The 69,102-nt window shown below is 54.3% G+C and overlaps 3 protein-coding genes across 5 annotated transcripts in view; all 3 read left to right on the forward strand.

The window, feature by feature from the left end:
• Positions 1-19,633: 19,633 nt before the first annotated feature.
• On the forward strand, positions 19,634-51,999 carry SFSWAP (splicing factor SWAP). 3 transcript variants are annotated; one of them, XM_049769202.1, is made up of 18 exons: positions 19,634-19,872; positions 21,356-21,525; positions 22,145-22,276; positions 24,869-24,954; positions 30,330-30,555; positions 30,884-30,993; positions 31,583-31,718; positions 34,271-34,511; positions 34,921-35,052; positions 36,989-37,082; positions 37,154-37,325; positions 39,267-39,497; positions 40,411-40,601; positions 42,320-42,585; positions 47,423-47,542; positions 51,080-51,235; positions 51,551-51,623; positions 51,762-51,999. In XM_049769202.1, exons 1-18 carry the CDS (start codon positions 19,634-19,636, stop codon positions 51,825-51,827), a joined length of 2,841 nt encoding a protein of 946 aa, XP_049625159.1. In that variant the 3' UTR covers positions 51,828-51,999. The 3 variants fall into 3 exon arrangements, with proteins under 3 accessions (XP_049625159.1, XP_049625160.1, XP_049625161.1); XM_049769204.1 differs by lacking the exon at positions 19,634-19,872 and having other exon boundaries at positions 21,129-21,478; positions 37,154-37,337; XM_049769203.1 differs by lacking the exons at positions 47,423-47,542; positions 51,080-51,235; positions 51,551-51,623; positions 51,762-51,999 and adding an exon at positions 47,044-47,370.
• A 6,178-nt stretch (positions 52,000-58,177) lies between these two features.
• Positions 58,178-66,895, forward strand: MMP17 (matrix metallopeptidase 17). Its single transcript, XM_049769219.1, has 9 exons — positions 58,178-58,712; positions 59,330-59,459; positions 59,911-60,194; positions 60,539-60,715; positions 61,123-61,213; positions 63,081-63,163; positions 63,251-63,403; positions 65,492-65,749; positions 65,936-66,895. Exons 1-9 carry the CDS (start codon positions 58,673-58,675, stop codon positions 66,337-66,339), a joined length of 1,620 nt encoding a protein of 539 aa, XP_049625176.1. The 5' UTR covers positions 58,178-58,672; the 3' UTR covers positions 66,340-66,895.
• The window catches only part of ULK1 (unc-51 like autophagy activating kinase 1), a 32,286-nt gene continuing 29,987 nt past the window's right edge, over positions 66,804-69,102 (forward strand). The window contains exons 1-5 of the mRNA XM_049768257.1: positions 66,804-66,902; positions 66,989-67,028; positions 67,213-67,340; positions 67,428-67,488; positions 69,032-69,089. Of these exons, the coding sequence (XP_049624214.1) occupies positions 66,804-66,902; positions 66,989-67,028; positions 67,213-67,340; positions 67,428-67,488; positions 69,032-69,089 (386 nt within the window). The remainder of the gene's footprint in view (positions 66,903-66,988; positions 67,029-67,212; positions 67,341-67,427; positions 67,489-69,031; positions 69,090-69,102) is intronic.

A 69,102-nucleotide genomic window follows, 5' to 3' on the forward strand; every position in this document is an offset into this window, starting at 1 on the left:
AGCTTCTTTCTTCCTTTAACCTAGTCCCATTTACTTTTGGTTTGGTTTGGTTTTGAGGCCACACCTGGCGGTGCTCAGGGATTAGACCTGGTTCTGCACTCAGAAATTACTCCTGGAGGGGCCAGAGGGATAGCACAGCGGGTAGGGAGTTTGCCTTGCATGTGGCCGACCCAGGTTTGATCCCCGGCAGCTCATATGGTCCTCCAAACCTGCCAAGAGTGATTTCTGAGCACAGAGCCAGGAATAACCCCTGAGCGTCACTAAGTGTGGCTCAAAAACAAAAACAACTATTCCTGGAAGTGCTTGGGGGAACCATGTGGGATGCCGGGGACCAAACCCTGGTTGGCCCTATGCAAGACAAATGCCCTCCTGTTTGTGGTGTGTTCTGGCCTCTGCCCCATTTCTTTCTTTCTTTTTTTTTTTTTTTTTTTTTTTTTTGTGGTTTTTGGGTCACACCCGGCAGTGCTCAGGGGTTACTCCTGGCTCCATGCTCAGAAATTGCTCCTGGCAGGCACGGGGGACCATATGGGACGCTGGGATTCGAACCGATGACCTCTTGCATGAAAGGCAAATGCCTTACCTCCATGCTATCTCTCCAGCCCCTCTTTTTTTTATTATTTTGGCCACACTTAGTGCTCAGGGGTTACTCCTGGCCGTCTGCTCAGAAATAGCTCCTGGCAGGCACGGGGGACCATATGGGACACCGGGATTCGAACCAACCATTTTGGTCCTAGATCGGCTGCTTGCAAGGCAAACGCCGCTGTGCTATCCCTCCGGGCCCTGTCCCATTTCTTTATCTTTGCTTCCACTTGCTTGGCCCATGGTGTTTCGACCTTGAAGGTCCCTTAACTTCAACGCTGGCCTCAGAGAAAGACCTACTTTTCCAAACTGCTTCTGTGGTTCCCGGAAAACTGGTCCCCAGGCCTGAAAGAAATTGCTGCTTAGAAGAGTTTACAGTCAGGGGCCAAAGAGATGTCACAGTGGTAGGGCATTTGCCTTGCATGCGGCCAACCTGGGACTGGCCTGGTTTGATTCCTGGCATCCCATGTGGTCCCTCAAGCTTGCCCAGAGCGGTTTCTGAGTACAGAGCCAAGAGTAATCCCTGAGCATCACCGGGTGGTCCAGAAGTTCATCAATTAATAAATAAAATAAATAAACTGCTTTAAAAAAAAAGATTTTAGAGTCAAGGAAAATGGATGGGCTGGGAGTGTCACTGGTGGGAACATAGAGTGAGTTCTGCAGCTCAAGACCATGCTGGAACATGAGGAGTGTTGGAATAACCAGTTTTCATTCTAGTCAGGATAATTCTTCTTTGCTGTGCTTGTCACTCATGAACTGGAAGTACCTCTGGATCAGTGCCTACCCCTCCCAAGGGGGTGGTCTTTCTCTTCCTGATAAAGACTCTGGTCTCAGGGAAAAGCTGCTTGTGGGTTCAGTTTCCAAAACTAGTCATCTGCCTGCTAGTACCTGTCACCCTATCCCCCATCTTCCTGTGTAACCTTACCTGATGGTAAGACCAGCCCATTTCTGGGAAGGGTCTTTGGAAAGTAACAAAAGGATTGCTTCAGAGGTATAAAAGGAGATTGAGGGAGATTCGGTGAGAAGCAGCAAGAGAGCTGGCAGGATGGAGGATTAGGAAATAGGTTGATATGACTGGGCAGCTGAAGAGAGCTTGCCCACATGAAGACCACACGTGGTGGCTAGGGCCTTAATAAAGTTGGTGTCTCCTGAAACCTGACTGCCTGTGGATCATTTCCTTGCCACCCTGAACTCGCAGACCCGTCGGCTGGAAGGGATTGCAGGTGCGTGACCCTGGACGGCAGAGAAAGGCCTCACCATTCCTCCATCTCACCATCATCTACAGCCATCCAGGATTCTATAATTAATATGTATTTCTATAGTATCTTTTGCTAGTGAGAAGAAAGCTTGTGGTGGAATTTTTCCTAAACCTGTTTTATTCTGTTCAATCTTCTGTGGCTTATTTCCTGTGCCAGCGTTTGCTTCCAGACCCACAATCCCCAATCCCTTGGAACTGGGGCATGAGGCTTCTGATTCGAAGGAGAATCAACTTCTGCAAACATCCCAGAGAAAGTCCCTTTTGTGGCTCAGGGTGGGCCCTGGACTATGACCCTCTGAACCGGAAATGGACACCCATCTTCAGGAACATTCTACTGGCCTAGAAAAGGCAAAGTCACAGCTATGTAACTGACCAGTGCACAAATGCAGCCCTGCATATGGGAAGGCTTGAAGTCACCTGCCCTGTGCTGGAGAGAGGAGATGGTGGTCATGCCCAGGCCTGGTTGGGAGTGATTTCTATTTCTGCTTTGCCTGGGGCCCCAATGGGGGGTGGTCCCATTGCCCACCCACTACCCACTATGCCATGAGCTCACACAGGCACAGTTCTCGTCCTGTGCTGCTGAACTGCAGCAGCCCCAAGTCCCTCCAAGGACGGAGAGACTGTCACTCTGTCCTTAGAACAAAATGGCCAGCTGTTCATGGCCCTCACCTCTAAAATTGACTGTCTCGGTCCTGAGCTCAGTTCCACACCTGTGGCTTCTCTGTGAGTGTAAGGGCTGGGTCAGAATCTCAGCCTCTGTCACCCTCCTCATTACAGCATGTGACCCTGGGAGCAATGGCACGTCCCTTTGTCCAGCAGCACAGGGCCAGGAGGGGCAAGAAGTGAGAAATCAACCAAAACATGGGTTCGACCCAGGCCAGACTCACCCCTCATCCATCTCAGGAGAAAATGACATTCGAGCAGCTCAGCACTGAGCCATACTGAAAATTAGGCTCCCTGCAAGCTCATTATCGAAGTCTAGACTTGAAGATAGCAGGTTTTGATAATTTACCCAAGTTCCCGATGCTGTTTTGAAAAAGGCCTCGGGTGACATTCTGCAGTTTCGGCAAAAGGCACCACAGACAGTTTGTAAACAAAAGATAACATGGATGGTGGATCAGAGCTCTGTCTGGAACTGGGCTACAGTTTCAGAGCCTGGTTTAAACCATTGATACCTGACAATTCTTCATCCGTTTGGGTTATTTTAGTAACGGTTACAATTTTCTCCATTCCCTTTTCATGTTTGTTTATTTTTGTTTAGGGACACACATGGCAGCATTCAGGAGTTCCTCCTGGCTCTGCAATCAGGACTCACTTGTGGCAGGCTCAGGGGACCATATAGGAAGCTGGAGATTAAATCCGGGTGGGCCATGTGCAAGGAAAATGTCCTCACTCTGGCCCTTTCCTCTTATTTCTTCTTTTTTTTTTTTTTTTTTTTTTGGTTTTTTGGGCCACACCCGGCATTGCTCAGGGGTTACTCCTAGCTGTCTGCTCAGAAATAGCTCCTGGCAGGCACGGGGGACCATATGGGACACCGGGATTCGAACCAACCACCTTTGGTCCTGGATCGGCTGCTTGCAGGGCAAACACCTCTGTGCTATCTCTCCAGGCCCTTCCCTCTTATTTCTTATCTTTCCCTTTTCTGGCCTCTTTGTAATAACTTTTTTTTGGGGGGGGAGTGCTCAGGGGCTACTACTCCTGGCTCTACACTCATAAATTGCCCCCAGCAGGGCATCCCCATATGGGATGCCGGGATTCAAACCACCGTTCTTCTGCATGCAAGGCAAACGCCCTACTGCTTGCTATCTCTCGGGCCCCTTTGTAATAACTTTTTTTTTTGTGGGCCACACCCTGTGATGCTCAGGGGTTATTCCTGGCAATGCGCTCAGAAATTGCTCCTAGCTTAGGGAACCATATGGGACTCCAAGGATCAAACAAAGGTCCGTCTGGATCGGCAGCATGTAAGGCAAATGCCCTACCACTGTGCTATTGCTCCAGCCCCCTCTTTTAGTATTCTAACATATCTGATTATGTGTATATCTGACTTAGGAATAAGATGTACTTAGGAATAAAAATGTACTTTCTGGGACTGGAGCCATAACACAGAATGGAGGGCACTTGCACCCAGCCAACTCGGGTTCCATCCCCAGCATCCCATAGGGTCCCCTGAGCCTGCCAGGAGTGATTTCTGAGTGTAGAGCCAGGAGTAACGCCTGGCTTCAAAATAACAATAAAATGCACTTTGTTTGGAATGAGCAACACCTAGCCAAGCTCAGGGTTCTTCCTGACTCTGTGCTCAAGATTATTAAAATGTTGCTCTAGGCCAGAGAGATAGCATGGAGGCAGGGTGTTTACCTTGCATGCAAAAGGTCTGTGGTTCGAATCCCAGCATTCCATATGGTCCCTCAAGCCTGCCAGGGGCGATTTCTGAGCGTAGAACCAGGAGTAACCCCTGAGGGCTGCCAGGTGTGACCAAAAAAAAAAAAAGTGTTGCTCTAGTGATCATGCAGTTTTGGGGATCAAAGTCAGACCGGAAGTACCAGGCCAGGTCCAGGAGGACAGAGAGAAGCTCAGCGGACAATAAGCTTGAAGGATCCTGGGCTGTGGCCTGGGACCTCAGAGAGCTGGGAATGAAGTCTGGACCCACTTGTATAGCATTAGCATGAGGAGCCAAAGACGGTGCAGCTCCAGCAGGAGAAAACCAGACGAGGGGATCCCTTCACCCCTTTCATCCACGCCACTCTTACAGCATGTCCAGGGGCAGATGGGGTATCGAGACAGCAGTTACGGGAGGGGACAGAGGATAGTCTCTCGTGTCCTGATTTAGCCCCATCTTCTGTTGAGCTATTGGCTCCTGCTCTGTGCTTTTTCCTCTTTGTGGTTTTTTTTTTGGGGGGGGGGAGGGGTCACACCCAGCAGTGCTCAGTGACTACTCCTAGCTCTGTGCCCAGAAATCACTCCTGGTAGGCACAGGGGACCATATGGGATGCCGGGATTCTAACCACCGTCCCTGTGGCCAGAGAGATAGCACAGCAGTAAGGCGTTTGCCTTGTATGTAGCCAACCTGGGACAGACCCCAGTTTGAATCCCAGCATCCCATATGGTCCCCCAAGCCTGCCAAGAGCGATTTCTGAACACAGAGCCAGGAGTAACTCCGGAACGCCACAGGGTGTGACCCCCCCCAATAAACAAACAAACAAACAAACAAACCACTGTCCGTCCCAGGTCGGCCTCGTGCAAGGCAAATGCCCCACCACTGTGCTGTCTCTCAGGCCCCATGCTCTTTCCTCTCCGTTACAATTCAGCACGGAATTGGGAAACAGTGAAGACGAAGCGGCATGAACACCAGCGCTGTGGGGCTCCCAGAATCCGTGTATCCATCTCCCTCCTACACGCACCGTCGAGATATGTGGCCACGACCTCCCGCGTTTCCTTATTGCATATTTATTGTTTCATTTCCTCTAATGAGGCCGTTAGTCAGTTTTTCATTAACCGTATCAAAGGCGGAGGATGGGGCGGGGGGGGGGGGGTCGTTGCATTCTAAATGGGACCATTTTAGCCCCAAATAGGAGAGCTCTCTCACTGCTCCATTGGTGAGATTATTAGGGAATTTGTTTATAAATCAAAATAACCACACCACAACGTCCAGTGGGTTGGGCCACACTCAGTCGCCATCTGCCCGGTCACCCTGCACTCATCTGCCGTCCTACCAGTCACCCCCACGATGTGCCTGCTCTCCTAGGGAGGGGAGAGGGTTTATGGGGAAAGTGCCCAACGCAGCCCAGACAGCTTCTCCCCAACCCCTCCATGTGCTTGGCCACCCCCAGGGCAGTTCCCGAAACAGCCAGACTCCCCTGCTCCTCACTCAGGCCCCATTGAGCTCACCTGCACGGCCTCTGGCAGGCATCCAGGTCTGAAAGTTGACACTCTGGAAAATTAAATTCTGCTGCCAGAAGTTTTTCACTCAAGCTCCTTCTCCTGACTGCTCTCGGGCACAATCAGATCAATCCTTCAGGAACGTCTGCAAATCTGAAGTTAAAGGAAAGTATATTGGTGTTTCGTTTTCCTGCTGCCAAAGGCACCAATCTCATTTCTCATGAGTCCTGCTGGCAGGTTCTGCCCTGCAGAACTCTACTCTCTGTGTGTGTGCACATGTGTGTGTGTGTGTGTGTGTACATGTGAGCACACATACTCCCGAGTGTTTTCATGAGCGCATGCACATGTTTGCACTCGTGCGTCCATATGTCCACAATTTCTTGCTGTAGGTTTAGGACTGGCTTTAACCCAAGAATTCTGTTTGTTTTTCGCTTGGGGGCCACTGGTGAATGGTGGGTTGTGCGTTCCAAAACCCCAGAGAGGAAAAGGGATTCCCATGTCCCATGTCCAGTATGACAAGAGAGGCAGGTCCGGCAGGCAGCAACTCAGATGCAGGAAATAATCCACACACAGTCAGTTGGGAAGGAATAGCAGGCCAGAAAACTAACCACAAGTTGTTCATGCACAAGTCAGTTGCTCCACCACATGGAACCACAAGCCAAGATGGTGGCTCCTCCTCCAGACCTCCTGAGTAGTCTTTACTGGGATAAACAAAGCCCACCCCCCCCTGTGGGGAGGGTTTGAAAAAGCCAGATGAAGAGGCAATGGGGAAACATCTTTTAACAGGAAAACCAAAGGAATCAATTGAGAGACATCTAAGTAGAAGGCAATATGAGGACCAATCCAAAGGCCTCTACCAACAGGCCACACCCAGTGATGCTCAGGGGTTACTCCTGGCTCAGGCAGTGCTCAGGGGGTAGTTCTGTGCTCAGAAATCGCCCCTGGCAGGCTTGAGAAACCATAAGGGATGGCTAGGATCAAACCCGGGTTGGGCCCAGTTGGCCACATGCAAGGCAAATGCCCTACCGCTGTACTATCACTCCGGCTCCAACCCTAGAAACTCTGAATCCTGTTTCTATCACACTGGTCACCCTCACAGGTGAGTCCTGCTCTGTACTGTGAAAGCACCAGATACCTGTCCCTGGACTGAGTCCCCAAGCAGAATGTGCCAATGTGCTTCAGCACAGCCAAGCCAGGAACCGTCTGCCCAGCTTGCCTGAGACACAGCCCTTGGCCTGGCCCTACAGGCTCTGACGCATCTGACACGACTAGGCCTACTGGGTTCTGATGTGTCTGAGCCTATATGTGGGCCCCGGCCACAGGTGCTCAGCCAGTGAGAGAGTGTGATGTGTGGCCGTGAGTGGAACTGGGCCAATTGGGCATGCCTAACCAGTCCAAGACAAGTGGGATGTCAGGGATTTTCACAACCTAGTTCAGTGGCCTTGACTAAAGCAACAGGATCTAGACTAATTGAAATGTTCTTATTTATTTATTGCTGAGTATAACATGAACCCATATCTCGTGGGATTTAAGGCAACGGAAGTGTATTCTGTAACCAGATCAGAACACAGCAGAGGAAAATAAAGTGCAGTGGAGAGATGGTACAGCAGCCAAGGCCCTTGCCTCGCGTGTGGTTGACCCTGTTTTATCTCCAGCATCCCATGTGGTCCCCTGAGCCCTGCCAGGAGCGACCCTTCAGCATAGAACCAGGGCACTGTGCAGTGTGACCCCTTCAGCCCCAAAATAGAAATGACTCAAAGTCTTGATAGGTCTTCGCACCTACAGGCGCTAAAAGAGAACATGGAGAACCGGAAGGAAAGAAAATCAAAATTAGGGCAGAAAGAACATTCCAGAGAGAAGAGGCAGGGGATCCCAGGGCTCATTCCTACAAGCTGAGGGATAAGAGAAGGTCGGTGAGAAAGACAGAGTGTGGCTGTGTTTGCCTGCCGGGCACTTCAAGTCCTTGTCTTGGGAGCACTCTCTACTTCAGACTCTCGAAATGTGCGTGATCTTCCTGAAGTTGGGAGAAGAGAATAGTATCTGCATATTGCCTTGCAGTGTTAGTCATCATTAAAACACTAATTATACGGATGTGTGACTGCGCTGGAGGGGAGGAATCGATAATCCATAAGACGTCAAGCGTGTTGTCCTGAAGCAGAAATACCTCCAGCCTGATTCCCCAGATTCCTGCTGAATTATTTAAATTCATTTCACTCCATTATTAGGAAACCGTCTTAATTTTACCGATCCTTTATACGAATATTACATTTTTATGTGAAACATGAGGCTCCCTTTGGATCTGGGAAATGCAGGTGGGTCAGGCCTGAGATTGGCAGATTCTCCATGGCTCGCACCTGCTACTGGCATCGCCAGCTTCTCCTGCCCCAGGGTTTATGCCCAGGCTCTGGGGTCTGTGCCCAGCCCTGGGGCAAACTCGGGTATCAGAAGGGTGTGTGTGTGTGGGCATGAATCAGGATCCTGGACAGCCCCTGGATTATTGGGTGCCACTTGCACACCATTGCCCACTGGCCTGCAAAGGGTGGGAGAGGGAAATGCCCATCAACCCTGGCACTTTCTTGGGCATGGAGACAGGGCCCGGGGCTAGATCTCTGGTGCTTGGACCTCACCTGTCTCTGCAGATATCTCAACTCCTGCCCTGTCCCCCGGGGACTATGGCAGAGAAACCCACCAGGCCCCAAGCCAGCACCTCCCTGTTCAGGACCTTGCGACCTCCAGCAGCCACAGAGCTGGTCTAGGGGCACTTCCTGAGGGACTCTCTGCTCCAGGGAGAATCCCTGTCCCTCCTCGAAGGGTTCCTCAGCTTCCAGGCAGGGCCGTGGTGTTCCCTGAGGCATGTCAGCACTTCCCTATGTATTGAGGCTGAGACACTGTGGGATGAAGTCTGCTGTGGGAGGGCAGCAGAACTTACAACTGGCCCAGGAACAGGTGGTCCCTAATCTTCTGCTATCTTGCCAGACCAGGCAGCTCCACTCTCCCTGCTGTAGTGTTAAATAATTAATGATGGTGCTGGGTGGAGATGGATAGATGGAGGGACCTTTCTCTGCCATCCCAGGCCAAGTAGCTCTGCAACCCACTTCAGCTGGCGGGTCTGGAGGTTCATGAGAGCGGCGGGTAGAAATCTCACTCACAGTCAGGCTTCAGGAAGTATCAGCTTTCTTCATACCCTATCCACCACATGTGTGGCCTATATCATAACCAATTAAGCATTCAGCCATTCTTAGCTTGCCCTGCGTCTTTTTTTTTTTGGGGGGGGGTTGGTTTTTGGGCCACACCCTGCAAGCCTGCTTCCCTCTCACCATCCCAGCTCTGCCCTAGACCCACTACGAGGTCATCCTCACAGGAGAGTGCAAACTGCAGGCACACACACGAGTACGAGTACGCCAGAAGCACATGTACACACATGTAATCACACACGTGTAGCACAGATACAATCACATACAGAATTCTGTGTACATACAAAATTCCAAATTCACATGCCCACACAATTACAGACACACATACACACAGAGACATATATGCACATAGAGTTGTACGTGTTATTCCACCCTCATCTTCTATATAACTTTGTCTTAGGGCAGGGGTCCTCAAGCTTTTTAAACAGGGGGCCAGTTCACTGTCCCTCAGACCATTGGAGGGTCTGACTCTAGTAAAAACAAAACTTATGAACGAATTCTTATGCACACTGCATAGATCTTATTTTGCAATGAAGAAACAAAACAGATACAAATACAATATGTGGCCCGCGGGCCATAGTTTGAGGACCACTGCCTTAGGGTAAGACCTGCCCATTTCTGGGAGGTGTCTTTGGGAGGGATGACGATCACCTGAGGAGCGGAGAAGGATAGAGGGAGATGGAGGAAGAAGCAGCAGGAGAGATGGCTGAAAGGGGTAGTGTTGTGTAACAGCCCTTGATAGGGCTGACTGATGGAGGGATGGAGGACGAGGCCTTTCTCCTCCAGCTCAGACCACGCCTCTGCCACCCTGTTTAGCGGGTGGTTCTGAGGCAAATGCGGTGGGTAGAAAGCCAACAGGCAGTCAGGCTTCAGGAGATCTCAGCTTCATTCAGTGGATAAGGCTGAAGAATCCTCAGAATCAGCCCCAGCCATCTGCAGACCCTTGCTTTTATACACCAGAATCAGGTACCACCCTAGGTGGGAGCAGAATGCTAGGTCACACCCTAGGGTAAGGCACAATTATTGATTAGGGTAGAATCAATAACATAATAATCTTATGGAAATGTTTACATACATAACAGGGTAGAATGCAGAACCAATAATGAATCTGGCTTGAAAGGTTATGATAGGCCACACATTGTGGCTAGGGCCATGAATAAAGCTGATGTCTCCTGGAACCTGACTGCATGGAGTTTTCTTCTCGCCGCTATCCTGAACCTGCAGACCCACTGGCTAGAGGACATTCACACACACTGACTCACCAGTACACAGAAACCTATGTCTGATACATGTTTTCACACAGATACACACGGACATAGGTGACACCTATGCTCATCCTTAGGTGCACAGAAACATGTGTACACAGCAACACACACATGAACATGGGTGCAGGCACTAAAGTGAAAACCTGGGCAGGCAGACACACACTGACACTCCATACTTACAAACCTTACACTCTCATACACTCGCTCACAACCGCACCCTCCATGATCTGTGCAGAAACCCACAGAAATACACTGTCCCATCCTTTGTGAAACTGCCCTACATCTGACAGGTCTGGTTTATCCCCTGAAAGCCTCTACCTGCCTGTTTTCACCAGCACAAAAGCTGCGGATTCCCATCCAGGAGCTGCCTTCGGGGCAAGGCTGCAAATGGTAAATCGTGCTTAGCTGACAAACAGCCCCGCATCAAGCAGTTTGTCTCTAAGTGCATAATTATGGTGTTTCTGCTAATTACCTCGTGGAGACAGGTGACTGTTCTATTAAACCTAATATCAGTGCTGCAGTCGCAGGTCCCTAGAGAGCTGCTGAGGGCGGAGGCATCTGGGTGTCCCACTGACTATCTGGCAGTGCCTAAGTGGAAGGGGGCTTCAGCCATTGTGCAGGGCACCAGACTGGGGGGTTCTGGGGTCCTAAGTGACCAACAGCTGGGTCGGGCCCAGGCCCACCCTGAATCCCTCATATGCCCCCACAGTGGGGAGCCCAGGTTTTCTTTTGTGGGGGGGGGGTCTCACCCGGAAGCTCTCAGGGGTTACTCCTGGCTCTACGCTCAGAAATCGCTCCTGGCAGGCTCAGGGGACCATATGGGATGCCAGGATTTGAACCACCATCATTCTGCATGCGAGGCAAATGCCCTACCTCCATGCTATCTCTCCGGCCCCAAGGGGAGCCCAGGTTTTAACATGAGAACAGCTGTGCCCCTGGTCCTCCCTGATGAGGGGGAGGAACATTCTTAGCCACCCTCTGTGTACTCCTATGCCTTCTTCCATGCTCCCCCTTTTGCTTTCTCCATCACTCTCCATGCTCCCCTCCATTCCTCTCCTCCCCTACCCCCCCCCCCCGTGCTCCCCTCCATCCCTCTCTCCAGCACCCTCCATCTGCCCCACTGTGCCCAGCCCAGCGCTGGTTCGCTCCCATCCTGGGGCTCCCAACCTCACAGAGTGTCAATGCCAATGCTGCCAACCCCAACACTGCTGCTCGGAGGGCACTTCAGAGGCAATATTTTCCCTGCTCACTCTGAGAAGAGACTTTCCCCATAACACAGCCATGAAACTTTCATAAGCAGTAATTATGTGTTTATTATGTGAGTGGTAAATTACCTATTATTGAGGAGAAGGTAATTCTGCCTTCCAGACCCTGCACTTACAGACACCCCAGGGGGCTCCCACTAAGCCCTTCCCCTCACTGGGGGGAGGGGGTGGCAGGGTCCAGGCCTGTCCCCAGGGCTTGTCCTGGGCCAGGGGACATGGGAGCAGAGACATCCCCTAAGTATCCCCCAACAGGAAGATCTCAGGCCAGGCCAAAGTCTGGGATACTGCAGGGCTTCTTTCCTCCCTCCTGCTGGAACGTCATAAGGGAGCAGAGCATCGACCTCTGACCTCCCTGAGACCCTGAGGCCACCTCTAGGCAGGACCTGTGAGGATGGGGGGGCTGTGTTTCCAGAGTGCTTGTGAGATCCCCAATCATCCTAGCACTTGGCTGCTCATACAAGGCAAGCAGATGCTTGATACCCCAACACCGGATTCCCCTCTACTTCAGACACATATCTCCAGGTTTCAGGAGGCAGCTTAGGGCAGACAGGCAGGGTGACCAGCAGCCAAGCCTGTCCCTGGAGAGTAGGTACCAGGGCATCCCAAGGTCTGGGCGCTGCCTGGTGGGCTACTCCTCCTCCAGGCCACAGCTGATGGCTCCTCACTTGCCTCTCAACACACTCACAGCCCCAGACACACACTGAGGAGATCACCCATGTGACCCCATAGGAGGGGCCCCAGGTCTCTGTACCATCAGCTGACCCAGGAGGACCCCTCACCCCTGGCTGGCCCCTGGGGGAGGACTCAGGACAGAGGAAGTCAGTCCCCCACAACTGGTGCCCCTCTAGGGAAGCAGACGCTGTGTCCTCCCACTGTCTGGTGACTGACACCCAACAGTCTGCTCTGGGTCCCCCTCCATTTACCTCAGGATCTGCAGAAGTCTCTGCACCAGTCTCCAGCATGGCAAACTGGGAAACAAAATGGAACGAAGTCACGAAGTTAGGGCTGGGCTGTGGACATGTGCCAGTGTAAAGTGAGACTAACTAAAGAACCTAAGCAAAGGTGTCCCCCCCACACCCTTCCTCTTGCCAGTAACTTCTTCTTCTTCTTTTTTTTTTTTTTTTTTTTTTTTTTGGTTTTTGGGCCACACCCGGTGGTGCTCAGGGGTTACTCCTGGCTGTCTGCTCAGAAATAGCTCCTGGCAGGCACGGGGAACCATATGGGACACCGGGATTCCAACCAACCACCTTTGGTCCTGGATTGGCTGCTTGCAAGGCAAACGCAGCTGTGCTATCTCTCCAGGCCCAGTAACTTCTTCTTTTGGTATGTAAAATGGTATGTAAAAAGCTCACCTGGATTACAGGACCTAGATAAAGAGAGAGTAGTTCTGGCTTCTGGGGCGGGCAGAGAGAGCACAAGGCAGAGGCAGAGAGAGGCCATGAGGCAGAAAAGCAAACTAACTCCGATCAATCTGTCCTGACTGACTTGGTATTATTTCTTCACCATTACCCTGCTTCATCAGACTTGTCCGTAAGGGTTAGAAACATGGCATGTGGGGTGGTTTCACAACCCAAAGATTTTTATTTTACAATGACAATAGTCATGCCAGACTGCAGCCCCACCAAGTGGGTCCCATGTAACTGGAGACATGATGTCCATTCAGAGAGAGACCGACTTGGACCCACAGTCCATTAGATCCTGAGGTGCCTGCAGCCGACAGGCTGGGCAGCAGCCTGGAGGAGAGTGTGAAAGAGCCAGTCCAGGGACAGGATATTTGGGTTTTGGCACTGCACGCCTGCCCAATGCCTGCTCCTTCCTCCTCCCCCTCTGTTGCATTAATTATTAATTATATAAAGTCCTAGTGGTGCATGGATGAATGGATGGGGCCTTTCTCAGTCCAGCCCCATTCCTGTAGCCCCTTCCGCCAGCGGGTCTGTTGGCATCAGGGTAACGGCGAAGAAATGATCCATAGGCAGTCAGATGAAGTTTCAGGAGAAATCTAGCTTTATGACAAGGCCCTAACTGCCATGTGCATATTTTTCACATGGCCTCTAAGCCAAGCAGCCACTCTGCATTCATTCTCTCATCTCCCTGCTACATCTGCCTTTGTCCCTTTGCTGCACCTCTATCGATGAAGAGTGTGCCCTTCACCCCCCTCCCAGGCCACTCTTAATTACCAACCAGACACCCCTCCCAGCTGTGGGAAGGTCTCACTATCCAGGTAAGATAGGCAGGAAGTTGGGGAAGGGGTAATACCCCTCCACTAAATGGGCACTTAAAGAACACTAGTGCCATGACATGCTTATTGCCACTCAATCTCTCTGGATCTAGAAATCCCAACAGGGGTGGGTAGAAGTGTGGGAATGAGAAACTGCTCCATCCCATACGCAAACCTACCACATTCGCACACACATGTCCACACACAGTACAACATGCACTGCACATGCACAAATGAACACAAACATACTCATGTACACATAACATAGATTCACAGGGACACACACTGCTTTTACATTATAGACACATGTGTACATATACCTCTGTGTAAATGTTACATGTTTGTTGTGCGTACATGTGTGTGTAGGCACATGGTGTGCACAATACTTACCAACTAGCCTTGCATGTATTCCCACGAGCATCTTCGAGTCCCAGGATGCAGCAACACAGTGTCTCCTGAGCCAAGACCATTTGCTTCGACCAGAGCCAGGAACTTGCTGCAGAGTAAAGATCTCCACTGATGTGGGTGCCTTCCTCTCAGGCAGAAAGACAGAATGTAGCTAACAACTTCTGCTATGTCCAGTCCACTGAGGACCCTGCTCCCCTGCATGCTGGCTGTGGTGCGGGGTGAAGGCAGCCAGGCTGGGGAGTGGGTGGGATGTGGGCAGTACCCCCAGACAGGTTGGCCTTGTGACTGGACTGACTGCTGGTCTCACAGTCTCCCTCAGGCTTCCCAGGAGCCTCAGGGAAGGACACCTTCAACCCCTTCTGCCTGTATCCCAGGGCCTGGATGGGAAAGCCCAAGAAGTGTCCGTTTGACACCACGCCTGGCAGCTCAGTGTGAGTCCATGATAGCAGGCGAGCACAGCCCTATGGTTCTGCTCTGTGGATCTGCCCCATGGGTTTGCCTTAGGGATCTGCCCTGCCCTGCTCTGCACTGGGTGATTGTTGGTGAGCAGAAGGCCCCTCCTGAGAGACCCTCATCCACCGTGGTTCTCTTCCACTGTTCCTGAATCATGGCAGTTTTATCAACTGCCTTCTCTCTCCCTGTTCTGTTCTCTAGAGGCACCACAGACACTTGAAGCTCTGCCAGAGGCACCATCAGCCCGTCTGGCTTGCCCTATCCTTTGCCTTGGCCTTGCAACTATATGTGAACTGGCGGGGAGCCCCAGGCTCTCCTATTCACACCTGCACCCTGCAGATCACTGACTCAGCAGCCCAGCCCCCTGCAAGCTTCTCCTCTGAGGGGTCCCGGATGGGACAGTGAAAAACCCTGGGAGGTGCCAGGAACACCCTCCTGGGCTGGCTCTTTAAGAGGAGGAGGGGCAGCTGAGGAGGCAGCAGTTGCCATGACAGCAGGGAAAGCCCCGCCCCCAGCTTCACCAGCTGCCCAAGGACAGGCAGGGGACAGGACAGGCAGGGACAGGACACTGGGTTTGGAAAGCACAGCCAGAGCAGGGAGGCCCAAGGCCAAGGCCAAGCCATCCTGAGCCAGCAGCAGAAAAGGACAGAGGTGGCGACCCTCTGGATGGACCAGCCAGGATATAGAGGGGACAGAACACACAGGCTGTAACTTGGCTTAGTCTGAGCAGCATGTCCCTGCTGACAGCCTTTAGGCACAGAGCAGGATGTGAGCCCACGGGGGCGGCAGGGACAGACATGGGGGCTCCTTGGTGTGAGAGCTCTCTCTGGTTCCCGCCCAACTCTCGCCCTTCACAGCCCCATTGGGGGCTGTGTCCAGCTGTGACTCCATGATCCATGCGGAATGGGGCTCCCCACTCAGTCACTGAGAAAGGGGTGCCCACAAGCAGGCCGCTGGGAAAGGCCAGTCAGTGGGCAGAGCTCGGGACCAGAAGGTGGGTTTCAGTTTTGGGAAATGAGGCTCTCCCGAGAGTCCCCTCCTGCTCCTGCTCATCCTTACATAGATCACTCCCTCCAGCCTTCCCATTTCTCATGGGATTCGCACCCTCAAACATATCCACAGTCCAAATCTGGGTGGGGTCTCTCGGAAGAGTCCATCAGCTCTGCTCTGGAACGCACTTTCTCAAGAGGGGCTTGCTACTTGCATCCCCAGACTCACACACTCAGCTTCCTGCTAAGACCCCAGCCCTCAGCCAGCCCCAAGACCCCCACACATGCCAGTGCATGGAAGAGGACAAAGACTTGGGCCCAGGGCAGGTGCCACTCTCAGGGCCAGGGGGCTTGGGAAAGGTGGGCAGGGTATGCCTGCTGCTGCAAGCACAGACTCCAGGGTCAGAAGTGCTCGGGTGGAGTCAGTCGTGAGGTATGTGGGGAGCCCCTGTGATGCACAAACCCAGAGCAGCCCCATACAGGCGATGGAAGACAGTGATGGGAGCCAGTTGCCATAGTGACAGATGTCCCACGGGGGCTGCAGAGGGGCATGGGGGCTAGTGTGGGGGGTCCCCCACAAGTCATGTCAGACTATTATAAGCCAGAAATGGCTCTGAAAAGACAGGATGTGTAGACCTAGAAGCAGCCCACACTCCTGCGGTGCCTCTGTGCCCCACACCCCAGTTTCAGGACTGCTGCCACTCATATGCTTCTCCTGCTGCAGTTTCTGCTCCTGGCAGTTTCCTGAATTTGTGGAGCTTTGCCCCCCCAATAAACTAATCTCTCCACACCAGCCTGTGTGCTCCCCACTCCACCCACAGACCTGCACCCGATGTTCCCTTCTTGTCCTAGAAATATGCTCCACTCCTGCCCCACAATTTCTAACCATGCCAGTGGCATCTCTTAAGCCTTTTAATAAAGGCTGTGATGGTCAGTTTGTCTTTCTCATCACTGTCCCCTCAATACCTGGTACAGGTAAATCTACAACCCACTAACAGTGAATGAGGGGGTAGATGGGCAGAAGGTGCCACCCTGCAGGTGTCCCATGTCCACCCGGCTACAGGCAGGATCTGGAGTCTGGTGGGGGCAGGAATGGAGTCTGGGCTAGGTCACAGGGCAGTGGCCACAGCTGGGCCTCGGGGAGTGACCGCACAAAACAAAGGCCTCAGAGCCACACAAAGCAGCCTTGTTGGGAACAGACCCCCAAGTTGGGCCAGTGGGGTGACTGGAGGGTCAGACAGCTGCACTGCGGGGGAGGAGATGAGGTGTTTCCGGCCCAGCCTCCAACCCCAGCAGAGTTGACACAGGAGGAGATTCCTTCCAGGACTGCCTGTGGCCAAGCGTCCCAGGGAGGGGATAGTCCTAGGGGAGCTGAAGGCACAGCTGGGGACAGTCTTGCAGGGACTGAGGGCCCAGTGAAATTTCTGGCCAGAGCCACTGCCCCACACTGAGAGACCGGACCTAGTCCAGCCCCAGCCCTGTTGTTACAGAGGAAGGAGCATCTCTTCCCTCAAGGAACCTGCAAGGCTGCCTGGGTGGTCCCCCTAATCCTGCTCTGACCCATGCCCTCAAACCAGTTCCCTGAGGGGCTCAGCACCACAGGAGGGACAGACCTTCAGCCCTGCATCCCTGGGACCAAGTGAGGCACCTGCACTCACATTCACAGAGTTCACCTGCACTCACATGGTCACTCTTAGTCACACTTACACAGAAACATGCTCTTACACACCCAAACTTACACACACGCCCAAACTTACACACCCACACATACTCATATGGTCTCAAACACCCACATTCACACTCACTGACACAGGCATACAATCACATGCTTACACACATGTTGTATTAAATATTAATTATAATGTCCTAGATGTTCATGGTTGGAGGAGCCTTTCTTGGCCCATCCGGCGCCTGCAGCCCCTACAGTGGGTGTGTAGGTATCTGACAGCGAAGAAATGACCCACAGGCAGTCAGTAGAAGTCAGGAGACATCCAGCTTTATTTAGGCCCTAAACCTCCTGTGCATATCTCAAGTAGGTTCTAAGCTAAACAGCCTCTGCATCCAAGCTCGCTCTCTCTCCTCTCTCTCTTCTCTCTCCCCCCTCCCTCCCTCCTTCCCTCCCTCCCCGCTAAACAGCCTCTAAGCATCCAAGCATCCAAGCTGTCTCTGATCACTCTCCTCTCTCTCCCCTCCCTCCCTCCCTTCCTTTTCCTTTTCCTTTTCTTCCCTCCCTCCCTCCCTCCTTCCCTCCCTCCCTCCCTCCCTCCCTCCCTCCCTCCCTCCCTCCTTCCTTCCTTCCTTCCTTCCTTCCTTCCTTCCTTCCTTCCTTCCTTCCTTCCTTCCTTCCTAACTCTCACCCCTCCCCAGGCCACTTTAGTTAACAACTACAGACCTTCCCAGCTGTGGGCTGGTCTGACCATCAGGTAAGCTTAGCATTTAGCCTTGGGGATGGGGTAACACACACACATACTTACTGTGACATGTTCTCCCATGCTCACACATTTTGTCTCACACTTGCACACACACTCACATGGTCACACAGATGCTCACACTTAGCCAATCAGTCACACACTCACATTTGCACTCACATGCTCAAACTCAATTCCATCAACACTTGCACTCACGTGCTCACAAAAACTCACATATATGGGCCGGAAAGATAGCATGGAGGTAGGGTGTTTGCCTTATGTGCAGAAGGACAGTGGTTCGAATCCCGGCATCCCATATAGTCCCCTGAGCCTGCCAGGAGCGATTTCTGAGCGTAGACCCAGGAGGAACCCCTGAGTGCTGTTGGGTGTGACCCAAAAACAAAAAAAAACAACTCACATATGCTCACAACTTACATGCTTACACTTAAGTCACACGTTAACAGTTTCTTGCTCAGTCACATGTACTAAGCTCTCAAATACACTCGCACATGCTCTCTCTCTCTCTCTCTCTCTCTCTCTCACACACACACACACACACACACACACACACACACACACACACACACACACACTTGCCCATACACGCTCTGATGAACAGATGGGAGCAGAGCAGAGCAGTGGAGATGGGGGGCGGGGAGTTACTTTCAGTACGGACCGAGCTAACGTGGTCCCCAAGGGGCCTTCATGGAGAAGTGACAACTGCTGACTGAGGCCCCAGGAACAGAACGAGAGGATGGAGGAAGGCCCAGCCCTGGCCAAGCACGACACAGGCAGAGATAGTCCTCAGCTGGCAGAATCCTTTAATCCTCCCTGTGACCTCAGAAGCCTGGGAGTCCTAGGGGAGGAGCGTGGGTGACCCCTGAGCAGGTCCCAGGGCTGGCTGCGATGTGCCCATTGGGCAAAGACTGCGGAGCTCGCTCAGACAGAGTCCTGGCTGCCTCGGCCCCTCTGGACTACCAGTCCTACAGTCTCTGACACCCACACCCAGCAGGGCCGCTCCTACTGAATTCTGCCCCGATATTCTCGGTGAGTTCATCCCAGGGGAAGGACAGCCAGCAGAGGATTGGCCAGGACCCACCAGGGAAGGAAAACGCCGGGGGAGACCCCAAGCCTCGGATCCCAGGCCCGGCCCAGTCACGGGGGACCCAGCTCGGACAGAGGAGCTCCAATGAGGACCCTGTCAGAGCTGGGGGGCCTTGGGTGGAAACAGAGGTCACCCCTTGAGCTCCCTCCCGAGCTGGAAAGCGGTTGCCACGGCAACTGTCAGACGCCACCAACTCCCAAGTGACAGCTGGGGAGGGGAGGACGAAGGCGGGAAGGGAAGGGGCCGAGCACTGCAGAGGGAGTCTGTCTGCAGGGACAAAGAGCCGGAGAGCAGCGCCGGCTAGTTCCCGCGTCACCCAGGTACCGAGAAGCCGGAGGCCGAAAAGCCAACGCGCCCCCTTCCCCTCCCCACTCGCCCGGGTCCAGCGAGACGACAGGGAGGCCCCGCCCCGGAAGCGGCTGCGGCCCGCAACCGGAAGTGACGTCGTCACCCCGCGCCGGAAGCGCCCCCGAGCGGGCCGGAAGTCGCCGTGGCGCCATTTTGTTGCCCGCCATGGCGGCCGCGTCGCGAGGGGCCCGGCGCTGCGGCGCCTTTGACTGAGGGGCGGTGAGGGCCGGGCGGGGAGCGGCGGGGCAGCGAGAGGCGCTCCGGGCCATGTACGGCGCGGGCGGCGGCGGCGGCGGCCGCGCCAAGCCCGACAGGAAGAACGGCGGCGCGGAGGAGGCCGGGCCGGGCGGCGGCGGCGGCGGCGGCGCGGGCGCGGGGTCCCGGGTGGAGCTGCTGGTCTTCGGCTACGCCTGCAAGCTCTTCCGCGACGACGAGCGCGCGCTGGCGCAGGAGCAGGGACAGCACCTCATCCCCTGGACGGGGGACCCCAAGATCCTCGTCGACAGGTCGGTTCCTTCCCCGCCCGCCCGCCCGCCGCGACCCGACCCTCTCCTCCCCCGCCGCCGCGCGCGCCTGCTCGGCCCGGGGACCCCCAAGCGGAGGACGTGCGTCCGGACCCGGACCTGGACCCGATCCCGATCCCGCCGGCCTCCTCCCTCCCCAACCCACTCCCGCCGCCGCCGCCCGAGTTAGCCTACCTAATGCAGACGCGCGATCTGGGTTTCGGGGTGCGATCCAGGCCGAGGCGAGGCGCTGCCCTGCGCCTGGACTTGTGTGACAGGACACTTTGGGATGAAGGACCTCGTTTGGGAGCTCAGGAGGTCTTTTTGTTCTTTTTTTCTTTCTTTTAACAAAAAGGCCAAGGGAGACTAGACTGCTTGGAAAACGGAATGAGATGCAGTCAACCTGCCTTCTCGTCCTCCTCGCCCCGGAATCTGGGCCTAGGCAGGCTCTCTCTCTCTCACTTTTGGGGATCGGCTGTGGCCCCCCCCTCCATACACACACACCCAACCCAAGGCCCCAGTAGGAGAGTCAGCTCTAAAGGAGCCAGGCGGACCGCCGTGTCTGTGTCTCTGCATTGGTTTTGGCAGCTGAGAGAGAACCCGAGTGCTGGCGCTAGACCCACTCACTTCACTGGCTGGCTCGCTCCCTTGGCTTTCCTCCTGGCAGTTGTGCGCGCCCCGCTCAGCCCGGCTCATCCTGAGATGGCCGCATCTTCCTTCCTGGCATCTTTTGTGTCGAAAGCAGAACGTGCTCATGTTCTTACCGGAGCTGCTGGCCCCGTGCACTTAATAAACATGACTGTGTTATCATGCTGTTGTTATCTATCTCCTGGGGTCTAGAGTCTGGAAGAAAGTCACTGATGCTGCATCTGCTAATAGTTTTCCTCTGTTTCCAGTGAACTTCCTTAAACTGCATGCATATGTCACTGTTCCTATGTATGTGTGTCTCTCTATCACATAACCCAGCGCTTATTTCCTCAGCCAAGGGGCTAGGGGCCAGCCTAGCCAAGATTTTACCTTCCATGGACGCACGTTTCTTTGAGGAAGATCTCTCCTGAGAGTTCGGGACTAGCAGAAAGAAGCGAGGAAATTTCGACCGTTTGGTTCTTACGGATAGGTATTTATGTATTTGGTTTGTGTGAATGTAAGCTATATTTGACTTTGCAGAACAAAACTTTTTTTTTTTTTTTTTTTGCAAAATGCGTGGGCTGACTAAACCGTAGCCGGTCAGATCTGCCAATGCAGTAGGCACCAGCTTTAACTGTAAACTCTCGTGTGGCAGGTGTGAGTTTAGAACTTGTTGAGATAACTTGAGATTAAAAGTAGGCAAACTATGTATGACTAGCCATGTTAAACGATAAGTCTGATAAAATCTTTGCTTTACTGTTCCTATCTCTTGCCTTTGATTGGTAAGTATATGCCAGACCCCACACACACCAACCCAGGCGTTCACTGCTGCCCGCTGACCAGTGTGTTCGCATTACAGATACGATGGCCGGGGTCATCTGCATGACCTTTCTGAGTACGATGCCGAGTATTCCACATGGAACAGAGATTATCAGCTGTCTGAAGAGGAGGCGCGAGTAGAGGCCCTGTGTGATGAAGAGAGGTATTTAGCCTTGCATACGGACTTGCTTGAGGAGGAGGCAAGGCAAGGTACTGCTCAAGAAAAACTTACTTAAGACAACTTTTTTACAATTTTTTAAGTATTTTAAATTTACTCCCATTCATTTTTTTATACTCACTCTTTCTGATGTTATCTTGACAGTACCCAGTGGATTGGAAAAACAGCAGTCTTTGCGTTCTGAGAGGACCTCAGGATAGTTTATATATAGAGCCACAAAGAATTTTCCCAGCTCTTGAGGGCAGACTGGGATTTGACCAAAAAAAAAACAAAAAAACAAAAAAACAAAAACAAAAAACAAACAAAAAAAAAACTCTTTAACTGTTCTTCTTTAACAGTATCGTATAAAAAATTGAAAATGATGTTCTTGTTGCCATAACAATCTTTAATAAGGTTCTTAATCCCTAAATTTCTCAGCAGGAAGAAATTGTCTACAAAAAAATGTGTAATCTGCTGTTTGTGGGTAAATGTGTACTGGGCAAAAGTACATGATGATAGATGTGAAGTGCGAATTTTAAAAATATTTGTCTTAAAGAGAGGTTGGAGAAGGTGTGTTGTATGCTTTTCTGATAGCTACAACTTTAGAAACTTGAAAAAAAATTTCTCGGTAGATTTCTCTTTTTGTTAACAAAATTCTCGTTTTTATTCAAGAGGAAGAATACAAGCGATTGAGTGAAGCACTTGCCGAGGACGGCACCTACAACGCAGTGGGATTCACATACGGCAGTGATTATTATGACCCATCAGAGCCAACGGAGGAAGAGGAGCCATCCAAACAAAGAGGTGAGAACTGCTGAGTATTCATGTTTGAATGCTAGACGACCTGCCTTACTGATGAGACACAGAACTTCAGCAGTGGCTTCCATCTGCTGAAACAAGCGGGGAACTAGAAAGAGTATTTATAGAGCTGAAAAAGCACGTGTGTTCACACATGTCTCTGCTATTAGCTCCAGAGTCTGTTTCTGGATCATTCTGTGCCATCAATACCAGTGATCTCTTCTGCAATGACAGGGTCAGTGCCAGCTGCTATCCTATCAGATGAGGCCGTGGTGTCATTCATTGCCGACAAGGGCTTCCTGCAGGGCTTGGCAGCCTTGGACACATGGACTCAGCACAGGATTTTATTGATTGGGAGGAGGGACTCCTGATCAGTGCTCAGGGGCCCATGGCCCCTCCTGACAGATCTTGGCAAACCATGTTAGGGGCCAGGTTGTGAAGCTGCTCTGACACTATGGTGCAGGAATTACCTGGACCTCCTCGGTGGTGTTTGGGAGCCTGGGCTCTCTAGGTCTGCTCCCAGCAGTGCCCAGAACCTTTTGGTACAGGGATTTGGGTCAGAGTCCAACCACATGCTAGGCATGTGCCCTGATCTTTCTCTGGTGAGCCCCTCCCACACCCTCAGCATACTGCCATTTTCACATAGGAATGATTTTTTATTTATGCTTTCTTGGGTCGGTAGAAGGATTCTGAGTAGTAAAGGTAGCACTGAGTAGTACAGGGGTTAGATTGATGATTGTTAACGTTAATGGTAAAGATCCGTGGCCACAGTTGGAGCATACATGCACGCATGCTGATGCCCAGATCTAGCAGGCCTCACCTGCAGAATGTCCTCCCTCATTGAATTAAGGTCTGGTCGTATGTGTGACATTGTGCCTGGAAGCTACCCATGGCATAGGCAGTGGGTGCACTGAGGATATCCTTGCAGGTCAAAGGGGTGAGCACTCACTGACCCACTGGTTCAGGCTGAACTATTTGCTGTGTCTGTTTCTGGGGAGTTGTGGGTGTGGTGGATTTGTGCCTCTGTGGGACACAGCTCATGCCACCAGGCTCACCTTCCTGCACTTCAGCAGCAGGACTGACAGGCCTATATGGCCCCAAACCAGTGTCTCTCTTCAGCCTTTCTGAGTAGAGGCAGAGCCGACCATTCTGTCCCCATTGAATAGTAGAGCTCTCCTCATGCCAGTCTCCTCTCGTGTGTAGTGTGTTCTCTTCATTTGTAAAAAGGTTTTATTATTAGTTGCTTTTACGCATGATGAGTATTTGGGGCAACAGCCAGTAACTCTTGGTGCTTGGGGGACCAGGTATGTGCAGGGGATTGAGTGGGCTCTGCCGCACACAAAGCAAGTGCCTGAACTGTCTCTCTTGTACCTGTTGGTGAGCAAATTTGGGCCTGTATGAAACTTAGATCAGGGGCCAGAGAGATAGCATGGAGGTCAGGCGTTTGCCTTTCATGCAGGAGGTCATCAGTTTGAATCCTGGCGTCCCATATGGTCCCCTGTGCCTGCCAGGAGCAATTTCTGAGCCTAAAGCCAGGAATAACCCTGGGCACTGCCGGATGTGACCCAAAAACCACAAAAAAAAAAAAAAAAAGAAACTTAGATCAGACCTTTTATGTTCTTCTGGTATTATACTTTGCTGATATAAGTACGATCCCACACAGTGTTCATGTCTATGCATAGTCACGTGGTTATGTGGTTTGGGGGCTCTTTTTTTTTTTTTTTTTTTTTTTTTGGTTTTTGGGTCACATCTGGCAACGCTCAGGAGTCGCTCAGGTTACTCCTGGCCCTACACTCAGAAATCGCTCCTGGCAGGCTCAGGGGACCATATGGGATGCCGGGATTTGAACCACCGACCTTCTGCATGCAAGGCAAACGCCTTACCTTCCTGCTGTCTCACTGGCCCCTGGGGGCTCTTCTTGACTCAAGGGCTGTTCCCAGCTCTGTGCTTAGAGGTCACTTCTGGTGACACTTGGATTTCCTGTGTGTGAAGCCTCTGCTCAGTCCCTAATTTTTGTTGTTCTGGTTGTTAATTTTGTTTGGATGTCACACCCAGTGATGCTCAGGGATTACTCCTGGTTTCCTATCAGGAGCTGTATCTCTGGCCCACATCCAGATATTGAATAGACTGAGGGCCAGAAAAATTGTTCTTACCTTGGCCACACAAGGCTTGCTATGTGCAAGGCAGGCTCTAAGTCTTGACCTTGGGTAGTAGGCTGACTGCTAGATTGGTTCCCTGGCTTATGCTGTTCTGGCCTCTCAGCTAGAAGCTCGGAACTAGCTGGAAAGATTTTCTGTGGCAGTTAGAGCACACGAGAGCAAAGGTTGCAAGGTTGCTGTGAGAGACTGAGGGTGGCATGGTAAACCCTCCCAGACCCCGGACAAGATCATGCTGCCACAGTGGCCCAGTAGGGTCACCTGAGACCCAGCAAAGGGCCCTGGATCTAGGCCTCAGCTTTTCCTTAGACATGTTGGGCTAAAAGCTAAAACCTGGATTGTTTTTCCTCAACTGACTGTCAGAGATGAGGAAGCTCCGCTGTGTGGTTGTCATGGTGGACCTTTCCCTTTGTTACTGCCAACTTTTGTTTGTTCTATACAGAAAAAATTGAGACTGAAAATCCTGAAGAAAACGAGGAGCCATTTGTTGCCCCATTGGGATTGAATGTGCCATCTGACGTGGAACTGGTATGTGCCTTTCTCCCTCAGCCCTGGTTTGTGACCACCTGCTTGTGTGACAACTGGAAACTACCTGCCCAGTGGGCTGATGAGGCTTTAGAACAGTGCCACAGTCACAGGCCTAATCATGGACACGACGCTTTCTTTTTTCCTTTTTTCTTTATGGATTTTGAGGCCACACCCAGCTGCATTCGGGTTACCTCTGGCTCTGCACTCAGAAATCACTCCTGGCAGGCTTGGGGAACCATATGGAATGCCGGGAATCGAACCTGGGTCCGTCCAGGTCCCAGGTCACTTTGTTGCCTTCTTAGTTCGCTTGAAGTGTTTGTTTGTTGGGAGCAGGGCCTCAGTGTCTCTAAGCACACCTGTCTGGGCTCAGGCCCTGGAACTGAGGTGGGGTCCCTTTAGCCTTCCTATGGGGAGTGCTCCCTGCTGCAGTGTTTCCCCTCTATGCGGGGGGGAAGAGTTCCGAGGCACCTAACTATGTCAGGCTTTGTGTGGCAGAGGTGGGAAACAAAGCTATGCTCTGCTTAGTGCCATTCGCTGGTGAGGGGTGGTGGGGACTGGTGGTCTTGGCTCAGAGACCATTTGTAGGCAGTAAGGGATGGTGCCATGTCCCTGACCCTGCCAGGCCCTCAGACCTCTCGTTGGCCCCTATGATAGCCAGTTTTCACAGACTGCTCGTCTGTTTTATGGAACGTTAGCCCTGTTCCCCCCACTGGATGGCCAGTGTTTCTTATTAGAGTGTCGAGGCCCCTTCTCGGGGAATATTGCCATCTTGATCACCGTATGCCTAGGAGGGTATCACAGAGCTGAGCTTGCTCTCAGGGCTCCTGTTCTGTCAGAAGCCAGGAATACACTTGCCCATAGACATTCTAGCATGAGTTTCTGAGAAAGAAGTGTTCAGGCCTAGGGGCACTGCCAACACTGCTCACTACCTGGCCTGGGAAAATGGAGGGGCTCAGGCTGTTGGTTGGCAGGTGGCCAGACTGTTGTTGGACCTCACCAGCTAGTGGTTGTGCAGGTGCTGCTGTGCCATGCGATTGGTCCCCACAGAGGGACTCCCTAAGGTGGGTGCCATTTTCTCCCCTTGTTGGGGTTCAGGTGGAGCTTGCCAGTCCTCAGTGCTCTGAATGGCAGGTGTCACTTGTTCCAGACTCTTTTCACTGATGGACGGCACCTTCTTTGTCCCTGTGTGCCTAGGGATCACTCTGTTTCCAGTGTCTGGGGTATGGGGCATTCAGCCTCTGACGTCTGTTAACCCTGCAGTCAGTGGACCTGCTGCTAGGGACTGGTGGTCATATTAGGTTCCTTGGGCTATTGCCTCTGTACTGATAAAACAGCTGGTGTATGTTTCCAGAATCTGGCCTAAACACATCACCATGAAACACAGTTACAAAGTTTGTTTCCGTCATACACATCCCTTCACATATTTTCCGCCTCTAATGTCCCCAGTTTTCTTTCCCCACCCTCCCCAGTCTGTTTCTATGGCAAACATATCTCTCTCCTTTTTTTGTTTTGGTTTCTGAGCCACACCCCATGATGTTCAGGGGTTACTCCTGGCTTTGTGCTCAGAAATTGCTTCTGGCTTGGGGGACCATATGGGACGCCAGGAATCAAACTGAGGTCCATCCTAGGTCAGCTGTGTACTAGGCAGACACCCTATTGCTACACCACCACTATGGCATTATCTCTTTCCTTCTCTCCCTCTCTCTTGTTTGCAATACTGTTACTGAAGAGGAAGAGGTATCATGTATATCACTTCCCCTCCTCTCAGCATCCAGTTTTTTTTTGTTTTGTTTTTGGGGGGGTGGATTTTTTTTGGGGGGGGGGGTTTCACCCACACCCATTAACGCTCAGGGGTTACTCCTGGCCATGTGCTCAGAAATTGCTCCTGGCTGGGGACAATATGGGCCGGGGGATTAAACCGCGGTTCATCCTAGGATAGTGCGGGTAAGGTGTGCCACAGCTCTGGCCCCAGCATCTAGTCCTTTTTTTTTTTCCCCTCCACCCAGCATCCAGTTCTTGACTAGAGTTTCCCACTATCCTTGTCCTGGCAGCCCTTTCTCTGCCCTCACTGCATCCCTTCTTCTGGTGAGCTTCCTCCTTTGGAGGACCCTCCTGTTTTTTTGTTTGTTTGTTTTTGGTTTTGGCCACACCCAGTGACACTCGGGTTACTCCTGGTTCTGTGCTCAGAAATCGCTCCTGGCTTGGGGGACTGTTGCATTAAATAATTAACGATGGGGCTGGATGGTGGATGATGCCATCCAGCCCACATGGCTCTGCCACCTCCATGCAGTCGGCGAGTCCCAGGCCCAGGTGAAATCACTCACTCACAGTCAGGCGTCAGGAAGAATCATCTTTATTCAAGCCCTAACCACCACGTGTGTGTGGCCTATCTCATAACCTTTTAAGCAATAGTTATTCTTGGCCCTGCATCTAAACTCCTTTCAGCCATCTTTCCTTTGGGCTCCATGCGGCCCCATGATCCAAAAGCCAGGGAGCCGAGCCGGGCCAAGAGAGGAACGGCCAAAGGGCAAAGAGCCAAAAGGCCCGAATTCCCTTGGTTCAAGCCTATATAACATTTCCCAGACCCCTCCCAGGAATGGGAGGGTCTAGCAGGTAAGGTTACACCTACTATCCGGTTCCCAAGACCCCTCCCAGAAGTGGGTGGGTCTAGGGTCTTAAATAGGTACACCCACATTTCCTCCTTTTCTTAATATTTTTATGCACCAACGTAATAGAGTGAAAATTAATATACCAGCCCTTTTTAAAAACATATCATTTGCAAAATATACTTTACACCTGTAACCTAAAATTCTATTAATGCTTTTTTACCAAGCACTATTTCGGAACTTTCATGTTCCTATATTTTTAAACTATATTGGGGGAACTTCATTGTTCCTATAACTTTTCTATACACAAGTACTGCAGCATACATGCATAACATACATTTTAAAAACAGGCTAAGTACATTAAAATACACAGTAAAACATTTTGCAATTGAAAATATTAACTTTGAAAGACAACAAAACACATTTAAATCATAAAGAAAATGACTAAGACAAAGATGCAGGTGGTTAGAAATTAGATGTTAAAATGGGCTAATCTGTATTACCTCCCTTATATTTTTATTTTTTAACCACTAACTAATTAAAACTTATTCCATCACCAACTATGAGTAAAATATTACTACCCACTAATTTTCTACACCTAAAACCATAGTTTAGATTAATTTGTCCCATGCTGATCTCACCACGTGGCTTTTGTAAACTTTTAAAGTTCAGATGTTGGTTTGTCCCACGCTGATCTTACCACGTGGCTTTCTTCCGTAGTTCCAGGCTCCGCTGCCGGTTCGCTGGAGGGTGGATTCCAGGTTTGCTGAAGAATCATAAACATTTCTGCAGGCATATAAAAATTCATTTAAGTCAGCCTTGTCCTGCAAAGGGGCCAATATCAATTTGCAGGCTGAATTCGCATTATGATAAGCCAAACTTTTTTCTAAATATTTTCTAACCTGCTTATCTTTGACTTGTATTTTCAAAGCATCTTTGAGTTTAGCTACAAAGTCGATATATGGCTCATGGGGACCTTGGGTAATTCTTAAAAAGGTTCCTGCACCTGTGCTGTTCATATCAAGTTTTTCCCATGCGGATACTGCAATATCTTTAATTATGTTTAAGATTTCCTTAGGTAAAGCAGCTTGTGCCTGAATATCTGCATATTGATTTTCTGCCATTAATAATTCATACGATAGAGTGACCCCTGCCACTTGTTTTTTTGTTCCATCCGGGCTATATAATTTGGATTTCACACCCTCCGCATAGAACATCTCCCATTCCGTTCGCTGTTTAGATGGCAAGCATATTTCAGCTAGTTTTTGAAATTCATGCAGTGTCCAAAGTGATTTTCGACACCAAAGTCTTAGCGTTTCCACACAGTATGGAGAGGTTGGCCCAAATTCCTTACATGTTTTCTTAAACCGTTCCATGTCTTCTATTTCAAGGGGTTCGTAAATGGTTCTATATACTGTTTGTAACGGAACTGAGGCCGGATTAGCAGAAGTACTTTGCACCGGGCTCTGAGCCCTGACATGTGGAGCACTAGCCTGTGATTCGTCATCTGAGCCAGCACTATTTTGTGATTCCATTCTGTGTACAGAATCCGGACTCACTTGTGGACTTAGCACCGGGGGTTGGTCATCAGTGTTAATATTTTGATTTGGGTCCTGAGTTTCTAAATTATGTTTCCGAGTAGATTTTTTGTTGGGAAAAATGCCTATATTTTTGATGGTGGTGCTAGATTCATCAGCCTGCACTTTGGCCTGGATTTTCATTGGATAGATCTCCTTATTTTCCAGGCTGGTCTTAGCCTCACTTTTCCCACACTTTTTCCTTCCGAAATACCAGCCAATACCTATGCACGCCATAACAATATTAGCAACCACAGAGATTCCACAAACTATGGTTAATGGAGCCAACACAGGCGAGGCAAATATTTGAGTATCAATTGTCATTTGAACTATAGACCACAACCATCCAAAAGCAATGAATTTACCTATCATCCAGCCTATTTGTTTTAAATAGTATGGAAATATCCACTTGACAAATGCCAAACCAAAGAATTTGTAACAAGGTGGCACAATCAACACGGCTGACCATAGAAGCCATCCAAGGATCTCCAGAGGCAATTTCCAATAAAGCGTTTCACTTACAGTTATTGAGGGTCCAGGTCCACCTGTTCCCGGAAGGAGTTTAGATGCAGGGCCAAGAATAACTATTGCTTAAAAGGTTATGAGATAGGCCACACACACGTGGTGGTTAGGGCTTGAATAAAGATGATTCATCCTGACGCCTGACTGTGAGTGAGTGATTTCACCTGGGCCTGGGACTCGCCGACTGCATGGAGGTGGCAGAGCCATGTGGGCTGGATGGCATCATCCACCATCCAGCCCCATCGTTAATTATTTAATGCAACAGGGGACCATAAGGGACGCCTGTAATCGAACCAGTCTATCCTGCATTGGGCGCGTGCAAGGCACACACCCTACTACTGTGTTATCGCTCTAGCCCCAACCCTCCTGGTTTTTTGGGCCTCTCCTGGCAGGCTCGGGGGATCATATGGAATGCCAGGGATCAAACCTGGGCCCACCCTAAATTAGCAGCGTGCAAGGCAAACTCCTACCACTGTGCTATTGCTCTGGCCCCTTGTGCTATTGCTCCGGCCATTGGACGACCCACCAGACCTCTCATCTCAACTGTCTGGTATCAGGCTGCTCCAACTCCTGCCCTGGAAGTGGCTGTGTGCCAGGGTCCATGTGGTGTGCCAGGGGCTCTTGCGGCCAGAGACAGAGGCAAGGTTGCTAAGGTGCCCATGTTTCGCAGCCCCCAACAGCCAAGATGCATGCCATCATCGAGCGTACAGCCAACTTCGTGTGCAAGCAGGGTGCGCAGTTTGAGATCATGCTGAAGGCGAAGCAGGCCCGAAACTCCCAGTTTGATTTTCTGCGCTTTGACCACTACCTCAACCCTTACTACAAATTCATCCAGAAGGCCATGAAAGAAGGACGCTACACGGTCCTAGCGGAAAGAAAGAGCGAGGAGAAAAGGAGTACGTCGCTTGCTGTGTCCTGTCTCTGGGGGGGCAGTATCAGGACTGGTCTCCCCTCCTCAAGTGTAGAACTGAGCTTGGGCATTCTGAGGTCCTTACCTGTCGGAGGGCATGGCTGTCCCTGCAGTGAGCAGGTGTAGGAGGGGGTGACTGCAATGCTGCCCCATAGGATGGGATTTCTCTCCCCTCCATAGCAGTGCTGGTATAGGGTGGGGGGCAGTGCCTCCTCTAGTTCCCTCTCTGGTGGTGATGGTGGGGCAGGAGGAAAAGGCGATAGACCTGCTCCTCGGGCAACAACTGGAATTCTGAGGTGTGCTCTCACTTTCAGAGTCAGGCAGCTCTGATCACGATGACGATGAGGATGAGGATGATGGGGAATACCTACACCCGTCTCTCTTTGCCTCTAAGAAGTGCGATCGCCTGGAAGAGCTGATGAAGGTGAGTGCCACCTCCTAAAGCCCTCCTGTCCTTGTCTGCTCTCACGAAGCGTGAGCTGGTGGTTCCGGCCAAAGTCCTTTCATATCTTTGCTGCGTTGTCCCCTCGTTCCCAAGAGGTGTCCTCTGTTCCTGTTTGTAGCCTCACGACACAGGCTCCTTAAGTGCTTACAGCTCGTTTTGTAAATGTCACAAGATTATTTTCATCTTGTTAGAATCTTACCATGTGGGACATCTGTCATTGGGGAGCAAATGTTTTTCTTCTGATCTTTCCCATTCTGCCACCATGAATGTGGGAGGAGGATTTTAGAAGCAGCTGGTGGATGTGGAGCACCAGGGCTCAGTACAGGGGACTTTCCAACCCCTGGTGACAGGCTTTGTGTGAGTTTTGAGTGGGTGCTCACACTTTCCTAGAGCTTTGCCCACCTCTCAGTTTGGACCCTGTTGCTCACAGCAGCACTCTGCCTCCTCACTAGCTCTCTATGAACACGTATGCACATGTCTGAGTGCTTGTGCACTTCCAAAATAGAGCTAGTAAGAGCTTCGCACTCAGACATGGAAGTGGCATGACCCTGCTCCTCTTGGTCTGCAGCCTCTGAAGGTGGTGGACCCGGATCACCCCCTGGCCATGCTCGTCCGCAAAGCCCAGGCTGACAGCCCGGCCCCCACCCCACCTGCTGCGGAAGGCACTGCCACGCAGCCCTCCCAGGTGGAGTATGCTGCTGACTGTGAGTACCTCCTTATGCCCAAGACTGTCACTCCACGTTAGGAGGGGACTGGGTATGTTGCTTCCTTGATGCGATTGAGCTTGAGCTAAGGCCTCAGTTGGCTGCAGAGTGCTGCCTCAGCCTATCCTTAAGAGGCTCATTCGGGAGCCCGGAGAGATAGCACAGCGGTAGGGCGTTTGCCTTACATGCAGCAGACCTGGGGTGGACAGTGATTCAAATCCCGGCATTCCATATGGTCCTCAGTGCCAGCCAGGAGCGATTTCTGAGCGCAGAGCCAGAAGTAACCCCTTAGCGCAGCCAGGTGTGACCCAAAAACAAAAACAACAAAAGGCTCATTTGGACCTGTGTTTTGTGCACCTCCGAGACTGCAGCTCTTCTGCCCACTCTGCTCTGCTTGTTAATCGAGACACATCTTGAACGTTTATTCACGAACGTTCCTTCCTTCAGGAAGGAAGCTAGAGCGGTGATACCACAGCAGGGAGGGCCCTTACCTCCACACGGCCAACCTGAGTTCGATCCCTGGCACCACATAGCATTCCCAGTGCCCTGCCGTGAGGGGTCCTTGAGGACAGAGCCAAGAGCACTGAGCACTGCCAGGTGTAGACCCAGAGCAAAACAAAAGCAAAGATACAAATAGTCATTTAAAAGTCTTGTTCCTTGCATCTCCCTCAGTGGCTGTTATTTGGGGCCAGAGAGATAGCTTGGAGGTAGAACATTGCCTTGCATTCAGAAGGATGGTGGTTTAAATCCCAGCATCCCATATGTTCCCCCAAGCCTGCAGGAGCCTATTTCTGAGCGTAGAGCCAGAAGTAAGTAACCCCTGAGTGCTGTCGGTGTGACTTAGAAACAAAAGTCTTACCCGGTTTCATTGCCAGGTATTTGCTCTTTTGGGCTTTGGGCCACACCTCATGGCAATAGGTGTGGCGGGGTTTCCCTGTTTTATGGGATCGGCTTGTCAACTTAGGGCCACACCTGAGGTTATGTGCCAACGAGAGCAGAACCCACTGCAAAGTGCCAGCCTGACTGGCCTGCCTGTCCCTGCAGAAATCTCTAAAGTATCTTCCTAAGCTAAAGCCAGAGACCTAACAACACTGATCTCTCAGCTAAGGTCATCCCATTGAGCACTACTTGGAGTCATTGCAGGCCCAGAAAACGGTTCTCAGTGAACTCAGACACAGCAGTGAGTGCTGTTCATAGAGTTGATAGGGGCCCATGAAGTGGTTCTCTGTAAACTCGGTGCACGTGTCTTCCAGTCCTTCCTGCTCCAAGGATTGTTTCTGGAAAAGATCACGGTGAAGTAGTCCCAGATTCTTTAAGTCCAAGGAGATGCAGCATCTCCCTGGTGGCTGCAGTGGATTCTCAGCAGCTGGGGTACAGGTTCAAGACAGCCAGATAGTGCCTGCCAGATAGCTCAGGGCTGGGCCCTAGGATTGGGTGGCCCAGACTACACTGGGTGCTACTGGGAGACTGGGTTCAAGTCCAGCCACTGCTCCTCCGTGCATGTCCCTGTACTCTTGGGGCGGGCTCAGCAGTCCAAGGGGTTCTTGCTGGGTTTGCTGGGGGTTAGGCATGATATGACCTGCTGAATTACAGCAGCAACCAGGTGAATGGAGCAGGCAGTGGTTCTCAGGGTCCAGGTCTGTCTACAGAAGATTTGGGGGTTGGGCATCTCTCAGAAGGGCACACAGCCACTAACATGGACCCAGAAGGTGGAGAGGGGTGTGCTGTGCCTGCTTCCTGCAGCCCCCACACAGAACGGGCTGGTGTGTTCTCAGAGGGGTTGTTTGGGAGTCTGTTCCCTTAGAATCCCAGACTTTCTGGTACATGATACTGGGGTACTCTAGCTTGAACCCCAGGCTCACCTGGTCCATGTGTGGTGTACGAGGGTGAGGGACCCTGGCCCACGATCACCTGGCTGGCTGGCTGGCTGCCTTCTGCTGTGGTGGGGTTAACAGCTCAGAGACACTGATGACACTGGAAGGAAGCTGTGGGGGTTAGCCTGGAGCCCCAGACAGGGCTTCCTGCTGTTGCTACCCTCGCTCTGATCCTGGCCAGGGGCTGTTACTTAAAGCTCCAGCTTCTGTTTCAGAGGAAATGCACTGAAAGTTCAAATGAAATGCTTTCATTAAGGGAACCGTTTTTCTAGCCTCCACTGGAGGGGAAATTGAATTCATGCATCCTTATCCAGAACAGAATTTTAATTGAGCCATTGAATCTTCTGTAATTTTGCTGGATTTGATGATTTCCTCCCAAAAGATGAATCAGCAAGCCTGCAGGCATTACTCGGTGGTGCCTCAGCTGCTGTCCACAGTGTCCCGGCGTCCCATCTGGCCTGTATGTCTGCACCAGGCAGGACACTGCTGCTGGTTGTCATGATCCCTACACTGCCCACATATAGTTCAAGGCCCTTGCCCTGCAAGCTGCATGTTCAGAGAGGAGCCACACAGACCACCCGAGCGCCCTGGTGGAGCACCTGGTGCAGGTGGGCTTACCCAGGGGGTCGTGGCGTATGATGTCTTTATACAGTTCTCAGACCGCCCATGCCTTTGCAGCAACTGTGGCAGCCATGTACTACAGTTACTACATGCTGCCCGATGGCACCTACTGCCTGGCCCCTCCACCGCCAGGAGTGGACGTCGCCACCTACTACAGCACCCTGCCTGCGAGGGTGGCTGTCTCCAGCTCCGGTGGTGTGACAACCACAGCGCCACCCCCACCGGGGACCACACCACCGCCACCCCCAACCACGGCAGAGACAAGCAGTGTGGTGACCGCCACCACTATCACCACAAGGTAGGCACAGGTGGGGAGGGCTTGAGCTAAAGCCACTGACTGGCATGACTAAGACCCACACTGGGCCACAGTTGGTCATGTCCCAGGGGAATGCTGCAGCTTAGCTGGGATGCAAAACTCTGAAAAGCCTCTTGCTGAGACTGTCTGATATCAGCGGTGGGTGGTGGGCATTAGGGGTTGTTTCAGCAAGCATCGGCCTTGAGTTGATTCTTGCTGATTCACTGGAGAACTACCGGAATAGAAAGTGAACTGTTGGCTGAGCAGTCTGGCTGCCTTTGCCAGTGGTCTTCCTGCTCGGTATTTGGACTGTGTTTCTGATTTCAGTGGATGATTTAGGGTTGGTTTCCCATGAGACAGCCACTCTTCAAGGAAGTCCCTCATGCCTAATCTGACTCAGCTCTTTCCACAGTGCCCTGGCCCCAGGGGCCGCCATCATTCCCCCCCCACCGGACATCCAGCCCGTCATTGACAAGCTAGCTGAGTATGTGTCTCGGAACGGCCTGAGATTTGAGACCAGCGTTCGGGCGAAGAATGACCAGAGGTGAGGTGAAGGCGTATGACGTGGTAGGTGGCACGCGGGCAAATCTAAGAAGCGGTAGGATTGTGGGGGAAGTTGGGGGCTCTTGTTCATAGCCAATGTCTGTCTGATTCCTGGCACCCTGTATGATCCTCAAGCCTGCCAGGCATGATTCAAGCTTATGAATATAGCTCTGTGCTCCAGAGAAACAGCTTGTACAGCTTGTTAGGAAGGAGCACCTGTGTGGCATGCAGGCGCCTGGTTTCATTCATAGGACCCCCAGGCCCTATGGCCTCTGCCTGCCCCAAATCTAGACTAACATGGCAGGATCGGCTCTATATTCTGAAATTTTCTTATATGTTCAGAGAAGTGTGTTTTGTGCTTGTCTTCTCGTTGGAGGGTATTATCTTTGTGTTTTGGTTTGTTTTGCACTATTTTTGGTGTGGTTTTGTTTGTTTTGGGCCACATCTGGTAGTGCTCAGGGCTTATTCTTGGCTTCATGCTCAGGTATCACTCCCAACAGACCTCAGGGGACCTAATAGGGTGCCAGGGTCAGCCAAGTACAAGCCAAGTGCCCTGTCTATTGTCCTTTCTCCAGCCCAGTTTGCTTTTTTTTTGTTTTTGTTTTTTGGGTCACACCCAGCAGCGCTCAGGGGTCACTCCTGGCTCTGTGCTCAGGGGTCACTCTTGAGGGGCCGGAGAGATAGCATGGATGTAGGGCATTTGCCTCAGATGCAGAAGGTCGGTGGTTCAAATCCCGGCATCCCATATGGTCCCCCGAGCCTGCCAGGAGCAATTTCTGAGCACAGAGCCAGGAGTGACCCCTGAGCGCTGCCGGGTATGACCAAAAAAAAAAAAAAAAAGAAATCAATCTTGGCAGGCTCGGGGCCCATATGGGATGCCGGGATTTGAACCACCGCCCTTCTGCATGAAAGTAAAGCGTCTTACCTCCATGCTGTCTCTCTGGCCCCGCCCATTTTGCTTTTTTTTTTTTTTTTTTTTTTTTTTTTTTTTTTTTTTTTTTGGTTTTTGGGCCACACCCGGTAACGCTCAGGGGTTACTCCTGGCTTGGGGGACCGTATGGGACACCGGGGAATCGAACCGAGGTCCGTCCAAGGCTAGCGCAGGCAAGGCAGGCACCTTACCTTTAGCGCCACCGCCCGGCCCCCATTTTGCTTTTTAAGGAAGAATATGGAAGCTGCCAAAATTAAAAGGCAAGGTGCAGGGGAGGGTTGGTAAAAAAAAAAAAAAAAAAAAAGGCAAGGTGCATTTGTGGCTTTAAGGTTTTGCCATAAAAATGTAGACACATGGGCTGTGCATCTGCCTTGCACACAGCTGACCCAGGATGGACCTGGTTCCATCCTCGGCATCCCATATGGTCCCCCGAGTCAGCCAGGAGTGATTTCTGAGTGCAGAGTCAGGAATAATCCCTGAGCAAACCAGGTGTGCCCCCCCCCCAAAGTAGGCACCCATCTATTTTTTTTGTTTGTTGTTTTCTGGGCCACACCTGGTGTGCTATCTCTCCAGGTCCCCACACACACACACCTATTTTTTTAATAGTGTTTTATTTGTTTTTGGTTTTGGGTTTTTTTTTGGGGGGGGTTTTTTTTTTTTTTTTTTTTTTTTTTTGGTTTTTAGGCCACACCCGGCGATGCTCAGGGGTTACTCCTGATATCTGCTCAGAAATAGCTCCTGGCAGGCACAGGGGACCATATGGGACACCTGGATTCAAACCAACCACCTTTGGTCCTGGATCGGCTGCTTGCAAGGCAAACGCCACTGTGCTATCTTTCCGGGCCCTTAATAGTGTTTTATACTGTTCCATGCCTTGGGTGGCCGAGCATGCATTTGCAGTGAGTGTGGTCTCTGTGAACCATCGCAGGGTTTAGAGCAGACCTACCCTCAAGGCCACAGAGTCTTGGTGTGCCCTGGGGCTGCATCATGCTCTGCTTCTCCCCAGATTCGAGTTCCTGCAGCCATGGCACCAGTACAACGCCTACTACGAGTTCAAAAAACAGTTCTTCCTCCAGAAAGAGGGCAGGGAAAGCGCCAAGGTATGCACATGCTACGCAAGGGCTGGCAGCTTGTCTCTCCCACAGAGCCTCATACCCTGTTTGCCTTCCAGACCGCAGCAGCCTCCGAGGAGGCATCCACACAGTCTGTGCCTGACAACCCCAGTGAGGCTGGGGAGGATGGTGCACCTGATGACGTGGTGGACGGGTCAGGCCGAGGAGGCTCCGGGGGGCGGAAAGAGGCAGCCTCTGGCAAGACGCTGGCGGACGGCAAGCTCGTGAAAGGTAGCGGAGCAGGTGCGGGCCCTGAGAACGCCGGTATTCAGCTTCTCTCCGGTTCTGTCGTGAGCGTCCTTGGCTGGCCACTGGGGACTTTATTCCTGTGAAGTCTGTCCTTTCTCGGAGTGAGGGACACTTGAGGGACAGCGGAGAGGGTTGTCTGCACATGGTGCAGAGCTCAGGTGTCTTGTAGGAGTTCTGGATCCCACCTGGAGGAGAATAGAACCACTGCCTTCACCAGGTGGCTCTGCCCCGTCCTACAGGCTAGGGAAGCAGAGTGGTTAAAGGCAGGAAGTCCTGGCTCCTTAGCCCAGGCTAGCAGGGCTCCTCCCTACCCCGACTTTCTTAATACTTTTTTTTTTTTTTTTTTTTTTGGTTTTTCGGGCCACCCGTTTGATGCTCAGGGGTTACTCCTGACTAAGCACTCAGAAATTGCCCCTGGCTTGGGGGGACCATATGGGACGCCAGTGGATTGAACTGAGGTCCTTCCATGGCTAGCGCTTGCAAGGCAGACACCTTACCTCTAGCACCACCTCGCCAGCCCCCTTAATACTCTTGCATAGAAGATAGAGAATGGAGTTGTTACTGGGCCAGGGAGATAGGTGGCTGAGTGGTAGAGCAGTGGCCTTACATGTGAGGCCCTGGATTCTTTACCATCATTGTATGGTCCCCAAGCTCAACTAGAAATAGTGACCCAGAAACCAAAGTAAAGTTTTTCATTAATTGCTGTGGAAAGGGGAGATCATCTCTGTCTCAACAACACACTGGTCCTTGTTGCATTAAATAATTAAAGATGGATCTGGATAGAGAGGGATGGAGGTGGATTTCTCTCTGCCATCCCAGCCCATGTGGCTCCGCAACCCCCATTCAGCTGGCGGGTCCCAGGTTTAGGTGAACAGCGGAATCAGACTCATCCAGAGACAGGCATCAGGAAGCATCAGCTTTATTCATGCCCTATCCACCACATGTGTGTGGCCTATATCATAACCTTTCAAGCACTCACCATTCTTAGCTAGCCCTGCGTCTTAACTCCTTTTAGCCATCTTCCCTTTCACCTCCTAGCTGGCCAAAGACCAGAAGCAGGAGAGCCAGCCAAAAGCCCTAATCCCCTCTGGTCCATACCTTATCTACCTTTTCCAAGACCCCTCCCAGGAATGGGCGGGGTCTTGCAGGGAAGGTCAAGTTACCTAGGGAGAAAGGGTGGGGATGAGGCTTCAGTCCTGGGCATGAACATCTGTCAGTCCCAGACATGTTGAGATGGTGACCTTTCCATCAGGCTTGTCACCCGAGTGAAGAGTAGTCCTGGGGGACAGGGGACAGACAGAGCTGAATTCAGAAACGGAGCAGGTTTTCAAAGATACGAAGTGGCCAGAATGATAGCATAGTGGGAGGGCATTTTCCTAGCACACAGCTGACCTGGGTTTGATGATCCCTGCCATTCTGTCTGGTCTCTGAGCCTACCTGGAGGAATTCTTTAGCGCAGAGCCAGGAGTAATTTGAGCACTGCATATGTGACTAAACCGAAACAACCAGTGCAGACATTTTCCACACAGACCGGAAGTGTGCCGTGTTTGCCGCCCCATAAAGTCAGCTCCCCATTCCCATAGCCCTAAAGGAGTTGGTCCTTGGGTATGCATTTTAAAAAGAAGCCACTCTCACTCTTGTTTCTTTCAAGTCACCTCCTGACAGGGAGCCCATCTCCCACCAGTGTTGTAGCCACAGCTCTGCACTGAGCTCAAACAAGAAAGACCCAACAGGAAGTAGAAAGTGGCTCTTTAATAGGACAGGTGGCGGCTCTACGCTCTGTGCCTGGTGCAGTGAGTGGAGAGGTGTCGCCGGGCAGGCCCCTCAGTTCCACCACTGCCCAGCTGATGTGCTGAGGAACAGGGCCTGTGGCTGCTTTTGGAACTCCTACCACCTCTAAATCTGTCATCCCTCTGTCTGCAGCCTCATTCGCTCCCATCAGCTTTGCCATTAAGGTTAAGGAAAATGACTTGCTCCCTCTGGAGAAGAATCGTGTGAGGCTGGACGATGACAGCGACGAGGACGATGAGAGCAGGGAAGGGCAGGAGAATGTGGGCAATGCCGCCACCCCCCACCCACCTGTCACCCTGCCTCCTGTGGTGGTGGAAGAGAAGAAGCCGCAGCTCACTCAGGAGGAGTTGGAAGCCAAACAAGGTCTGTCCACTGGTGCTGCTTCTTGACTGTGTCTTGGAGGCCCTAGGCATAGATGGGGCTGCCGCTGTCCAGCAAGGCAGCAAGGAAGGAGCAGTGTTTGTTTTGGCCCATGCACCACCTGCTGGGGTTTCCCCTGCATATCCCTTGGCCCTACTCAGCACAGCCCACTTGTCTTATGACTGGTTTTGCGGCTGCCTTCGCTGTACACACAGTGAAGGTGAGTCCGCCTTTAGAAAAGAGGGTGAAGGCTACAGCGATGGGCAGTGGGGAGGGTACTTGCTTCCATGCAACCAGCCCTGGTGTGACCCAAAAACAAAAAGGGTTGGATGGTTCATATGGACCCAAGAGATGGCACACTTTAAAGTCTTGCATGCAGTATACTGATGAGCGCTGCTGGGTGTGACCTATCTACTCCCTATATTTCCCCCAAACAAAAAGAAAATAAAGGGTTTCTGCTGACGCATGCACTGCCCTGACAACAGGTGCCTTCCACAAACAAACCTGTCTTGAGTCCATGTTTGACTGGCCCAAGCAGCTTGGAGAGCCTTCACCTCCACTAGCACCAGCCTGAAGGATCTATGTTTGGGGGAGATAATGGTGCCCCGCACCCATGGTGCTCAAGTTTTATACTCTTAGCTCTGCACCCTTGACTCAGAGGGCCATAGGATAATGGTGATTGAACCTGGATCTGCAGTGTGCAAGGCAAGTGCACTCCACTGCACTAGTACTCAGCCCGTGACCAGCCAGAAGGTTCCAGACTCAGGTCTATGGTGGTCGCCCGAAGTCTGCATTCTCACAGCTCCCTGAATGTCCATGCCATGTTCTGAGCTCTCACAGGCTCTGGTCACACATGTAGCCAGAGACAGTGCCATGGACCCAAGACTTGACCTTCCCTGTGTGTGTGTTCCTTCAGCCAAGCAGAAGCTGGAGGATCGGCTGGCAGCAGCTGCCCGGGAGAAGCTGGCGCAGGCGTCGAAGGAGTCAAAGGAGAAACAACTTCAGGCAGAGCGGAAGAGGAAGGCTGCCCTGTTCCTGCAGACCCTGCGCAGCCCCGTGCCTGACACCGAGGTTGGCAGGGCCGAGGAAAGTCCCTGCAGTGTGGAGGTGAGCAGGCAGCAGAAGCCATCTAGGCCAGCGGCCACCAAAGTCTCAATCAGACTCAGCTCTGGGAAGAACCTGCAGTGTCCTGAGCTGTTTCTGGGAACACGGGGCTGCGAGGGGCAGTCGAGAGGTTGTTTCCAGGGAGTTGGGCTACCGAGGACAGTTGATGGGTCCTGGGGCATCGAGGTGCAGCATGTTCAGGAGGCAGTCTGAGGCAGCAGCCATTTGTCCCAAGCTGGCTGTGTGGGAGCTCTTCATCCTTCTAGCGTCAGGCCTCGGGGCGTCTCCTCTTTCCTTCTTGGGGTGTTGTATTATAAAATATGTCTAAAGAGTCCATGTGTGTCATGTGAACATGCGTGGTGGGGTGAGGCCTCCCTGGTCGGGCCCAGCATGGCGCCTATAGCCCCTTCAACTGGAGGGTCTGAAAGTGCAGGATAATGGTGTAGAAATTCACAGGCGGTTAGTTAGTTTCAGGAGTCAGCCAGCTTTATTTCACTGTCCGAATAACCATGTGTGCATTCCGTCACACAGCTCCTTTGCCTTTTCCACGCAGCTCCTCTCCCTCCCCCAGCCAAACTCTTCTTTATTCCGGGTGACGCCTCCCCCATCCCGGGTGTGGGCGGGTTTGAACTTCCAGGTGCTATTAACATTTCAATAGAAAGCTTAGGGCTTTGGGGAAAGGAGTGCCTCACTTTGGGGCTTTGCTGGAGTGGGGTTTGTCTCTAGTGTGAGATTGTAGCTCTGAACTGTTCCCTCACTAACGTAAAAGGAGCAGCAGATGGTGCTCAGTGCCTTGAATTGTGTTGAAAGGAATTCTTGAATTGGCATTTGTTACAAGTGAGCTTTGTGCTCAGCACCCTTACCAGCCTGGATGTTGGGGGTGTGGGGTGGATAGTGTAGTGTGGCTCCTGGCCCTGCAGGTGCCACTCACCGAATAAGCAACTCTGCCTGTTGCCCTCTGCAGCCCCCTGTGTCTTCCTGCAGGCATCCCTGAGTTGTCCACCCCGCTGTGTCAGGGAGAGGCCTGCTTGAGCGTCATGGGGTCCCCGTGTGCTGTGTGGCGCAGAGATTGAGTTTGGGAAAGGTCTCCAGGACAAAGGGCGCTCTGCCCCTCACGTGGCCTCCATGTCTGTTCCACCCACCTACCTTCCTGCTGTTCTAGCTGCAGGCTGGGGAGCCCTCAGTCTCAGTGGGCACCTCCATGGGATCCCCCAGTCAGGGAAGCTGCTGGGCAGTAGTGGACAACCTCGGGTACATTTGTGCACTGGCCTTGGGCCCCAGCCAGTGTGGCTCTGCTGGACAGAAGCCTGTTGCCTGACGGTTTATGGTCAGAGTAGTTTGGCCTGGGCTGCTGTGTGGAGGGGGCTGAAAGCGACCCATGAATGAGGCCCATGGGCAGAAGAGCAGATACCTGGCAGCACTTGTCAACAGAGTTGAATCCTGGCGACTGTTTCAGCAGGTACACACCTGTTCACAGAGCGTTGCTGTCTGCCAGATGTCCACACAGCGTCCTGTGTCCTGTTTGTTCCCACTAAAGCAGAGAAATGAGCCCAGAGCCTGACGTTTCTTTTATCCAGTCCCTCTGCAGATCAGCAGACAGAAACTTAAACATGTCCCTGGGATGCAGGGGCTGCCCTGGCTGTCCTGCAGTGTGTAGCATTACCCGCCTCCCCTGAGCTCTGCCAAGCCTCTCACTCCCTGACTCCTCCCTCAATCCCCAGGAAGCCTCTGTGGCGCCCTGTCCTCTGCTGACTGGGGCCAGGTCCCTTCCGGCCATGGATGCCAAGCCCCCCGAAGTGCCCCCAAGCAGAAGCAGAGACCCACCCCGAGAGGAGGAGAGAGAGAAGAGGAAGAAGAAGCACAAAAAGCGTTCCCGGACTCGGTCGCGCTCCCCCAAGTACCACTCCTCGGCCAAGTCCAGGTGCCGGTCCCACTCCAAGGCCAAGCACTGCCTTCCCAGTGCCTACCGGACTGCACGGCGCTCCAGGTGGGAGCCAGTGGGGGGGAGGGGACATGTGTGACTGGGACAGGGATCACTGGACCCCTCACCCTCTTCGTGTGTGTGTGTGTGTGTGTGTGTGTGTGTGTGTGTGTGTGTTTTTCCAATCTACTTCCAGGGGGATTGGTTTGGGGCCACACACAATGGTTTTCAGAGCTTATTCCTGCTCTGTGCAAGGCAAACACCCTCTCTCTCTGTTGTCCTTTGGCTCCGGCCCCAGCTTCTAGGTTTTTAAAACTTGTTTTTGAAAGTTCTCACGGTCTCAGAAGGAAGCCAGGCACATGGGAGATGGATGAATGAGGCTGGGCTTTTACCCTGGGGCCCAAGAGTGCCCCCTACAAATGCCCTTCTGACCCCATGCAGAGTTCCCTGCAGGCAGCAGCAGGGTCAGTGCAGCTGGAAGGGCTGGCTAGAGAATTCCCAACTCTGCAGAGCGATTTGGGAAGCAGGCCAGTGCCATGCCTGTGCCACTGCCCCAAACCCGTGTCCTTGGTGCTGGTAGCACACGTGGGCCTTCACTTGGTCTCCCTTCAGAGTCTGGCAGACACTATTTCAAAGAGTGGGGCTTGTAGTCTGGGTTTGGAGAGACTGCCTTCGGCCTCCAAGACACCCTTTAGGGTGCCCTTCCTCTTCCAGACAGGCCTGTGGGTCACCTGCCTACCTATGTGATGCTGTGGCTGTGCCTCCAAGAAGACTTGTGCACATGTCTCTGCACTTTTTTTTATAAGTTCCGTCATCCTTAGATTTACATGCATGCACAATCAAAGTCTTCTGTCAGATTGAACAACTTGATTTAAAACATTTTTGGTGTGGTTTTTGGGCCATACCCAGTAGTGCTCAGGGATTGCTCCTGACAGGCCTGGGGGACCATATGGAGTGCCAGGAATCAAACCTGGGTCTATCCTGGGTTGGCTGTATGCAAGGCAAAAACCCTGTCTCTCCAGCCCCTCATTTTTTATTTTTGGAAGCGCCTAGGAATGAGTCCGGTGCCAGGGACCTGACCTTGGGCCTTCACCTGCTCTGCCCCCGGGCCACAGCTGCCTCCATATGGTTTTGTCCCCCCAGGCTGCCCCTTGGCTGCATTTCTTCTGCGGGGCCACAGTTACTACTTGGGCAAGGTGCTTCCGACAGCAACGGTCCTCAGGGTAATCTCAGGGTTATGTTAGGAGCCCATGCTCAGCCGGACCTCATGAACATATTTGTGTGGGATCTGCTCTCGCGCGAGCAGAGTGCCTGCCTCCACTTTGAGGACAAGCTGGCTGCCATGGCCACCATCCCCCCTCACCACTACCACCACCCCGCCCCCGTAGACCTCACAGTTAGTTAGAGGTATGGCTGTGGCCAGCTGTCAGGTGAATGTTGAGTTCTGGCCTGCTGGAGCCCTGGATGCGTTGGGCTCACATCCTGATTAGGACACTTCTGTCACCACATCATGGCTGCTGTACAGCAGTGTGTCTTCCCAGTGGGTCCTCTCAGATTTACTGGACTACCAGACTTATGTTTCCAGCTGTGCCTGCTCCTGGGTGTGGTTGGAAAGCAGTGTTGCTGCCTCTGGAGACCCCACTGGGCCTACAGCACCTGGTCAGAGAGCAGAGCTCATTTCTGGATCTCGAAGCCTTTCTGCTTTTGTGTCTGAAGTGCCATTTCTAAGGGAATTTCTGCTTGTGTTTGTTAAATCAGCCAGTTGGTAAATCAGATAGTTAATTGCTTGGTTCTGTATTTGGGCAAAATGTTAGAAAATAGAACTCTGAAATATGACTCCAGTGAGCATTCACCAGGCATCATTTAAGCTGACCCTTGACACCACGTGACTGACTGAGGGTCATGGCAGGTCAGCAGTCTGTGACCCAGGTGAGATTGATGGTTGTGGGTCCTGAAGGCTAATAGTCTGGAGGCCCAGGACAAGGAGCAGTGCAAAACCTAAGGAAGATGAACTTCTGCTGCCTGTTCTGGGCCAGGCAGAGGAGAGAGGCTGGTGCTGCTGAGCACATGGCAGCTACGGCAGAGCTGTCCTTGGGTGATGCCTTCCTCACCACAGGGATCCACTATGGCAGCCCAAATCTGAGTGCTGGAGCCTGAACTCAGAAAAGAAAAGGGCTGGGAGCCAGAGAGACGGTACAGTGCGTAGTGACACTGACCCAGAAAAAAAGAAGAGAGGCAGGCTAGTGTTCTCAGTTCCACAGGTTCTTGAAGTAACAAGAATAACATTTAACCAAGATGTTCCAAGTCACTAGTGACTGGAGAGCTAAGGGCACCCTCTGACCCCTGCGGTCTTCCTCCCTCCTTTTGGATGGGCCACAAGCTGCTGCAGAAACCTTTAGGCTGACATTGGCACTCATAGCCCGTTTCTGTGGTTGACTGAGGCCCATTAGTCACTGCGTCTGCCTTACAAGTGACACTGGGTCCCCATCCTGAAAAATCGTTTTCTTTTTGCCTTTTAATCTCTTGGGTCACTGAGATACAATGTTGTTACTGATCAAATCTCAGTCACAAAGGGGAAAGGGGCCTGAGTGGTCCCATAACTGTCATTAGCTGTCAGTCACTGTCTTGGTCAGAGCTGGAGCCTTTTCTCTGCCTGCATGCCTGTCTCCTTAGGCTCTCCACTATGAGACCTTTGGTTGCCTAATGTTAAAAGCCACTTTAACAGTTTAAGTATCTTGAATTTATAAGACGAAAGCTGGAGACGGTTTGTTTTCCAAACTTCTTACCAGCTCATCTCTGGTGTTTGTTTCTGAGATAGTCTACTTAGAGGTGTCTGGCTAGAGGAAGGTTCTAGATGCTTGTGGGGAGGGCTGGCAGTTCAGTTCAGTGCTGGCTGGCTTGTTTTTAATAGCTTTTGGGGATGGGATGCACACCCTGTGGTGTTTAGGGGGGGCATGCAGTACAGAGGATCAGATTGGGGGGCTCCCGCACATAGCATCTCCCTGGCCCTTAGCATTGATTTTTTTTTTTTTTTTTTTGGCATCACTCCTAGCAGGGCTTAGAGGCCATATGTGGTGCTGGAGATCGAACTGGGGCTGAGCATGTACTGTTTTGTTCCTAGCCCTTAGCCAATTTTTAACATTACAATAGTAAAATACGTGTGCAAACATCTGGCTGGTCGAAGGAAGTCATCTCTGGCTGAGAACCATGTTTCCCTTTTCTCCCTAATGAACCCCAAAGCTCACTGCCCCAAAGCCTATTCCTTAGAGGGGTGTGTTGGCGTGCCCGTGGGGGCTATCAGGCTGGCTGATAGCAAGTGCAGGGGAGCATGTGGAGATGCAGACCCTGAGGAAGCTTCATTCCAGTGTCAGTTTAGAGGGGGGCCTTGTGTCCTCAGAACTGGATCCATGTAGGGGGATAAAGAGACTGTAGCAAGGAAGGTTGGACCACAAGGGTTATTGGGTGAAGCAGGGCTTGTTGGCTGGAACATTTGAACATGGGTTGTTTTATCCTCAGGCCCCATGTCGCAGTGGTTTACTCACAAAACAAAACTTGAGATCAGAGCAACAGCACAGCAGGCAGGGCGTATCATATGGCTGTACATGGCCAACCCAGGTTCGATCCCTGGCATCTCATGGTCCATAGAGCACTGTTGGGTGTGACCCAAAGATCAAAAATTGGGCCTGGAGAGATAGCACAGCGGTGTTTGCCTTGCAAGCAGCCGATCCAGTACCAAAGGTGATTGGTTCGAATCCCGGTGTCCCAGATGGTCCCCTGTGCCTGCCAGGAGCTATTTCTGAGCAGACAGCCAGGAGTAACCCCTGAGCACTGCCGGGTGTGACCCAAAAACCAAAAAAAAAAAAAAAAAAAAAACCACAAAGATCAAAAATTAAGGATTACAAAGAAGCCCTTTTCCTCACCTTGCATCTTTGCAAGGATTTACATGCCTAGTTAACAGGAAAAGCAGGGAGTACTAACTAGAACAGACATTCAGAATTTACTGTGTAGCTTCCAGGCTGATTTTGAGGGGTGTTCCCCAGAGGCCCTGCCATGCAACATAGGGCTGAAAGTCAGGGCTTCCCGGGGTTCAGGATCGATTTTTTGAATCAAATTGAGCTGTTTGTCAAGTTCTACTTGAGCATCCATGAATGTGACCAGCTCAACCTAGCAGACCTGGCTGGTGAAATGGGGACCTCCATGTCCCTTCTGCTGCCTGCCTGTGCACCCTATCCCCTCCCCTCAGTATTTCTGCTCCTTGTGGGTCTTCCTTGAAACAGTGTCTTCACCCTGAAAACAAACCCAAGATCTGCGCTGGTTTCAGCCAACAGGTCCCCCACACTGAGCATCCCCACAGGTGGCTCTAGGAGCCTCATGGCTCCTGGCCTGTGGCCCCATGGACCTTGGGACTTCTCCCGGCTGTGAGAAAAGAGTAAAAAAGTGAAGATGGTTTCTTGTCTCAGTGACCTGACCCAGGGCTCTGTGGGCACATCTCCACTGTCCTCACCCGTCCATGCTTCCTTCCAGCACTAGGTCCTTGGCAGGCGGAGACGCCTCCAGTCCGACCGGCTCTCCCAACCTGATTCTGGCACGTTTTGCTAAGCTGAAATTTCTTTGGGTACTGTAGACAAGGCCAAGGGGGAAGAAGAGAAACCTCAGACCCGAGTTTGCCAAACACACCGTCAGCCCCGGATCAGAGAGGCGTGGCCGCTGCTGGCCGAGGGACAGCACCGCGGGGCTCGAGCCCCAGAAGTTGCCGTGGGTGCGGACTTGGCTGGGTGTCCTGGTTGGGTGGGAGGCCCCCTGGGTCTTCAGATGGGCAATCATGCCCTGAACCCACACTGTGTCGCCGGGCGGGGCCCCTATCAGACAACAGCCAGGTCAACCACCTCCTCCTTTTGCCTAGGTCCCGGTCCCCTCGGAGAAGAGCTCATTCCCCCGAGAGACGGAGGGAAGAGAGGAGCGTTCCCACCGCCTACCGGGTGAGCAACAGCCCCGGAGTCAGTAGGAAGCGCACCCGGTCCAGGTGAGTTGCCACTGCCTGTGTCCCCCATACTCAAGGTCTTACAGCCCTGCCAGACATGTTCACAGCTACATTGGCACAGCACTGCAGAGTATATGAGTCCGGATTTTAGAATCTTCCAGGGGGGTGATCCTACAGAGTTCATTAGGGCCAGAAAGGTTGGACAGGGCCTAACGTGCTTGACTAATGCACGTTAACCTTGGGGATTCTGTCTTCAGCACTGAGGAGTAAGCTCTGAGCCCTACTGGGTGTGACCCAAAGACCAAACATGTCAAGAATGGGGCTCTTGGGGGCTCTTGGGGACCCAAGGCACAGGACTGTCGGTAGGTCCTGAAGTGCTCAAGGCTGCCGCTGTGGTCCTTCCTGGAGACAGGCCCACGAGGAGCCGTTTCGTGGTCGGTGTGGCAAGGCCCTTGTGCACACTGGCTCAGGAATGATGCTCATGACTGCCTTACACCAAGCAGGGGCTAAGATAGTGGTAGGCAACCTTCTTTTTTTTTTTCAACTGAACCAAATCTCGCCAAAACCACGATTGAAATGTATTTTGAGAGCCATACAGGGCATGCACTGACAGAGGCTAAGAGCAGAGTCCTGACTCCTGGAACAGCCTCCCGGCACGTAAGGAGCCGCAGCTTGCAAACCACTGGGCTAAGAGATAGTTGAGGGGGTAGTTTGGAGCTTTTACTCCTTGGGCAACAGGTGAAGTGCCCAACGCCTTGGGTGTAGGTCACAGGCTGGTCAGAAGTCACTGAGTTAGGTGTATCTATCAGTGAGGACACAGCACCCAAGGGTTTTCTCTTACTGTACCCAGAAATTTGAATGCCTTAACAGAAGGGGGCATCAGTGGACTATGCCTGCCACTGCTTAGAGTTTACTCCCAGTTTTGTGTTCAGGAATGAACGGCTGCATACAAGGCAAAGCAAGAGATTAATGCTGTCTCTGCGGCCCCAGAATTTGTTTTCTCAGCATGGTCCACAATTGAACTGAAGGCCTCATACATGCAAGACTCATACTGTTTCCCCTTGTTGGGGTGTGGCACAAAAACAAAAAGACGCCCCATTCCAGTTGTCGGTGGGGAACACTTGAACTTGGGTCTTCTGTTAGTTCGGTAGGATGAGTCCTATGGGCACGTGGGCTGTGAATGAGCTGTGGCAGGAGTGCTGTGCCATGCATGGGCTCTGTTCTGGCGTCTCCCTCACCTCTCTCCCTTGTGTCTAGACCAGTTCCTATCCATCCATCCTTCCCTGAAGGAGAGCCCTAACCCTTGTTACCACATCATTGTGAACCCTAGGTGTGAAGAGGTTTTCTTCATTTTGTTTGGTTTTCAGAAAAATTATATTTTCTGGGCCATACCCAGCAGCACTTAGGGGTTATTCCTGGCTCTGCGCTCAGAAATTCCCCTGGCAGGCTCAGGGGACCATGTGGGATGCCAGGAATTGAACCCAGGTCAGATGCATGCAATGCCATACCTCTGTGCTATCAGTCCAACTGGTCTTCAGAAAAAAATTTAAAGGGGGTTGGGGAGCACGCCTGATGCTCCAGGGACATTACTGGCTCTGTGCTCAGGAGTGACCCCTGGTGGTACTCAGGATACCCTGCAAATGCCTTACCCCTGTCCTAACTTTCTAGCCCCCATGTTCTTTGGGGCCACACCTGGTGGTGCTCAGGGCTTCCTCTGGCTCTGTGCTCAGAGTGCTGGGGTGCTGGGGTCTATATACCCATAGGCAGGAGAGTGAACCCAGGTTGGTTGCGTGCAAGAGAGGTGCCCTCCCCCACTGTGCTCTTGGTCCCCAGCCCAGTATTATGATTGATCCTTGTCCATCTTCTGCTTTGATCTCTGTTGCTGACCCTACCCTGGTGTGGGAATGGAGCCAGTTCCTTATGTACCGTGAGCACTGGGCTCACTTTTCTCTGAGGTTCATCCCTAATGAGGCCTTTAGCATTTGGAAACGGGCTACATCACATGCAAGGGCTCAGGGCATGCTGGACTGCCCTTGGTCCGCCTATCTGTCCTGAGCACCAGTGAGTTGGTTGGGGATGCGCTTCAGTCCTAGACTCTTTCCCCCACTGTCCTCAGGCCGTGACTAGTTAGTCCTCAGAGGCCAGAGAGACACCCATAGTCCCCTGCGGTGGATCTTCAGAAATCAGCCAACAGTGTCTCAATTAGAGCCACACATGCTCTGGGCCTGGTGAAGGGAAAAAGGGTAAAGGACATTTAACACATCCATGCAGATTATTGCTGTAAATATAAATATACTAGAGACGTGAGTGAAAAGGGAAGGTCTTAGAGTATGTTGGGAAGTGGGACCTTGGAAGAAGGCTCCCGCAAGCTCTATTGGAGCAGATGGAGATGCAGTAAATGCACCTCATGGTGCTGACGGGGATCGCGTCAGCGGGAATCTCACAGTGGCCACGGACAGGGCTTTACACACCAGGCAAAAGGGTTTTCACAAACTAGGAGGTGGTTCTGGAAATCTGTCGAGGAAGAATCAGGGCCGGAGAGAGCACAACAGTCCAGAGCACATGCAGGAGGAAAGGTTCCTCTGGTGGGCACTGAACCAGTAGTATCCTGATCCCCGCCACAAAATATTTATGATGGGATGGGCTGTGATGTGTGCCCAGAATGCAAGGTACTTTGGCCATCAAAGCATTTGGTGCATTGGTCCAGAGAGGATCGGTGGGCGAGGCTTGTGCTTTATGTATGACTGACCCTGGTTGAGCCCCCAGCGTTGCAGGTAGTCTTCCTGTGCTTCACTAGGAGTGATCCCTGAGCACTGCCAGGTATGACCCAGAAACCAATCATTTCATCGAACGTTCTTACAAAATAAATGGGAAATTTTTCTCCATCCCTATAAATGGGAAATTTATTTCAGTAGGTGTGGACACAGTCTGTTTCTCTCACATTAAAGAAAAAGGAAGACTGTAAATTATGGAGCCTAAATATAAAACTTTAAGGAAAACAATTATATAAAACTAAAGGGAAGGAAGGGGGAAAATAAAAGGCCTTTTTGGCAGACTGGTTGTTCACAATAGAATCAGGGTGTCTTTGAGCTGCCACTGACTTCCCCACCAGAACAAAGCAAAGGGTTAAACTCCCAAATCTGGTCAGGAAGCAGAGAGTGAATGGGAAGAGAAGAACAAAGCCTCCTTCCAACACATGTAGGCAGCATCTTAGAGTGTCTCAGCTTATTTCTGGGAGAACTTGGGACCACGCTCAGAGAGGTACTTGGACTATTCCTGCCTCTACTGAGTCATTTCTGGTGCTCTTGGGACTATCTACTATGCCGGGGGATCAAAGCAGAGTAGGCCACGAGTAAGTCAAGTGATCAGCAGCGTTAGTGAAATGAAATTTTAAGTGACAACATCACACCATCCAACTGCTTGCCGGGAAAGATAGAGGAAAGCCCTTAACAGAAGGGGAAGATGAGGATCGATGTAGGCTCAGCATGCACGTGAGTACAGCGGGTATGGCGCTTGCTTTGCTTGGTCCTCTCCAGCTGCCTTCATGGTCTCCCCAGTCTGAACACCTTCTCCTTCCAGAAGCCCCCATGAGAAGAAGAAGAAGCGGCGTTCTCGGTCAAGAACCAAGTCCAAGGCCAGGTCTCGGTCCCTGTCCCCAAGCAAGCCGGCCCCGTGCCGGCACTCGGCCAGCATCTCTCCCGTGGAGAGCCGGGGCTCCAGCCAGGAACGCTCCAGGTGACCCCCGGGCTCGTCCAGCCCTCTGAGGGAGGGTCTTGACCAGGGGTGCTAGCAGGCCGGGCCTTCAGCCTGGCTTGTCCTTGCACTGTCTCGGGGAATGAGGGCCCAGGGCCCGTGGGCATGTGGTTGTCAGTGGCAGACCAGGCCCTCAACTTGGCCCAGTATACATAGGTGCTTGCCCCTTGCACTGTGCCCAGGCCCAGGAGAATCAGAAGCAGGTTCCTCTGAGGTCACTTCCTACAGTTGTGTGTGGGCTTCAGAGGGCTCCGGCAGGCTGTGCACTCTCCCCACTGACCACCGCACTCTCCACAGGGGGGTCTCTCAGGAAAAGGATGGGCAGATCTCCTCAGCGATCGTATCCTCTGTACAGAGCAAAATCACTCAGGTGAGGTGGCCGGCCGGGCTCCAGCCCCTCGGGATCCGCTGTTCCCTCAGCGGGTGGGGGGACAGGCCTCCCCCATTGGTGACAGAACCAGTACACCCCATTTCCTGCCCACAGAACCATCCTTCTTTCTCCTCACAGGACCTCATGGCCAAAGTCAGAGCAATGCTCGCAGCTTCCAAAAACATGCAGACCAGTGCCTCCTGAGACGGCGGGGCCCCTCCCTGACTCCCCAGACTCTGCGGTTTTGTAAAGTCACTTTTGACGACGTTTTCAGTTTAAGGGTTTCGACCAGCAGCCTCCTCACCTGTATATTTGTAAATACTATCATGTTTCTGTGGAAATGTATGATGGAATAAATGGGAAACACCGTTTTTTTAGCTAGCAGCTTAGGGCCGCTGGCCTCCTTGTCTGTCTCTGTTCGGGTGAGGAACTTGCTCAGTTTCAAGTTTTTCTGAGATGAGCTCCTGGTGCCCCCACCCCCATCAGGCCTGGCTCAGACACGGCCTGCAGATACTCCATCTTGCCAGCCTGGCAGAGTGGTGCCTTCCAGGACATGGTCGGGCTCACCGCAAGAGACCTGGAGGATGAGCGAGGGGGGCAGTCGGTGTGATGGCCGTACCCGGGCCACAGGACTTACACCACCTTCCCACCCACAGTTCCCACTTTCCAGCTTACCTTATTTGCCCAAGTGGAGCAGGAAAGTAAGGCTCGCTCTTTCTCATTTCATTCGCTTGTTCTCTGGTTTTTCTTGGTTTGGGGCCACACCCAGCAGTGATCAAGAGTTACCCCTGGTCTGTACTCAAGAATCTGGTGACACGGTGGGAGCGTATGGGGTGTCAGGGAAGGGATTCCTGTCAGCCTTGTGCACAGCAAACACCCTCCCCACTACTCTCCTGCCCCATCCTGTTTTCTGGGCTTGCTCTTCTCTGCGCTATCTCCTGAGGGTGCTCAGGGACCCAGCTGTGGAGGCAGGCAGACCCACCCTAACTGTATTCTCACAGCCGCCGCCTCTGCTCCCTTCTTGAGAAGCTCCCACTTCCCACTGGGGTTAACTGCGGTAACCCTAGCAGTTATTCTGTCACCTGCCCTGAAGCACCAGCCGGAAGCTGAGTGGGAGTGGAGCCTTGGGGCCACGGCCTGGCTAGGGTGCATGTCAGAAGCAGCTGTGCAGCCCAAACCATGCACCCTGATCAAGCAGGGCCCTAGGGAAGGGGGTAGGAGTCAGGCGGCCTGACCTTTGGGATGGTCCCCACTGAGACGTGTGCTAATGTGGCCACAGCCAGCCCCCTCCCCCACATGCCCCTTAGCTGAGGGGCTGAGGGACTTGTTCCTGCAAAGGTGGGGAAAGGGGGCCCCACATGAAAGGCATTACTGTAGAGTAATAGCTGCCCCACCCAACCTTCCGGGAGACAGAACAGCCCCACAGCTCCCTACAGATGGGTAGAAAGTGGCTTCATGCTCGGCTGTGGCAGTCTGGCCTGTACCACGGACCCCGTCCTCCTGAGACTGCCACCAGATGCCTGGAACCATAGCACTGTGGGGAGGGTTTTGCTTTGCACATGGCTGACCAGGGTTTGAACCCCAGCATCCTATATGGTCTTGAGCCCACCAGTTGATTGCTGAATGAGCACTGTTGGGTGTGGTGGCCCCATAACAAACCCAGATGTCTTCCTCAGGGTCACAAGATCTGGACGCTCAGCCTACTGGGGCCACTGTGCCTCCGACACCAGCACAGGGCAGGGGCTGCAGATCCACCTCGTCCTGCCCGCTTGCCCCTGCCCCCTCTGTCTCTGGGTCTCTGGGAAGCACCTAAGGGCAGATCGTGCCCGCAGGGACCTTCCATCCCAGAGACTCCAGAGACACCGCTTTCCTGGCTGGAGAGGCTGCAGCTGGGAGCGCGCAGGGTGAGGCGCCCGGCCCCAGCCTCTGGAGAGAGGAAGGTTCAGTTCCCAAGGGCCCGGCCTGCCTGGCCCCTGTGCTCCGGGGCAGCTCGGAGCCGGCCACGTTATCCCGCCGCAGCTTGGGAAGAGGGCCCTGCTGGCGTCGCCCCAGAGCTCGCTGCTGGGCGGCAGAGGGACCCCTGAAAACACCCCTGGGCTCCACCAGGCCACCACCTCCGGGGGACGCCTAGCAGAGACCTCAGGCCACGGCCCCCCAGGTCCGGACACCCGGGTGGGAAGCAGACGGGTAGGGGAAGGTGGCGCCCTGGGGTTCCGCGTCCCTTTAAGGCGAGGGGGCCACGCGTAATGCCTTGAGCCTATTAGCATGCCGCGGTCTATTAGCATACATTGGCATGCCCCGCCCACAGCGTCCCGGGCCCATTAGCAACATTAGCATGCTCCGCCCCGCTGCTCCGCGGCGTGATAGCCGCACGCTCCGCCCGGGGCGTCATTAGCATACATTAGCATGCCCCGCCCCGTGCGTGGCTTCGTTCGCATATATTAGCATGTCCCGGCCCCGCCCCGCGGAGGCGCGCGGCTCAGTCTGCGCGGAGCGCGGGAGGCGCCGCACGGACCCTCGGGCCGCGCGATGGGGCGTGTGCGCCCCCCAGGGCCGCCGGGCCCGAGACCCCCGCGACCCCCGCGACCCCGGCTGGCGCTGCTGCTGCTGCTGCTGCCGCCGCTCGCGGCCACGCTGGCGGCCCGCGGGGTGTGCGCCGCGCCCGCGCCCGCGCCCCGCGCCGAGGACCTCAGCCTGGGAGTGGTGAGTGCGCGCGGGGCCGGGCCGGGCCGGGCCGGGCCGGGGCCCCGGTGCTGCGGGTCCCGTTCCTGCCCCGGCTCCTGCCACCCCCGGCGCCGCAGTGCCCGGCCCGGCCCGGCGGGTCCCCGGAGCGGGCGCCCAGCGCGCGGCGGGGGGACGGGGAAGGCAGGCGCACCCACACCCGGAGGACGGACACGCGGGGCTGCGCGCGTGGGCGCCCCGAGCTCGGACCCCGCGCCGCTCCCCGGACCGTGCGGCGGCTGCTCGGGGCGCCCGGCCGGCTTCAGCCCCGCACCCCAGCACCCGCGTCCCCGGGCCGGGAGCGAGTTCGGGGCCACTCCCGCCCGGGCGCCAGCCTCTCCCAGCTCCGCGTCGCCCGCCCGGGAGGGACCCCGCACGCAGGGGGTCGGGGCGGCAGTCTGTCCGGCTGCCCGCCGCTTCCCGAGCCTCTCGCGGACGGTCCTGCTGGCTGGGTCCCTGTGGGGGGACGAGGGCAGAGACGGACAGCCCCGAGTTGCCCGGTGGGGCGAGGAGCGAGGGGAGACCGTCGGGCGCATCTTCCGGCTGCCCGAGCCCCCGAAGTCGGGGGGATGGAAAGCTGACCGGGGTGCAGAGGAACTTGGGGTGATGGGGTTGGAGGACCGGCCGGGGACATGGGGGGACTGACCGGGGTGATTAGGAACTGACCAGGGGGATGGGGATGGGGATGGAGACCAGCCGGGAGGGTGGAGGACCGGCCGGGGACTCGGGGAGACTGGCCTGGGTAATGGGGTGCCAGCTGGGGAGATAAGGGACTAGGAACTTACTGGGGTGATGGGGATGAAGACCAGCTGGGAGGCTTGAGGACCGACCGAGGGAATGGGCGCACTGATCGGGGTATTGGGGGGCCAGCTGGGGTGATAAGGAACTGGGGGTGACTAGTAACTTCCCGGGGTGATGGAGACCAACCGGGGTGACCAGGGGCTGGCCCGGACGCAGCTCACCCCAAGTTGAACGAACCCCGCGTGGGTCTGAAGATCCACTCGCCCGCCACCGACTAGGACTAGGACTAGGACGCGGCCCCGCGCCTGGAGCGCACTGGCCAGAGCCTCGCCTGTGTCCGGCGGCTCAGGGGACGGAGCCGGGGTCGCGGGGGGTCCGGGAGGGACCAGAGAGAGACCAGAGGGACGCGGGTCCTGCCCGGGGCTCTAGCTCCGGCCGCCGCTGAGCTTCTGCTTCTGGACGGACCCAGGGCGATCCCTGGTGGCCGGCGCGGAAACGACACACAGCGCGGTGCCCGCAGCCCGTGGGCACCGGGGCCGAGCCCCGCGGAGAAGGGCCCCTTTGTGCGGCCTCCCGGCAGCGCGGCCAGCGGGTCCTGGGCTGCTCCCACCCCCACCCGCTTTAGAGGGAGAACAAAGCGCCAGATTGAGCCAGACAGGACCTCCTGGGTGGGCTTTGAGGGCTGGGGACAGGGACAGGGACAGAAGGGGCTGCCCATGCGCCCCAGGGCCCCAAGCAGGAAGTGCCCGCTGTGTGGGGTGGGCACAATTGCCCACTGATCCCCCCAGCTGCCCGCTGTACAACTACCGGGTGACCTCCTGTGACACAGGGTACAGGCCCCTCACAGAGTCTCCGTCTGACCCCAGGCTATGACCCCGGAGCAAAGACTAGTTGGCCCAAGTACCCTACCAGTATAGGGGGATCTTGAGGGGATTCAGTGTGCCCATATTCGGGGCCCTGCATCTTCTTGGGTGGAAGCGAGAAGACACAACAGGCAGTGTTCAGGGGTTACTCCCAGCTCTTCACTTTGGTCCTCCTGCTGGGGCTCAGGGACCCTATGGGGTGCCAAGGATGGAACCTGGACTGGCTGCATGCAAGGTAAATGCCCTCCCTGCTGTCTCCCTGTTTTCCCCCTAGCCCCTGGAGACCCTGTGTGCCCAGTGGCAGCTGTCCTTCAGTGGCTCCTGATCAGGGACGACCCCAACTGGGTTTCATACTGATTTATCTGGGTCTTTTGGGTGTTTCTTTTTTTAACCACACCCAGTGATGCTCAGGGGTTCCTCCTGGCTCTGAAGCCACTCCTGGCAGGCTTGGGGGATCATATGGGGTGCTGGAGATCAAACACAGGTTGGCCTCGTACAAGGCAAGCACCCTATCAGTTGTGCTTTCACTCCAACCTCTCGGGCTGTTTCTGGTCCTTCCCCCGAGGCCTGTCCCCTGGCAGACGGGGTGGTGGGTGGGTAATGCAATCAGTGGTGTCAGGTACTGACCTGTCCATTCCCTGCGGGATTTCTTTTTTGTTTTACTTTGGTTTTGGTTTTGGTTTGGGGCCACACCTGGCGGCACTCAGCATGATCACTCAGCAGTGATTTCGAGCTCTGAGCGCAGAGCCAGAAATCACTCCTGGTAGGCTCTGGGGACCATATGGGATGCCGGGAATCGATGCAGGGGATCGAACTCAGGTCGCCTATGTGCTAGTCAAGTGCCCTCCCTGCTGTGCTATGGCTCTTCCCGCCACCCTCCCCCCTCCCATGCCAGGATTTCTGCTCCTGCCTTGGCTGGTGTCCCTGAGTTTCCTGATGGAGACAGTGGCTGTGCACCCCCACCTGGGCCACGGAGGCGTCTCACATACACACACACACACACACACACACACACACACACACACACACACACACACACTGGACTAAAATGAAATGAGAATGTGGGGGCCGTTTATGCCCACAGTTTGGGGTGGGAGCAGCACCCTAAGCCTTCATCATCAGGGCACAAACCTGAGGTGACCTGGGACAGGGTCTGGCACCCCTTTCTCGGTGGTCCTGAGCATCCCCCACAGCTTCTGGAGGGGCTGAGCTGTGAGGCCCAGGCCCAGCTCCATGCCAGAGCAGGTGCAGCAATGGGGACTTGGAGGTCGCTTCCAAAGCTCCTTGCGGCCAGTTTTGGGCCGGGGGCGGGGGCAGCTGAACCAGAGTGCTCCAGGCCCAGCCCTGTCCACGGAAGGCAAATCCTCAGTCACTGGGACCGGGGAGCCCAGCAGCGTGGGGCCCAGAACAGCCCCTGCGCGTGGACAGTGTCCCGCACGCAGCCCACCTATGCCAACTCCAGTGGTCACTGAGCCTGAGACCCGGGTCCTGGGCAGCACCGAGGTCAGCGGTCAGGGAAGGTCAAGGGACCTGGCCCCGCCTTCCCCGGGGCTTTGCATGGTCCCCGGGGGCGGGTCCTCCTGGGCGAGCCCTTTGCCTGGCCGGCCTTCTGGAAGGTTCGCGCAGCCCGGCAGCGCCCGCCCTCCACAGCCTCGTTGCCCAGGAGACGCAGTCGCTGTGGCAACAGCAGGAGGAGGGGAGGGGGCGGGTCTGCCCCCGCGTAGCCCCGCCTGGACTCGGAGGACCCAGCCGCATCCCTGGAGCATCCTGGTCCCGCACAGGGGCTCAGTGCCCCGCATGCTGGCACCTGGAGCACATTCCTGGGCTCCCCGAGTGCCCCAGAGGCAGAGGGGCCTGACCTTGCCCGTCTCCCCGGATGTGCTTGGACCGTGGGGAGTGGTCCTGGGAACTGGGCTTGTCCTTTCTACCTCTGGGACGGACTCCGGGGGGCCATTCCCAGGGCCTCCAACACACTGGCTGCAAGAGTTTGAGGGGGGGCAGAGACTCAGAGAACTCAGGAGGGCTTCTTGGAGGGAACATGTATTTTGCTGCAGACCACCAAGGGTCTGGTTGGTTGGAGGCTCGGAAAGGGGTGCAGGGACCCTGCGTATGGGTCTGTGCTGGCATTGAGGCAACCTCTGGGTGACCCAAGTGGCTTGCTTCTTGGATCTGGATGGAGCTACTCGGGGATATGTGTTCGAACTAGAGGGTATGCCTGGGTATGCCCTGGGTACTACCAGTGTGCCCTAAAAACACAAAAAGGAGGCAGCTCCACCCAGCTCCCCTGGGCTCCAGGCACTCACAGGCTCAGCTGAGCACCTTCGAGCTGCCCCTGGCACCCAAGTGGGACTGGCCTGAGAGGCCCTGACCCAGGAACATCAGCCCACGCCAGCCCCCAGCCTCCAGAGCCCAATCACAGCAGCACCCTGGGCTTGCCCACACCCTCGGGCACAATCCCACAAGTCCCTTGGGACCTGTCCTCATGTGGGGAGGGAGCTGGATGCCCTGCAGGGTTTGTGCAGTCTGCCAGCTGCACCCCAGAATCCCAGAGGAGCAGGTGCCCTGCAACCCAAACTGAGGCCCCAAGGGAGACATGCTTCACCCCCACCTTGTCCATCACCCTCCCTCCTGCAGGAGTGGCTGCGCAAGTTTGGCTACCTGCCTCCCGCAGACCCCGAAGCCACACGGCCCCCAACCCCAGAGCTCTCCAGCGCCATCTCCTCCATGCAGCGCTTCGGAGGCCTGGAGCCCACAGGCCTACTGGGTGAGTCCTCCCGGGGCAGGCCCTATGTCGCTGCCTCCTCTCAGCCCTCCAGCCTGCCCCCCCACCCCGGACCCCTCCATGCTGGAGTAGGACCTGGACTCGATGAATTCATAGCCGGCCCCTTGCTTCGAGGAGTCAGGAATTCCAGGCTCCACTTTACAGCCCAGCTTTGGTTTGGGTTTGTTGACCAGCAGGGCTCTGTGCTTTGGTACCCCCACCCCCTGGCATGTTCAGGGCCATGCGGCTTCCAGAAGTTGTGTTCAGCACCCTGAGCTGTTCCCAGTGCTCCCCCAACCCTCCACCTACTGATCGAGCACCCCTGTCCCCAGGACTCTGGCCTGTACATAAGCCTCACCCAGCTAGTCAGGGGATGGGCTCAACAGGCAGAAAGACAGGGACACTGCGCCCCAACAGCTGCCATGGCATGAAGGTCATACTGGCATGCCCGTGCCCTCTCTAGTTGGGCTGGTGTGCCCGTGCCCTCTCTGGTCCAGTTTTGCCACAATGACTTTGTGTTGCCTGTGGATCCCTCGAAGGCAGGAAAGTCGGCCTGGCAGCTCGAGTGATGGTGCAGGGTGGGCAGTGCTAACCTGGTCCCTCATGTGCGCCCCCTGCAGATGAGGCCACCCTGGTGCTGATGAGAACCCCACGCTGCTCCCTACCCGATGTCCCTGCGGTGACTCCCACTCGCAGGCGGCGCCAGGCTCCGGCCCCTGTTCGGTGGAACAAGAGGATCTTGTCCTGGAGGTGTGCGGGGGGGGGGGGGGGCAGGGGGGTCCCCAGGCTGGAAGCCCACATCAGGCTCACTCTGACCCCACCTCTGACATCACCTCTGACTCCACCTCTGACCCCATTTCTGAACTCATCTGTGACCCTACCCCTGCAGCTGTGTTCCTCAGGTCAGGGTACTCCTTAGGTTCCTAAGTTCCTATGGTTCCTAAGGAGGCATCAGGCAGCCCAGACCCCTTTCTGCAGTTCTGGACCAGGTCCCTGACACCTCCAAGGTTCCGGTTCAGTGGAGCAGGCAGGGAAAACCCCAGGGCCCTGGCTGTGGCTCCGCTGACACTCGGATCTATGGGAGTGTCTCACCCCTGCACCAAGCCTAGGTCTCCCTCCTGCACACTTCCCTTTCCCTTGGGGTCCCATTGGCCCCTAAACAACCCTGGAGGACAGCTATCACGTGTCTCTGCCCACGCAGGGTCCGAACATTCCCAAGGGACTCGCAGCTGGGCCGTGACACGGTGCGTGCGCTCATGTACTACGCGCTCAAGGTCTGGAGTGACATTGCCCCCCTGGATTTCCACGAGGTGGCGGGCAACATGGCCGACATCCAGGTTGACTTCTCCCGGGCGGCCCACGATGACCGCTTCCCCTTTGATGGCCCAGGGGGCACCCTGGCACATGCCTTCCTGCCCGGGGACAACGGGGCCGCAGGGGACACACACTTTGATGACGATGAGATCTGGACCTTCCGATCCTCTGGTAAGTGGCAGTCCAGGAAACCCAAACCCCTGTTGGCCAAGCTGCAGGCTCTCCCCAGAATCGAATTTGGGTGTTCTACCCATTGCTGCCTTCTCAGCTTGGGAGAAGCCCCTGGTGTGGGACTGTCCCTCACATGGGGGTGAATCCTAGGAGTGGATCCAACAGCCAGAGCCAGAACTGTGGAGCACTGGAATAGCCTCCTATGATCAGGACAGGGGTCACCATGACATTACAGTGCTTGGTTCCCCCCCCGGCCCCCCCGTGACCAATACCATGACAGGGCAGTGCCCGGTCCTTCAGTACAGCTGGGCAGCTCCCAGGCCCACTATCCTCTGTTACCCCAGATGCTCATGGGATGGACCTGTTCGCTGTGGCTGTCCATGAGTTCGGCCATGCCATTGGCCTGAGCCACGTGGCAGCCATGAACTCCGTCATGCAGCCCTACTACCAGGGCCCCGTAGGCGACCCACTGCGCTTCCGTCTGCCCTACGAGGACCGGGTGCGCGTGTGGCAGCTGTACGGTGAGTCCTGAGCCGGCACAGTAGCCCGGCACTGGCCACGGGTCTGTCCTACTCATGTGATGCAGTGTAGCCCATGGGCACCCTGCCTGTCCCCTGATGAGTGCTTTAGCCACCTCCCTCATAACCTCATACCTCTGAAGCCTCCTGGGGGTACCAGGACCCATCCCTCCATACATCCCCCATCTGTGTGGGTGCCTAGTCTATCCCCTTGACCATTGTGCCCTCCTATACCATTGTGCCCTCCTATGCCATCTGACTGGGTGCCAGTTTCCAGCTCTTCGGCATCTACCCAGTTCTGGGGTCATGTGATGGGGGCTCCTAAGTGTATTCCCCTTCTGGTGTTGTGGGAAGGTATTGGGGTTGGGGCAACAGAGCCCCAGGTCCACAAGGCCTCTTTGTCCCCACAGGTATGCGCGAGTCTGTGTCTCTCATGGCACAGCCAGATGCCCCAGATCCCTCCCTCCTGCCAGAGCCCCCCAACAACCGCTCCAGCACCCTGTAAGCCCAGTACCTGGATCCTCACATACACTGACTTGCACAGACTGAGGGACCTGACACCCTTGAGCTGGGGAGACCCAGCTGCCCTCCTTGTTCGGGAACCCCAGAGCTGGGCTGAAGTATTTCAAGGCACTGGAGGCAGGGCCTTGACACCTTCCTACTGAACCTGAGTTCCTGGGCAGGATGTCACTGGGACCCCAGCTGGATCCGCAGCCAAGCACTGGGCCCACCTTAACCCCAGACACTGCAGACCCATGACAGTACCCAGACAATCCTCGGACAAACTCATACAAGCAGAAACCATCACTAGACCCAGTGGGCCTGTTTAGAATTAAAATATAAAAAATATAAAGTTCACAAGTTGAGTGAGGCTGCCCAGGCACCATGTTTCTAACCCTTCAGGCAGATGAGTCTGATGAAGAAGGGTAACAGTGGAGAAATAATTCACAAGCAGTCAAAGTTTCATTGGAGCCATCTTGTTTTTATTCCATGTGTCTCTCTGCCTAACTCCTGTCTTCTCACGAGCTCTTTCTCCCTCTCTCTTTCTCTCCTCTTCTCTCTCCTCCATCTCCCCCCTCCCTTTTTTTTTTTTTTTTTTCAGAACCATTGTGGGAAGCCCGGGCATGTCCAAAGACATTGCAGGCTCCTTTTTTTTTGGGGGGGGGGCCACACCCAGTAACGCTCAGGGGTTACTCCTGGCTATGCACTCAGAAGTTGCTCCTGGCTTGGGGGACCATATGGGACACCGGGGATCGAACCACAGTCCGTCCAAGGCTAGCACAGGCAAGGCAGGCATCTTACCTCTAGCGCCACCGCCCGGCCCCGAAGACCGACAGGATGCAAGGAAACGCCCACAGGGCCTCCCCCCAGGCCCTATTGAAATGGGCAAATTCCTCAAACCATAATTCTTCCACAGACCCTTGCTTTTATACATCAGAATCAGGTATCCTAGGGTGGGAGCAGACTGCCAGGTCACACTCTAGGGTAGGGCACAATCACCGATCAGGGTAGTATCAGTAACATAATAATCCCATGGAGGGCCCAGAGAGATAGCACAGTGGCATTTGCCTTGCAAGCAGCAGATCCAGGACCAAAGGTGGTTGGTTCGAATCCTGGTGTCCCATATGGACCCCCGTGCCTGCCAGGAGCTATTTCTGAGCAGACAGCCAGGAGTAACCCCTGAGCACTGCCGGATGTGGCCCAAAAACCAAAAAACAAAACAAAACAAAATAATCCCATGGAAATGTTTACATACACAACACCCCCTCTCTCTCCTTCTCTTCTCCCTCTCTCCCTCTCTCTGTCCTCTCTCTTTCTCTCTCCCTCTCTCTGTCCTCTCTCTTTCTCTCTCCCTCTCTCCATAGCTCTCCCTTTACCCTAGACTCCACTGAACCCGACCTTTTATTCTTTATTTAAAACAGCCGGGCCCCATCTCAGGTGTGGGAGGGTCTGATCTTCCAGGTGAGATTAACATCTCAAAAGAAAGCTTATGTATAAGGGCTTTAGCAGGAAAGGTTCACTTTACAGACCAGGGGTTAGGGTTGGTGGGCAGGTGGATCTGGACTTCTGCCCCTCTAAGCCTGCTAGGTCAGAAATGTCTCCCCCAATTGTAGCTGAAGAGCTAGCACAGCAGGGAGGGCACTTACTTTGCTCAGGGCTGACCCTGGTTTGATTCCTGGCACCTCATATGGCCCCCTCCCTGCCTGTACCCCAGGGCCCCTGGCAAGGTGCTGATCACATGGGCTCTAATTTTCCCCAGGTGTGACCCTGCTGCATGCTTGCCTCCTCTCTAGGCCCTGCTTGTTCTGCACATGGGTTTGGGGACCCTTGGGGGGCCACACCCACCCACCAGTTCTCTCCCCCACAGGCCTCACTGGGACGCACCACCCAGGTGCAACGCACACTTCGATGCAGTAGCCCAGATTCGTGGAGAAGCTTTCTTCTTCAAAGGTAGCCTGCAGCCCCCATGCCCCAGCCGCCCCCCACAGTGCCCACTGCTACCCCCAATGAAGCCCCCACCACAACCCCCAATCCCAGGCAGGTACTTCTGGCGGCTGACTCGGGACGGGCATCTGGTGTCGCTGCAGCCGGCCCATCTGCACCGCTTCTGGCGGGGACTCCCTCTGCACCTGGACAGCGTGGACGCCGTGTATGAGCGACTGCTTGACCACAAGATCGTCTTCTTCAAAGGTGGGGCCCACCAGATTGCGCCCCCATCCCTGGAGGGAGCTAGGAGCGCCTCTCCCCACAGCTAGTGTGTCCAGCACCCACAATCCCATCCAGTGTTGGGGATGCTTCCTCCAAAGCCCAAGATACAGACAGGCAGTCTCTGTCGGGGGACTAAGGTGCTGGCTCCCCCCAAGTCAGGTGTGGGGCTCAGCCACTCTGACGGCAGTTGGTGTCACTGTGGTTCCCTGAGAACTGGCTGTGGTCCACCCTGATGGCGTCCACAGAGCCTCGGAGTGTGGGGAGCTTGGCCTGGAGGCGCCCCACACTCACCTGCTGGGCCTGGGGTCCCCTGTGGGCTGCCCCCCACCCTCCAGGCCGCACAACTACTCCCTGCTCCAGCTCAGACTAATTATCTGGGAGCCACAGACCGGACCGCTGGCCTGCTGTGCTCCGTGCAGAGGAGCCGTGTTCACCCCTCGCCGCCTGCTGGCCACCAGGAGTAGCGCAGTTGTGAGCTAAGAGCCTGAGCCCCTCCCACCCTGTTTTGGGGGGTCCCAAAGTGAGGTGCTGGACCGCTGGAATTCTCTTCCCTGCCTGGAGGCAACAGCACACTGCAAAGCCCAGCAAGCATGCACACACCTAAGCATCCTTACACTCTTGTTTGGTTTTTTTCTCTTTTTTTTTTTTTTTTTTTTTTTTTTTTGGTTTTTCAGGCCACACCCGTTTGATGCTCAGGGGTTACTCCTGGCTAAGAGCTCAGAAATCGCCCCTGGCTTGGGGGGACCATATGGGACGCCGGGGGATCGAACCGCGGTCCTTCCTTGGCTAGCACTTGTAAGGCAGACACCTTACCTCTTGTGCCACCTCGCCGGCCCCGGTTTTTTCTCTTTTTTTGGGCCATACCTGGTGATGCTCAGGGTTTACTCCTGGCTATGTGCTCAGAAATCGCTCCTGGCTTGGGGGACCATATGGGACTCTGGGGATTGAACCTCGGTTCGGTTCGTCCTAGGCTGGCACGCCTTACCACTTGTGCCACTGCTCCAGCCCTCTGGCCCCACTCTTGTTTTTTCTTTTTTGGGGGTACTATACCTGACAGGAGTTACTCCTGGCTCTGTGCTCATGATTTACACCTGGCTCTGTGCTCAGGAATCATACCTGGTGATGTTTGGGGAACACTAAGGGATGTCAAGGATTGAATCAGTCTCTTGCAAGGCAAATGCTCTACTGCTATACTATCACTCCACCCCCTTGTTCGTACTCTTTCTTGTTTTCTTTTTCTCCTTTTTTTTTTTTTTTTTTTTTAATTTTTGGGCCACAACCGGTGACACTCAGGGGTTATTCTTGGCGATGCACTCAGAATTCACTCCTGGCTTGGAGGACCATATGGGACGCTGGGATCTAACCGAGGTCCGTCCTGGGTCAGATGCATGCAAGGCAAATGCCCTATCGCTGCCTCATCGCTCAAACCCCTTGTTTTCTTTTTTCTTTTGGAGCCACAACCAGCCAGTGCTCAGGACTTACTCCTGGCTCTGCACTCAGGAATCTCTCCTGGCTGTGCTGGGATGGGGTGGGGCCTATGGAATGTCAGGGATCAAGCCTGGCTTGGTTGTATGCAAGACCAATACCCTCCCCCATTGAGCTCTTGCTTTGGCCCCCTCCCAGCTCTCTTGCTGTTTGGCGCTTCCTTGTCCTGGGGCTTGGAAACCTGTCCTTGGTTTTCTGGTTTTGTTTTTTTTTTTTTTTTTGTATTTTTTGGGTCATGCTTGATGGTGCTCAGGGGTTACTCCTGGCTCTGCACTCAGAAATCGCTCCTGGCAGGCTCGAAGGATGATATGGGATTCTGGGGATCAAACCCAGGTCCATCCCGGGGGTCAGCTGCATGCGAGACAAACACCCTACTGCTGTGCTATTGCTCCAGCCCCCCAGACACAGTCTTGGGGGAAGAGGCCTTACAGAGCCTGATTTAATTGCCCCAAGAGGACCACATTGTGCCCATCTCAGCCTCTGCTGGTGGGGTCATGAGGCTGGGGTAGTGTCTTGGCAAGCAGGTCTACACCCAGGCCCATAGATGCCCAGCCAGACCCTAGCCCACGCTCTGTCTCTCCCCAGGCGGCAGATACTGGGTGTTCAAGGACAATAATGCGGAGGAAGGGTTCCCACGGCCCGTCTCCGACTTCGGCCTCCCCGCCGACGGCATCGACGCTGCACTCTCCCGGCCGCCCGGTGACAAGACTTATTTCTTTAAGGACCAGCTGTACTGGTGCTTTGACGAGCACACGCGCCGCCTGGACCCCGGTCACCCCGCCCCAAGCCCCCTGTGGACGGGGCTCCCCAGCACCCTTGATGCTGCCATGCACTGGTCTGACGGTGAGTGTTGGACAGGGCAGCCCGGGCCCCACTGTGCTTCACACACACCCTCACCCCCCACCCCCGTGTGGTCCCAGCCTGCTGTGGGCATGGGCGTCCGGTCAGCACCCAGGCACGCTTAGCCAGTGCCATCTGCCCGCCCTTCAGTGGCTGCCAGCCCCACTCAGCCCCTCACATCCCCCCCAGGTGCCTCCTACTTTTTCCACGGCAGCAACTACTGGAAGGTGCTGGATGGAGAGGAGGAGGCAGCGCCTGGGTTTCCCCAGCTCACGGCCCGGGACTGGCTGGTGTGTGAGAAGCTGCCAGCCCAGCCTGAGGGCACAGACCGGGCACCTGCCCCACCAGCCCGACAGGGCCGCAGCCATGCTGAGGACGGCTTTGAGGTCTGCTCCTGCACCTCCCGGGGATCCCAGGGCCCACTACTGGCCTCTGCACTGCTGTTGATGCTGCCGCTGCTGCTACTGCTATTGCCAATGTCTGGTACTGTCACCCAGGCCCTGGCTCCAAGCCCTCTGCCGCCACGGGACCAGGATGTGACTGTCACCCCAGAGATTGGAACCAGGGGTCTCCAGGTGTCCACTGAGTCTTAGGGGCAGTCTCTGGAGTGGACAGTCTGCCTGGTAGACTGTGGGCCACGGGCAGGGCCCAAGGAGGGTTGAACAGCTACCCTGAACTTTGAAGCCAGGATAGAGTCTCGCAGGAGAGGTGGCACCCACAGAAACAGACTTTGTCAGGACCCTAAGCTTCCTCCCTCCACCTCCCAGGTGCTGCATCTACTGTGGGATCCCAAAACGAACAAGGCTTCTAAGAAGCCGTTGGTCTCAGCTCCGCCCCAGGACACCCCTGCCCTAGGTCCTCCAGGAGGGTGAGCAACTTGGGGAGGGCCAGTCTCAGGAAGGGCCTGACTGGGGCAGCCCCCACACCCTCAGGCCCAGATTCTGGGCCACTCGCATTCTGGCCACCCTCAGTGACACTCCCCACGTTGGCTGCTGGGGACGGAGGGAAACTGAGGCTGGAGTGAACTGTCAGACAGAACCAGGCCTCCAGCTGCTCGATGGTCCTCCTCATCAGCTGTGTGGGACCCATCCACAAGACCAGCTTCAGCGTGGAGGCCTCGCTGTGTGTTCTGATAAAATGTCGCCCCGTTGCCTGTGTGAGCTGACCGGGCCCAGGCCCTCCTTTGGGAGTGTGGGTCTGGGCCTCAGTGTCTGAGCCTGGGGTCTGGGGCTCCTCCCACAGGACCCTGAGCCCACAGTGCACCCCACCTACCCACCTCCAGGTAGACAAGACCTGCCCTCACACAGCTGAGTTAGGGTCCCACACCCTCTGAGGACCCTGAGACTTAGGAGTGAAGCACTTAGGGCCCAGTCTGGCTTCCCAAGGATGGTGGGTGCCCAGTCTCCCCGCCTGAGGAGGGCCCAACCCTTTGTGCACAGTGAGGGGGTCCGGTGAATGACCTGCAGGAATCCCAGAGGCTGAGGAGTCCCCCTTCCCACTGGACATGCCTCCCAAGCGCCCCCTGGTGCCCCACTGCAAGGGCAGCCAGACTAGAGCTTCCCAGAGCTCTGCTCCTGTTAGGAACCCTCAGTGGGTCTGTCCCGGGTACATAATTTCTCCACGCTACAGCATGGACCCAGCTTGACCTGCCCTGCAGGAACCCTGCCGGCCCCTGCTCTAGCCACCACCACCCCCCTTGCCACTGCCCTGGATGTGTGCTCTCGCACACAAGGGCCACAAAGGTCAGCAACCATGAACCATGCAGTCCTGGTCCTGGCTGTTAGATGATGGAGTCCCTGATTTCACCCCACACCTCTCCTGGACTTTAGCTGCGTGCCTGGGCCTCACCTGGCTCAGTGCTCAGGAGTTCCTCCCAACCCCAGCAATGCTTGGTGGATTCTGCACTGCCTCAGCCCCTGTGGGCTACGAACTCTGTCCCTGGCACTAGCAGGTTCCTACTTGGGACAGCCCACTCCCCAGTCCCCTAAGGTCAGCCCAGCCAGCCAAGGCTCTCAGGCTTTGCCCCTCTGGACTGTGCCAGAAGATCCCCGCAGGGGGCGCCAGAGCACAGGGCTTTGGCTGGGTCCCAGACCAGCTTCCTCTTGCCACCCAAAAGCTTGGTTTCCTGCTGCTAAAAGGTTAGCCCCGCACTGCCCCAGCTCCCCTCTCTGTCCCTATCTGGCCTTAGGGCCCTTAGGTGACTCTGGACTGTGAGAGCCCCATAGGCCCCTTGAGCAACTCCAGGGCTTTAGGGGAGAGGCCCCAGCAGCTCTGGGGACCTGATGGTGCTCTGGGCTATACTTTGGGGACCACCTGGTGCTGGGGATGGAATCACTTGTCAGCCACCTGCGTGATTGTGCCTTAGACCCCTGCTTTCTCTGCCCCCCAATTTCACGGCATTGTGACCTCAGTTCCTGTCTATCCCTGCTTCTCTGTTCTTGGGCCACCTCCAGGGGCTAGTCGGATGTGCTATGGCTGGACCAAATCTCCCACCTCGTGCTGTATATGAGAGAGTGACAGGGTCAGACCAAACCCCCACCTATAATGCAGCCCCATCCAAGATCGCTTTTGTCTTGTTTTGGGGGCACACTGAGCATTCAGGCTTCCTCCCTGGTCTGCACTCAGGAGTCACTCTTGGTGGTTCTTGGGGGATCAAGTGTGGTTACTGGGGATCAAACCTGGGCCTGCCATGTAAAGGAAGTGCCATTCCTGCTGTGTTATCTCTGCATACTACACAGGGGATTTTGAGGGGGAAGGTCTTTGTTTTGGGTATTGGATCACATCGGCTGCACTCAGGTTATTCCTGGCTTTAACCTCAGAAATCACTCCTGGCAGGCTCAGGCAACCACATGGGATGCCTGTGATGGAACCCAAGTCGGCCGAATGTAAGACAAGCGCCCTTCCCGCTGTGCTGTAGAGGTTTCAGCTTCTGACTTTGTCTGTCGGTGCTGGTGTGAGCTGCCCTGAGCCCCAAAGGTGCTGCACAGGCAGGCTGGCCTGTTCCACCACGACCCTCTTCACTCATCCCTGCTCAGTTTCTACCATTACCATGGATTTGTCCACACTGACACCTTTTGTTATTTCTGGTGGGGTTCAGGAGAGCAACCCTGAGTCTCCTGCACATTCTAGAGCCCTGTGAACCCATGTGTGGCCCCCTGAGGGTCCAGATCCACATCGAAGAGTTTGCCAGAGAGGCCCCAAAGAGGTGTTGGGTCATGGCCAAGACTCGGTCATGGGCAAGCCTGAGCCCAGTGGACCCTGTTTCCTGTCTCCTCCCCGCCCAAGACCAGGCAGCCGTCTGGTCTGAAGAAAGGAACCGCAAGGCTCCAGGGAGCTGGTATCGGTAAAGGAGCTTG

Source organism: Suncus etruscus, chromosome 2, assembly GCF_024139225.1.
Source record: "Suncus etruscus isolate mSunEtr1 chromosome 2, mSunEtr1.pri.cur, whole genome shotgun sequence".
In the NCBI taxonomy this organism is placed as follows: domain Eukaryota; kingdom Metazoa; phylum Chordata; class Mammalia; order Eulipotyphla; family Soricidae; genus Suncus; species Suncus etruscus.

Coding starts and splice junctions, on each gene's coding strand:
- MMP17 (XM_049769219.1), top strand. CDS start 58,673: ATGCAGCGCTTCGGAGGCCTGGAGCCCACAGGCCTACTGG. Junction 58,713..59,329: donor GGAGCCCACAGGCCTACTGG/GTGAGTCCTCCC, acceptor CGCCCCCTGCAG/ATGAGGCCACCCTGGTGCTG. Junction 60,195..60,538: donor CTGGACCTTCCGATCCTCTG/GTAAGTGGCAGT, acceptor CTGTTACCCCAG/ATGCTCATGGGATGGACCTG.
- SFSWAP (XM_049769202.1), top strand. CDS start 19,634: ATGTACGGCGCGGGCGGCGGCGGCGGCGGCCGCGCCAAGCCCGACAGG. Junction 19,873..21,355: donor CCCAAGATCCTCGTCGACAG/GTCGGTTCCTTC, acceptor TTCGCATTACAG/ATACGATGGCCGGGGTCATC. Junction 42,586..47,422: donor CGGACTGCACGGCGCTCCAG/GTGGGAGCCAGT, acceptor CCTTTTGCCTAG/GTCCCGGTCCCCTCGGAGAA.